Here is a 72,089-nt window from a genome sequence, read left to right on the forward strand (position 1 = left end):
CTCCTCAAAAGCTGAGCAAGCTTAGAGTGGATGTTCAAACCTTCAAACAAAAAGATGGTGAATCCCTCTATGAAGCTTGGGAAAGATACAAACAGTTGACCAAAAAGTGTCCCTCTGACATGCTTTCAGAATGGACCATCCTGGATATATTCTATGATGGTTTGTTTGAGTTATCAAAGATGTCATTTGATACTTCTGTAGGTGGATCCATTCACCTAAAGAAAACGCCTGTAGAAGCACAAGAACTCATTGACATGGTTGCTAATAACCAGTTTATGTACACTTCTGAGAGGAATCCTGTGAGTAATGGGACGCCTATGAAGAAGGGAGTTCTTGAAGTTGATACTCTGAATGCCATATTGGCTTAGAACAAAATATTGACTCAGCAAGTCAATATGATTTCTCAGAGTCTGAATGGAATGCAAGCTGCATCCAACAGTACTCAAGAGGCTTCTTATGCAGAAGAAGCTTATGATCCTGAAAACCCTGCAATAGCAGAGGTGAATTACTTAGGTGAACCTTATGGAAACACCTATAATCCATCATGGAGAAATCATCCAAATCTCTCATGGAAGGATCAAAGGCCTCAACAAGGCTTTAATAATGGTGGAAGAAACAAGTTTAACAATAATAAACCTTTTCCATCATCCACTCAGCAACAGACAGAGAACTCTGAACAAAATACTTCTAATTTAGCAAACTTAGTCTCTGATCTATCTAAGGCCACTGTGAGTTTCATGAATGAAACAAGGTCTTCCATTAGAAATTTGGAAGCACAAGTGGGCCAGCTGAGTAAAAGGATCACTGAAATCCCTCCTAGTACTCTCCCAAGCAATACAGAAGAGAATCCAAAAGGAGAGTGCAAGGCCATTGACATAAGCACCATGGCCGAACCTGTAAGGGAAAGAGAGGACGTGAATCCCAAGGAGGAAGACCTCCTGGGACGTCCAGTGATCAATAAGGAGCTTCTCTCTGAGGAACCAAAGGACTCTGAGGCTCATCTAGAGACCATAGAGATTCCATTGAACCTCCTTATGCCATTCATGAGCTCTGATGAGTATTCCTCTTCTGAAGAGAATGAGGATGTTACTGAAGAGCAAACTGCCAAGTTTCTTAGTGCAATCATGAAGCTGAATGCCAAATTATTTGGTATTGAAACTTGGGAAGATGAACCTCCCTTGTTCATCAATGAACTAAGTGATCTGGATCAACTGACATTGCCTCAGAAGAGACAGGATCCTGGAAAGTTCATAATACCTTGTACCATAGGCACCATGATCTTTAAGGCTCTGTGTGACCTTGGTTCAGGAATAAACCTCATGCCCTTCTCTGTAATAGAGAAACTGGGAATCTATGGGGTACAAGCTGCTAAAATCTCATTAGAGATGGCAGATAATTCAAGAAAACAGGCTTATGGACAAGTAGAGGACGTGTTAGTAAAGGTTGAAGGGCTTTACATCCCTGCTGATTTCATAGTCTTAGATACTGGAAAGGAAGAGGATGAATCCATCATCCTAGGAAGACCTTTCCTAGCCACAGCAAGAGCTGTGATTGATGTGGACAGAGGAGAATTGATCCTTCAATTAAATAAGGACAACCTTGTGTTTACAACTCAAGGATCTCTCTCTTCATCCATGGAGAGGAAGCAGAAAAAGCTTCTCTCAAAGCAGAGTCAGACAAAGCCCCCACAGTCAAACTCTAAGTTTGGTGTTGGGAGGCCACAACTAAACTCTAAGTTTGGTGTTGAACTCCCATATCCAAACTCTAAGTTTGGTGTTGGAGAGCCTCAACAATGCTCTAAACATCTGTAAGGCTCCATGAGAGCCCACTGTCAAGCTATTGACATTAAAGAAGCGCTTATTGGGAGGCAACCCAATTTTTATTTATCTAACTATATTTTTCTTAGTTATATGTCTTTATAGGTTCATGATCATGTGGAGTCACAAAATAAAAATAAAAATTGAAAATAGAATAAAAAACAGCAGAAGAAAAATCACACCCTCGAGGAAGCACTTGCCTGGCGTTCAACGCCAGAACAGAGCATAGTTCTGGCGCTGAACGCCCAAAATGGGCAGTATCTGGGCGCTGAACGCCCAAAATGGGCAGCATCTGGGCGCTGAACGCCAGAATTGCACCCTGGAGAAGAGCTGGCACTGAACGCCCAGAACAAGCATGGTTCTGGCGTTCAACGCCAGAAATGGGCAACAATTGGGCGTTGAACGCTCAAAATGGGCACCAACCTGGTGCTGAACGCCCAGAGTTGTGTGCAAGGGCATTTTACATGCCTAATTGGGTGCAAGGTTGTAATTCCTTGAACACCTCAGGATCTGTGGACCCCACAGGATCATCTCAGGATCTGTGGACCCCACAGGATCATCTGAGGATCTGTGGACCCCACAGGATCATCTCAGGATCTGTGAATCTCACAGGATCCCCACCCACCTCACCCTCTCTCTCTCCATTCATGGTCATCCCTTCTGTTTTCCATTCACCACTCACATCCATACACACATCCCTCTATCTCCTCCATCTCTTCTTCTTCTTCATCTATTCTTTCTTCTCTTGCTCGAGGGCGAGCAATATTCTAAGTTTGATGTGGTAAAAGCATAAGCTTTTTATTTTTCCATTACCATTAATGGCACTTAAGGCCAGAGAAACCTCAAGAAAGAGGAAAGGGAAGACAAATGCTTCCACCTCTGAGCCATGGGAGATGGAAAGATTCATCTCACAAGTCCATCACTAAGAAAAAGATGGAGCAAACAAGAAAGCACATTCATGAATCTCAACAGGCACATGAAGAAGCTCATCATCAAGAAATCCCTGAGATACATCAAGGGATGCACTTGCCTCCACAGAATTTTTGGGAGCAAATCAACACCTCCCTAGGAGAATTAAGTTCTAACATGGGACATTTAAGGGTGGAACATCAAGAACACTCCATCATCCTTCATGAAATTAGAGAAGATCAAAAAGCAATGAGGGAGGAGCAACAAAGACAAGGAAGAGACATAGAAGAGCTCAAGGACATCATTGGTTCCTCAAGAAAGAAACGCACCCATCATTAAGGTGGACTCATTCCTTGTTCTTACTTTCTCTGTTTTTCGTTTTCTATGTTAAGTGCTTATCCATGTTTGTGTCTTCATTACTTGATCATTAGTAGTTAGTAACTATGTCTTAAAGTTATGAATGTCCTATGAATCCATCACCTCTCTTAAATGAAAAATGTTTTAATTCAAAAGAACAAGAAGTACATGAGTTTTGAATTTATCCTTGAACTTAGTTTAATTATATTGATGTGGTGACAATGCTTCTTGTTTTCTGAATGAATGCTTGAACAGTGCATATGTCTTTTGAAGTTGTTGTTTAAGAATGTTAAATATGTTGGCTCTTGAAAGAATGATGACAAGGAGACATGTTATTTGATAATCTGAAAAATCATAAAAATGATTCTTGAAGCAAGAAAAAGCAGCAAAGAACAAAGCTTGCAGAAAAAAAAAATAGGCGAAAAAAAAAAGAAAGAAAGAGAAAAAGCAAGCAGAAAAAACCAAAAGCTCTTAAAACCAAGAGGCAAGAGCAAAAAGCCAATAACCCTTAAAACCAAAAGGCAAGGTCAAATAAAGAGGATCCCAAGGCTTTGAGCATCAGTGGATAGGAGGGCCTACAGGAATAAAATCCTGGTCTAAGCGGCTAAACCAAGCTGTCTCTAACCATGTGCTTGTGGCGTGTAGGTGTCAAGTAAAAACTTGAGACTGAGCGGTTAAAGTCAAGGTCCAAAGCAAAAAAAGAGTGTGCTTAAGAACCCTGGACACCTCTAATTGGGGACTTTAGCAAAGCTGAGTCACAATCTGAAAAGGTTCACCCAATTATGTGTCTGTGGCATTTATGTATCCGGTGGTAATACTGGAAAACAAAGTGCTTAGGGCCACGGCCAAGACTCCTAAAAGAGCTGTGTTCAAGAATCATCATACTGAACTAGGAGAATCAATAACACTATCTGAACTCTGAGTTCTTATAGATGCCAATCATTTTGAATTCCAATGGATAAAGTGAGATGCCAAAACTATTCAAGAGGCAAAAAGCTACAAGTCCCGCTCATCTGATTGGAGCTATGTTTCATTGATAGTTGGAATTTATAGTATATTCTCTTCTTTTTATCCTATTTGATTTTTAGTTGCTTGGGGACAAGCAACAATTTAAGTTTGGTGTTGTGATGAGCGGATAATTTATACGCTTTTTGGCATTGTTTTTAGTATGTTTTTAGTAGAATCTAGTTACTTTTAGGGATGTTTTCGTTAGTTTTTATGTTAAATTCACATTTCTGGACTTTACTATGAGTTTGTGTGTTTTTCTGTGATTTCAGGTATTTTCTGGCTGAAATTGAGGGACTTGAGCAAAAATCAGATTCAGAGGTTGAAGAAGGACTGCTGATGCTGTTGGATTCTGACCTCCCTGCACTCAAAGTGGATTTTCTGGAGCTACAGAACTCGAAATGGCGCGCTTCCAATTGAGTTGGAAAGTAGACATTCAGGGCTTTCCAGAAATGTATAATAGTCCATACTTTGCCCAAGTTTAGATAACGCAAACTGGCGTTCAACGCCAGCACTCTGTCCAATTCTGGCGTCCAGCGCCAGAAACAAGCTGCAAAGTGGAGTTCAACGCCCAAACTGGTACAAAAGCTGGTGTTCAACTCCAAGAAGGACATCTACACGTGCAACACTCAAGCTCATCCCAAGAACACACCAAGTGGGCCCCGGAAGTGGATTTATGCATCAATTACTTACTTCTGTAAGCCCTAGTAGCTAGTTTATTATAAATAGGACCTTTTACTATTGTATTAGAGATCTTAGAATCTTGGAATCTTTGGACGCCTGGTTCTTAGATCAGAGGGGCTGGCCATTCGGCCATGCCTGGACCTTTCACTTATGTATTTTCAAACGGTAGAGTTTCTACACTCATTAGCTTAAGGTGTGGAGCTCTGCTGTTCCTCAAAGATTAATGCAAAGTACTACTGTTTTCTATTCAATTCAACTTATTCCACTTCTAAGATATTCATTTGCACTTCAACCTGAATGTGATGAATGTGACAATCATCATCATTCCCTATGAACGCGTGCCTGACAACCACTCCCGTTCTACCTTCGATTGAATGAGTATCTCTTAGATTACTAATACAGGGGACCGAGTCCGAGATATTGGGATCTTCGTGGTATAAGCTAGATTGATGGCGGCATTCATGAGAATCCGAAAAGTCTAAACCTTGTCCGTGGTATTCCGAGTAGGATTCTGGGATTGAATGACTGTGACGAGCTTCAAACTCGCGAGTGCTGGGCGTAGTGACAGACGCAAAAGGATAGTAAATCCTATTCCAGTATGATCGAGAACCTCCAGATGATTAGCCATGCAGTGACAGCGCATCGGACCATTTTCACAGGGAGGAATAGGATGCAACCAATGACAAAGGTGATGCCTCCAGACGATTAGCCGTGCTGTGACAGAGCATTTGGATCATTTTCCCGAGAGAGATCGAAAGTAGCCATTGGCACCGGTGACATCCTTACATAAAGCTAGCCATAGAAAGGAGTAAGATTGATTGGATGAAGATAGCAGGAAAGCAGAGGTTCAGAGGAACGAAAGCATCTCTATGCGCTTATCTGAAATTCTCACCAATGATTTACATAAGTATTTCTATCCCTCTTTTATTAATTATTTTCGAAAACCCCATTACTATTTTATATCCGCCTGACTGAGATTTACAAGGTGACCATAGCTTGCTTCATACCAACAATCTCCGTGGGATTCGACCCTTACTCACGTAAGGTATTACTTGGACGACCCAGTGCACTTGCTGGTTAGTTGTGCGAAGTTGTGAACCATGGTATTGGCATCATGTTTTTTGGCGCCATTACCAGGGAAAGAAAGAGCAATGAATTTTACATAATCAAAGTGTAATCACAATTTCGTCACACCACTCTCCTTATTGTTTGTGATGAGAATTGTCCATTGCTCCCACATAGTTAACCTCTAACTATAGAGGAAAGTCAAGTGGATAAATCAATTTGATTTCTCAAGTCCTAGTCAACTCCTAAGGAAAGACTAGCTTTAGAGGGATCCAAATCAACCAGCAACTTTCAATTATCAATCAACAAAGGAGTTTGATAACTCAAGAGTCTCCAATTACTCAACCAAAGCCAAGAACATAAAAATCTAACTTAAAACCCTCCCAAGCATTTTATCAAACACTTGAAAGGCATAACATAAAAGCATAGGAAACTAGCAAGGAATATTAACTCTAAACAACCAATTTGCAAGCATCAATAACATAAATTGAAGAAAGCAATAATAAATATGAAATACCTCAAATTGCATTAAATAGAAAATCAAATCTAACATGAAGAATTCATAAATTAAATTGGAAAAATAAATAAACCAATAAGAGAAATAGATAAACTAAAGTGCTAGAATCAATAAGAGTAGAAGAGAAACTAAATTGGAATAATATAGAAATCTGAAATTGAAAAGAGCTAAAAGAAATCCTAAAACCTATCTCTAGAAAACTACATCTAAAAAGCTAAATTTGTGAACAATGAGAATTGAATCCCTAATTTCCCCACTCTGCAACCTCTAATAAGTATTTTCAGGCTTGAAACTGGGCAAAAAATAGCCCAGAAATCGCCCCCAGCGATTTTTGATACGCTAAAATTTTGCACAATCCATGTGTACGCGTGATGTATGTGTGCGCCTTCTTTAAACGCCAAGCAACTATGGCAAATTTTATATCATTTTGAAGCCTCGGATGTTAGCTTTCCAACGCAACTGAAACCGCCTCATTTGAACCTCTGTAGCTCAAGTTATGATCAATTGAGTGCAAAGAGGTCAAGGCTGACAGCTTAGCAATTCCTTCAACTTCTTGTATTCCTTCTACTTTTGCATGCTTCCTTTCCATCCTCTAAGCCATTCCTGCCCTAGAAAACCTGAAATCACTTAACACACATATCACAACATTGAATGGTAATAAGAGGGGATTAAACATAGCAAATTTAAGGCCAAAGAAGCATGTTTTCAATCATAGCACAAAATTAGGAAGGAAAATGTAAAACATGCAAATTACATGAATAAGTGTGAGTTTAGTGGATAAAATCTACTCAATTAAGTACAAAATATACCACGAAATAGTGGTGCATCAGTCTTAATCCTCATTAGAGGATGAGTGTTCATCAGAACTCATGCACTACAGAAGTGCATCAAAGAAACCTCCATGGCCTCTATATGAGCCTTGGCTTCTTTTAGTTCATGGATAGGGATTTTTTGAGTGGGTATTGAGCACTCAGATGGTGTGCCTTTACTGGCATTCAACGCCAGCTCTGATGGCTCTTTGGGCATTGAACGCCCATACTGTATACCCTTACTGGCATTAAACACCAGTTCCCTTACCATTTTGGGCGTTGAACGCCCAGTAAGGATGTCCTGGCTGGCATTCAATGCCAGCTTCCATGTCTGGTTGGGCGTCGATTGCCAAGTGAGGGCTTCCTCACTAGCGTTCAGCGGTAGAGTTCCTGTTTGTTTGGGCGTTGAACGCCCAGCCAGTGTTCCCTGGTTGGCATTCAACACCAACTCTGCTGCCAAGATGGGCGTTGAACGCCCAGTGAGGGCTTCCTCACTGGTGTTCATCACCAGGATCTTAGCCATTGTGGGCTTTGAATGCCCAGTGAGATCTTCCTCATTGGTGTTCAATGCCTTCCCAGTCTCTCCAAATTCGGCCTCAGTCTCGGTGGTGATGGCCTTGCACTCTTCTCTTGGATTTACTTCAATGTTACTTGGAAGAGTGTCAGGAGGAGTCTCAGGGATCCTCTTGCTCAATTGACCAATCTGTACCTCCAAATTTCTGATGGAGGATCTTATTTCAGTTATGAAACTATGAGTGGTCTTAGAGAGGCTAGAAACCAGAGTGACTAAGTCAGAAAGACTCTGCTTAGGGGTTTTCATATGTTCCTGAAAATATGGGAATGGTGGTCTGTTGTTGAACCTATTCTAGTACCTTCCACCTTGATTATTATTGAAGCTTTGCTGAAGCTTTTATTGATCCTTCCATGAAATGTTAGGATGATTCCTCCATGGAGGGTTGTAGGTATTTCCATAGGGTTCTCGCATATAATTCACCTCTTCCATAGTGGGTTGATTAGGATCATAAGCTTCTACTTCAGAAGAAGCTTCCTAAGTGCTGCCAGTTGCAACTTGCATTCCAATCAAATGCTGAGAGATCATATGGACCTGATGGGTCAAGATCTTGTTCTGAGCCAATATGGCATTCAGAGTGTCAACTTCAAGAACTCCTTTCTTTTGAGGGATCCCCTGGTTTACAGGATTTCTCTTAGAGGTTTACATGAATTGGTTGTTTGCAACCATCTCAATGAGTTCTTTTGCTTTTGCAGGCATTTTCTTCAAGTGGAGTAATCAACTTGCAGAGCTGTCCAATGATATTTTGGACATCTCAGATAGACCATCATAGAAAACTCCTATGATAGACCATTCTGAGAGCATGTCAGGAGGATATCTCCTTATCAATTGCTTATATCTTTCCCAAGCTTCATAGAGGGATTCTCCTTCTCTTTGTCTAAAGGTTTGAACTTTCACTCAAATTTTGCTCATCTATTGAGGAGGAAAGAATTTAGCTAGGAAAGCATTGACCAAATTTTCCTAAGAGTCTAAGCTCTCTTTTGGTTGAGAATCCAACCATATCTTAGCTCTGTTTCTTACAGCAAAGGAAAAGAGTATAAGTCTGTAGACCTCAAGATTCACTCCATTGGTCTTAACAGTATCACAGTTTTGCAATAATTCAGCTAGGAACTGATGTGGATCGTCGAGTGGAAGTCCATGGAACTTGTAATTCTGTTGCAGAAGAGAGACTAACTGAGGCTTAAGCTCAAAATTGTTAGCTCCAATGGCAAGTACAGATATGCTTCTGCTATAAAAGTCATAGGTAAGCATGCTAAAGTCACCAAGAACCTTTCTGGCATCACCTTCAGGTTCAACCATGTTTTCTAATTTTTGTCAAAGTTTTCTGAAAGGTTTCTTCTGGAGTGTTGTGCTCTAGCTTGTTGTAATCTCCTCCTTAAAGTCCTTTCAGGTTCAAGATCAGGATTTAAGAGAGGTTCTTTATCCATGTTCCTGGTCATAAACAAGAGAGAAGAAAGAAAGGAAGCTTCTATGCCTGATTTGGGTCTAGAAAACTCCCAGTGAGATGTGAAGAAAGAAGAGGAAGATAGAAAAGTAAAGATAGAAGAAGAGAGAGGAGAAGAATTCGAATAAATAGAAGTAGAGATGAGAAGAATTAGAAATAGAAAAGATGAACAAGAATTAAAATATTTTTGTTTTTGTTTTATTTATTAATGCAATTTGAAAATAAAGGTTAATTAATTAAAAGCAATTGAAAATTTAATTATTAAACTCGAAAAAAAAGAGAGAGAAATAGAAAAAGGATTTTCAAAAATTAGGAGAGAGAAGAATTAGTTAGAAAGTTTTTGAAAAATAAGAGAGAGAGAAGATAAGTAACTAATAAGATAAGAAACAAAAAAGATTTGAAAAAGATTTAAAAGAAAGATAAGATTTGAAATTTGATTTTAAAATTTGAAATTTGAATTTGAAATTGAATTTTTGAAAAGATTTGATTTTTGAAATGTAAAACTAAGATAAGATAAGATATGATTTAAAATTAAAATTTGAATTTTTTTAGAGAAATTTTCGAAAATTTTAATTAAAATACAGATAGAAAAGATATTTTTTATTTTTGAATTTAATGAGGAAAGATAAAAAACACACAAAAGACACCAAACTTAAAACTTTTAGATCTAAAACACCTACTATGCGAAAATTTGAAGGAAAAACACAAAGGGACGCCAAACTTAAAAAATTTTATGATCAAAACAAAAAGAAAAACAAGAACACTTTGAAAATCAAGAACACCAAGAACAAAACTCAAAGAATTCAAAGAACACAAGAACGTGCAAAAGACACCAAACTTAAAATTTTTGAAAACCAAACATAAAATTTTCGAAAAATTAAAGACAAGACACAAGAAAACACCAAACTTAAAGATTGACACAAGAATTAGACAAAGAAATTATTTTTCAAAATTTTTAGAAAGAAAGACTCAAAAATTTCGAAAATTCAACAAGAACAACAACAAAAGACACAAACCAAAAACAAATATTAAACAAGAAAAGAAAAGATTTTTGAAAAATTTTTTTGGTTTTTTTTTTTGAAAATAAAGAAGAAGAAAATAAAAATAAAAGACTCAAACAAAATTAAAGATAATACCTGATCTAGGGAACAAGATAATCCGTCAGTTTTCCAAACTCGAACAATTCCTGGCAACGGCGCCAAAAACTTAGTGCACGAATCCCCACACTTCGTACAACTGTACCAGCAAGTGCACTGGGTCGTCCAAGTAATACCTGAGCAAGTCAGGATTGATCCCACGAGGATTGTGGTTTGAAGCAAGCTATGCTTATCTTGCAGGTCTTAGTCAGGCGGATAGAAGAGTTATTGGTTTGAATTTGGTTAAAATCATAAAAGGAATGAAAAAGGGTAATCAGAACTCAGAAGTCGTGTAAACTATGATAAGAAGGTGGTTAAGGCTTGGAGATGCTTTGTCCTTCTAGATTAACTCTGGTATTACTGTCTTCTTCAATGGTGAATGATTTCTTCTATGGCAGGTTGTATGTGATCAACGCCGTACGGCCGTGGTCGTCAATCTCCTCCAGATCTGAACCCCAGGGTTAGTGCAGATCCATTCTGATTGAGGGTGAAGCTCTTGCAGTCCATTCTCCTTAATGATCCTACTCAAAATGCCACAGACAAGGTCAAATTTTCCGGATCAGAGAATGCTGCGCCTTTGGGTTCTAGCCTCTACCACAGAGACCCTAATCTCCCCATACCTCGGCTGAACGGGTGTCTCGAGAAGTCCCCAACGAAGTCATGGATTAGCTGTCTAAGAGATGTATAATCAAGCTGGCGGTTCGATGCTTTCCAGTCACGTATTCACACAAAACCAAGAAGAACACGGGTGGTTGTTAGGCACGCGGTCTTAGTATGAACAATGGAGCTGATTGTCACAGATCATCCAATTCATCAAGATGAAGAAACGAATATACATCTTAGAATTGAATCAAACACGGATTGCCAGGTGAGAGGCCTTCAGTGGGATTTTCTTATCCTGCCAGCCTTTAGGTACTTTCTTATTAGTACCTTTGTTCTCAATGCTTGACAATGGCTGTTCAACACCAAACTTAGAGTTGGTGCCTGGGGGCTCTGTATAACTTTGCACTGAGAGAGATGGTTGGAACACTAAATGCTGCACAACTGTTTCTCTTTTGTCAAGGGGATAGTTAGGGCTAGGCATCTTGAATAAGATGTGGTCCTCCCATAATTGTAGAATTATCTCTCCCTTTGCCACATCAATTATGGCATTGACAGTGGTTAGGAAAGGTCTTCCAAGAATGATGGATTCATTCTCTTCCTCTCCAGTATCCAGGATTATGAAATCAGCAGGGATGTAAAGGTTCTCAACCTTTACTAAGACATCCTCTACCAGACCATAAGCCTTTTTCATGGACTTGCCTGCCATCTCTAGTGAGATTCTTGTAGCTTGTACCTCAAAGATTCCCAACCTCTCCATTACATAGAGTGGCATAAGGTTTATGCTTGACCCTAGGTCACACAGAGCTTTTTCAAAGGTAATGGTGCCTATGGTGCAGGGAATCAGGAAGCGTCCGGGATTCGACAGCTTCTAAGGTAGTTTCTGCTGAACCAAGGCATTGAGTTCCTTGGTGAGCACTGGAGGTTCTTCCTCTAATGGCTCTGTGCCAAATAACTTCGCATTCAGCTTCAGAAGGACTCATAGGTAACGAGCAACTTGCTCTTCCCTAGTTTCCTCTTCCTCATCAGAGGAGGAGTGATCCTCCTAATCCATGATTTTCAACAAGGCATTCAAGGGAACTTCTATAGTATCCTCATAAGCCATAGTTACCTTCAGATCTTCAATAGGGAAGTGATGAGAGGACTTTTGACAGTTTAGAATTCACAATAAATTCTCGTTGCAATATAGTTTCTAAACCAACATTAATCCTTTCATACAAAAATTTGTTTGTCACAAGTAACAAACCCCTAAAATCTATAAATCGAAGTATTGAACCTCGGGTTGTTCTCCCTAGGAATTACAATAAAGTGTTCTTGTTATTGGTTATGAAGTATGTTTTGGGGTTTTTTATAAGAAACAAGAAAAGTAAATGGCAATAAAAATAAACTAACAACTAAAAAGGTCTTGGCAAAGGTTGGTGGTCAAGGATCTCTATCCTTATCACTAACCACAACATGAGAATTGGCAAGGATCAATCCCACTAAGTCAACCCCTAACTAATAGTAGAGGAAAGTCAAGTTATCTATATCAATCCAAGTTCATAAGTCCTAGTTCTACACCAAATCAATTAGTGAGATCTAGCGTTAATGGCTCCCAATCGTCAATCACTTGGACATTAGTAACTCAAGAGTTCCTAAGTTACTTTTCCAAGCCAAGAGCATAAAATTCTACTCTAAAATCCAACCAAGCATTTTATCAAACACTTGGAAGGCATAAAAGGAAAGCATAGTAAAATTACAAGGAAAGTAAATCTACACTACTCAATTGCAAGGAATTAAACAACAATAAAGCAAATCAACAATAAAGGAACATGAATCATAAATTGCATTAAAGAAAAATGAAAGAAACAAAAGTGCATGAACATAAAAGTAAAGAATTACATGAATTAAATACAAAACTAGAAGGAGGAAAGGTAGAATAAGAAGAATTACAAAGAGAAAAGTAAATCAAAGCATGAATTAAACCTAGATCTAAGGGATTCTAATCTAGATCTAAAACCGAATCCTAATCCTAGAGAGAAGTGAGAGCTTCTCTCTCTAAAACTAACTAAAACTAATTCTAAAGCTTAAACTATGACTAATGATCAAAAGTATATTAATTCCCTTTCAATCTTTCACTTAAATAGCATCAGAAATGAGTTGGATTGGGCCCACAAGGCTTCTAAAATCGCTGGCCATGAGTTGCATTAAGTGGATCAAGTGCACCCATCAGCGCATACGCGTACTGTGCGCGTGTGCGCCCCTATCCGTAATGTAACTATGGCAAATCTTATATCATTTCGAAGTCCCGGATGTTATCTTTCCAATGCAACTGGAACCGCATCATTTGGACCTTTGTAGCTCAAGTTATGATCGATTAAGTGCGAAAGGGTCGGCTTGACAGCTTTTGCGATTCCTTCATTTCTTCATGAGTTCTCCATTTTTACATGCTTTTCCTTCATTTCCGTGATCCAATCTTTGCCTCCTAAATCTGAAATCACTTAACAAACATATCACGGCCTCTAATGGAATCAAAGGTAAATCAAGATTAAACAATTAAGGGCCTAAAAAGCATGTTTTCACACTTAAGCACAAATTAGGAGACAATCATGAAACCATGCTATTTGATTGAATAAATGTGGGTAAAAGGTCATAAAATCTCCTAAATTAAGCACAAGATAAACCCTACAAATGGGGTTTATCAGGAAGCCTTAGGTGGGCGTTGAACGTCCAATAAGGCCTTCCTTACTGGCATTCAACACCAGTAATGGTGCTTCTTTGGGTGTTGAACGCCCAACTTATGTCCCTTGACTAGCGTTCAATGCCAGTGAGTGTGCCTTTTAGGCATTGAACGCCCAGTAAGGTCCTCCTTACTGGCGTTCAACGCCTGTGATGGTGCCTTTGTGAGCGTTGAACGCCCAGTAAGGTCTTCCTTACTGACGTCCAATGCCAAATCATCTCCTTCAGATTCGGCCTCAATGTCCACTGTGATGGCCTTGGACTCTTCTGTTGGGTTTACTTCAGTATTACTAGGAAGAGTGTTAGGAGGAATCTCAGGGATCCTCTTGCTCGGTTGACCAACTTGTACTTCTAGATTTCTAATGGAGGACCTTGTTTCAGTTATAAAACTATGAGTGGTCTTAGAGAGTTCAGAGACTATGGTTGCTAATGCATCGGATTAACCATGTGTGAAACTCTTTTTCTTTTTCAACATTGATAAAACTGAAAACTAGGAAACAGCAGAATAGTTAACTAGTTCATCCATCATGCTTGAAGCCAGCATTATGCAGAAAATGACAATGTGTTTTATGATAGGATTTTGGTGGAACACCAAACTTAGAATCCTTCATTCTCCCTTAGATTGTTTTGGTGTGCAACACCAAACTTAGCTTCTTGCAATAAAGATAACACTGATTAACCATTTTATTAAAATAGTTGTGAACAGAAAACTCCCTCAGGTTGGGTTGCCTCCCAACAAGCGCTCTTTTATTGTCACTAGCTTGACATCCTTCATCCTCTGATCATGGAGGTCGAAGTTTCTGTTGCATCAGGTTTCCTCCTCTCACCATAGGCTTCTCTTTGTTTTCCATAACTGCTTTCCCTTTCAACCCAGCAGCTTTTTCGTTGTTCTTCGAGTTATCTTCAGTGGCTCTTAGGGATACATTTCCCTCTCTCTCTCCCAGTTTAGCAGGGTTTTGAACCATTTGTTCCATGTACCCTTCAATTCTTTTGAGATATGCCTCTTGGTTTTTCCTTATGTCTTCCTGCTCTATTAATGTCATTTCTTGAATTTTCATAAACCTTTCCATCATCATTTCTAGAACATAGAGTTTTTGGAAGTTTAGGATTGGTTGTGACTGTGTTAATTGTGGTGATTGATGTAAGTCATTTTGGGCAGGTGGTGGGGTAGGATAGAGTTGGAGGTGTGTATATTGGGGTGGTGTGTAGTGATTTTTGTTGGTATGGTGGTGTTTTTGCAGGTTTGGGAAGTTGGGGTTATTATAGTTGAGGTCCCTTTGTTCCTGATGCTGAAATTCCCTCATTCTTAAATAAGAATGTGGTTTCCATGGTGGAAATTGTGTATTCACTGTGGCTGAATGTAGAGAATCAATTTGTCTGGCTATTGATTCCAATTGCTGCTGTGTTTGCTGGTGTAGCTGCTTGTTTTGATTCATGATTGCTCTCACTCCTTCAAGATTCATTACTCCCTTTTCTGAAATTGCATTCCGTGGCGTCTCAAATGAGTGTTGGTTATTGGCTCTTTCGTCACTGAACTCTGCAGTTCCTTGGATGGTTGCTGTTGCCTTGAGTAGGCCATCTGAGAAGTAATCTACTGCTTTTCTTGTTTCGGAGGTTAATCCTTCATAGAATGCTCGAAAATCCACCTTGTCATTTGATTTCTTGTATCTCTCCCATGCTTTGAACAGTGGTTCTTCCTCTCTTTGTATGAATGGATGTACTCCTTCTTTCATCTTGATGTGTTGTTGGGGTGAGGAAAATTTGGCTAGAAACTTGGCAACCAATTCATCCCAACTAGTTATACTTCCTTGAGGAAAGGTTTCAAGCCATTGTGCCGCTTCATCCTTCAGTGAGAAGGGAAATAACAAGAGCTTAATAGTATCATGGTCTACACCATTGATATTGACAGCCCCACAAGTTTTCAGAAAAATGGATAGGTGCTGTTTAGAGTCCTCCAAGGGATTTCCACCATAGGAACAATTGTTCTCTATTAGTGTAATGAGTTGTGGCTTCATGTTGTGATGTTCTTCTTTCTCAGAAACTCCTCCTTCCCTGGGACATATAAATCAATCAACAGAAAACACAGTGATTCTCTTGAAAATTAGATGTAGCCGGTTGGGACAAAACTTCAAACAGTTAGTGGGTTAGTCAAAAATTAAAGAAAAAGTGCTTGATCTAGATTACCACCTCACTTAATCATTGTCAATCTAATCAATCCCCGGCAACGGCGCCAAAAACTTGATGAGATATTTTGGTGAAAAATAAATTTCTCCCAAAACACACAAATCTAACCGGCAAGTGCACCGGGTCGTATCAAGTAATAAAAACTCACGGGAGTGAGGTCGATCCCACAGGGATTGAAGGATTGAGCAATTTTAGCTTAGTGGTTGATTTAGTCAAGCGAATCAAGTGTTGGTTGGGTGATTTGTGATTTGCAGAATGTAAATTGCATGAAATCAAAGAGAGAGGGAAAGTAAATTGCTGAAACTTAAAGAACAAGAAATTAAATAGCAGAAACTTAAAGTGCAAGAAATGTAAATTGCAGAATCTTAAAGCGCAAGAAATGTAAATGGCTTGAAAAGTAAAGGGATTGGGATGAGGATTTGCAGAATTTAAACAAGGAAAAACTAAATTGCATCAAATAGAAGAGAAAAAGGGGAATTGGGATTGAACCGGAAACAAAGCAGTAAAGTAAATGAACATAAGAGGCAGTAAACAGAGAATTGAAATGAGAATTTAGATCTCAGGACCCAGAGACTAGAAAACCAAGTCTAGATCTCAATGCCTTCCTAGATCCAACAAGAACAATAGCAAGGAAATTGTAAATTGCAAAGAAAAGAGATGAAGAACAATAAACCGGAAATGAAATTCAGTAAATAAAGCAGAGAGATCCAAGATTGAGATTGAAACAGAATTTCTTCAATTCTCAAATCCAAGCTCCAAGACAAAGGTAAAATGAAATTGAAAGCAATGAAAGCAAGAAATTAAAGTTCACTCAAGTTCAAAAGCTCTCCGAAAACTATATTGAAAATTCTAAAAGGAAAGCTCTAAAGGAAAACTCTCCAGAAAAGCTCCTCCAAACAAATTGAATTCTATCCTATTTATACACTTTCCAAAATGATCTTCAAGCCTTGAGTTGGGCCTTTGTTCTTGGTGGAATTGGGTTGAAAGAGGCCTTGGTTGATTGCTCTTGAAGATTGAAGAAGAACCGAAGTGAACCAATTGAACCGGAAATGGAGTTAGCCAACGTTGGTCTTCAACGTTAGGGTCAAAGTTAGGGGTCTAACTTTGACCCTAACTTTTCATATCAGCAAACCACATCCTTCTGGTATGGACGTTGGCGCCAACGTTAGGGGTCTAACTTTGACCCTAACGTTGGCAATGCTTGGTGTGAGTGGCGCCAACGTTAGCCTCCAAGTTAGGGGTCTAACGTTGGCGCAAACGTTGGCCTTCCCCCTTTGTGATTTAAGTGCCAACGTTAGCCTCCAAGTTAGGGGGCTAACGTTGGCGCAAACGTTGGTAGCCCAGGGAGAAACTCTCAAGTTCCAACGTTAGCCTCCAAGTTAGGGGGCTAACGTTGGAGCTAACGTTGGCTACTTCCAAAGAGTGATTCACATGCCCAACGTTAGCCTCCAAGTTAGGGGGCTAACGTTGGGGCTAACTTCATGCAACCCGGTTCAATTTTCAATTATTCCATTGTCCTCTCTTCACTCCTTGCCATTCCTCTTTGTTTCAACCTTTCTCCAAGCCTTCTTCACCTATCATTGATCAACCAAACTAATCAAAGTTTTGCTCAAAATCATGAGGTATTCAATCTTCCACAATATGCAACAATTATAGCTCAAAACATCATGAAATGGCATGAATTCACATATGGTTGGTTAAATCAAGGGGAACATGAAAATCTACTCAATAAGCTTGCTTGTAGCTCAAGAAAGTGCATAATTCTAATGAAAACTAAAGAAAAAGACTAGCTAAAATGGGCTAAGATGACTTGTCATCACAACACCAAACTTAAAGCTTGCTTGTCCCCAAGCAAGAAATGAATTTATGCTCCAAGGTTCTTTTAATTAAGATGGATTGAGGAACATTTGTAAAGTGCAGTGAGTGAAGTGATCAAGTATCAGTGGGGTGAACTCTAAATCATATGCCCATGCAAGGGCTTCAGTGCTCACTAGTCCTTACATATTGGGAGTCGTAAGTCTTAGGATTTTCATCCAAATGGTATCATGGAGATCTCTATATATGTAATCACCTTGAAGCAGCTTATAGTTTCTGTGCTTTGGCTTCGACTCTAAGTATCATGTCTCAAGGCGGCTCTTTAGATAAGCTTTCAATCAATACTCCTAAACCAGTTGGTTTTAAGGTATTAGGTGTTGAAGCACCCCTGAGGATTTACTTGCTCAAGCCTCTTTCCTTGACACACTTCAACCACAAGCATTTTACCAGGCTAACAACTCTTTGAGTCATTGTTTCTTCTTTCTTTTCTGCCTAGTAATTGATGCTCAGAGCCTTGGGCCATGTTCTTTTTGTTTTTGTATTTTCTTTTCTTTTTTTTTTCTTTTTTTTTTTTTTATTTTGTTTGCTGCTTCTTGGATCAATAGATTCTTGAGAATCTCCACAATACTTCTTTGAACTTCTTGTCCCGCCTATGAGCTCCCATGCAAGTTTTCACAAGCATGCAACCTCAGTACAAAATCATATAACCAGAACCACCACTTCTCCTAATCTTTTGCTTGCCTCAAAATTGTTTAATTCCTCAATCCTTCTTTTCAAAGAACTTTCATGTGATGCATTCTTGAAAATTGAGTGCAAACAAGTTTTGAAGATAATAATGTTGTGAATGATCAAGCATCTTGCTTATTGAATTATAAAGAAAGACTATGCTATGCAGGCAGGGGTAAATAGAAAAGAAACTATACTATGCAAACAGGCAGGGTAGATCAGGATACAATCCACTTTCAATCACAGCAATATTTGATGTAAAACAATCACTTAACAATACAACCTGTTGGAGTTCACTTGCTTTCTTTCTTCTCATCATCATCATTGCTGTCCTTTAGATTCATCTTTTGTTTCTTTGGTTGATGATGCTCAGTCCTTCCAACAGCTTGTATGGACCTCTGCAATGATATTGAAAGTTGCTTGTTTCCCAAGCACTTGAAAAATGGTTAGCTTGCATGATTTATTCGTGGCCTTTGTACTTACTCTGGTGTGGGAACACCAAACTTAGCACCTTGCCAATGCATCGGATTAACCATGTGTGAAACTCTTTTTCTTTTTCAACATTGATAAAACTGAAAACTAGGAAACAGCAGAATAGTTAACTAGTTCATCCATCATGCTTGAAGCCAGCATTATGCAGAAAATGAGAATGTGTTTTATGATAGGATTTTGGTGGAACACCAAACTTAGAATCCTTCATTCTCCCTTAGATTGTTTTGGTGTGCAACACCAAACTTAGCTTCTTGCAATAAAGATAACACTGATTAACCATTTTATTAAAATAGTTGTGAACAGAAAACTCCCTCAGGTTGGGTTGCCTCCCAACAAGCGCTCTTTTATTGTCACTAGCTTGACATCCTTCATCCTCTGATCATGGAGGTCGAAGTTTCTGTTGCATCAGGTTTCCTCCTCTCACCATAGGCTTCTCTTTGTTTTCCATAACTGCTTTCCCTTTCAACCCAGCAGCTTTTTCGTTGTTCTTCGAGTTATCTTCAGTGGCTCTTAGGGATACATTTCCCTCTCTCTCTCCCAGTTTAGCAGGGTTTTGAACCATTTGTTCCATGTACCCTTCAATTCTTTTGAGATATGCCTCTTGGTTTTTCCTTATGTCTTCCTGCTCTATTAATGTCATTTCTTGAATTTTCATAAACCTTTCCATCATCATTTCTAGAACATAGAGTTTTTGGAAGTTTAGGATTGGTTGTGACTGTGTTAATTGTGGTGATTGATGTAAGTCATTTTGGGCAGGTGGTGGGGTAGGATAGAGTTGGAGGTGTGTATATTGGGGTGGTGTGTAGTGATTTTTGTTGGTATGGTGGTGTTTTTGCAGGTTTGGGAAGTTGGGGTTATTATAGTTGAGGTCCCTTTGTTCCTGATGCTGAAATTCCCTCATTCTTAAATAAGAATGTGGTTTCCATGGTGGAAATTGTGTATTCACTGTGGCTGAATGTAGAGAATCAATTTGTCTGGCTATTGATTCCAATTGCTGCTGTGTTTGCTGGTGTAGCTGCTTGTTTTGATTCATGATTGCTCTCACTCCTTCAAGATTCATTACTCCCTTTTCTGAAATTGCATTCCGTGGCGTCTCAAATGAGTGTTGGTTATTGGCTCTTTCGTTACTGAACTCTGCAGTTCCTTGGATGGTTGCTGTTGCCTTGAGTAGGCCATCTGAGAAGTAATCTACTGCTTTTCTTGTTTCGGAGGTTAATCCTTCATAGAATGCTCGAAAATCCACCTTGTCATTTGATTTCTTGTATCTCTCCCATGCTTTGAACAGTGGTTCTTCCTCTCTTTGTATGAATGGATGTACTCCTTCTTTCATCTTGATGTGTTGTTGGGGTGAGGAAAATTTGGCTAGAAACTTGGCAACCAATTCATCCCAACTAGTTATACTTCCTTGAGGAAAGGTTTCAAGCCATTGTGCCGCTTCATCCTTCAGTGAGAAGGGAAATAACAAGAGCTTAATAGTATCATGGTCTACACCATTGATATTGACAGCCCCACAAGTTTTCAGAAAAATGGATAGGTGCTGTTTAGAGTCCTCCAAGGGATTTCCACCATAGGAACAATTGTTCTCTATTAGTGTAATGAGTTGTGGCTTCATGTTGTGATGTTCTTCTTTCTCAGAAACTCCTCCTTCCCTGGGACATATAAATCAATCAACAGAAAACACAGTGATTCTCTTGAAAATTAGATGTAGCCGGTTGGGACAAAACTTCAAACAGTTAGTGGGTTAGTCAAAAATTAAAGAAAAAGTGCTTGATCTAGATTACCACCTCACTTAATCATTGTCAATCTAATCAATCCCCGGCAACGGCGCCAAAAACTTGATGAGATATTTTGGTGAAAAATAAATTTCTCCCAAAACACACAAATCTAACCGGCAAGTGCACCGGGTCGTATCAAGTAATAAAAACTCACGGGAGTGAGGTCGATCCCACAGGGATTGAAGGATTGAGAAATTTTAGCTTAGTGGTTGATTTAGTCAAGCGAATCAAGTGTTGGTTGGGTGATTTGTGATTTGCAGAATGTAAATTGCATGAAATCAAAGAGAGCGGGAAAGTAAATTGCTGAAACTTAAAGAACAAGAAATTAAATAGCAGAAACTTAAAGTGCAAGAAATGTAAATTGCAGAATCTTAAAGCGCAAGAAATGTAAATGGCTTGAAAAGTAAAGGGGATTGGGATGAGGATTTGCAGAATTTAAACAAGGAAAAACTAAATTGCATCAAATAGAAGAGAAAAAGGGGAATTGGGATTGAACCGAAAACAAAGCAGTAAAGTAAATGAACATAAGAGGCAGTAAACAGAGAATTGAAATGAGAATTTAGATCTCAGGACCCAGAGACTAGAAAACCAAGTCTAGATCTCAATGCCTTCCTAGATCCAACAAGAACAATAGCAAGGAAATTGTAAATTGCAAAGAAAAGAGATGAAGAACAATAAACCGGAAATGAAATTCAGTAAATAAAGCAGAGAGATCCAAGATTGAGATTGAAACAGAATTTCTTCAATTCTCAAATCCAAGATCCAAGACAAAGGTAAAATGAAATTGAAAGCAATGAAAGCAAGAAATTAAAGTTCACTCAAGTTCAAAAGCTCTCCGAAAACTATATTGAAAATTCTAAAAGGAAAGCTCTAAAGGAAAACTCTCCAGAAAAGCTCCTCCAAACAAATTGAATTCTATCCTATTTATACACTTTCCAAAATGATCTTCAAGCCTTGAGTTGGGCCTTTGTTCTTGGTGGAATTGGGTTGAAAGAGGCCTTGGTTGATTGCTCTTGAAGATTGAAGAAGAACCGAAGTGAACCAATTGAACCGGAAATGGAGTTAGCCAACGTTGGTCTTCAACGTTAGGGTCAAAGTTAGGGGTCTAACTTTGACCCTAACTTTTCATATCAGCAAACCACATCCTTCTGGTATGGACGTTGGCGCCAACGTTAGGGGTCTAACTTTGACCCTAACGTTGGCAATGCTTGGTGTGAGTGGCGCCAACGTTAGCCTCCAAGTTAGGGGTCTAACGTTGGCGCAAACGTTGGCCTTCCCCCTTTGTGATTTAAGTGCCAACGTTAGCCTCCAAGTTAGGGGGCTAACGTTGGCGCAAACGTTGGTAGCCCAGGGAGAAACTCTCAAGTTCCAACGTTAGCCTCCAAGTTAGGGGGCTAACGTTGGAGCTAACGTTGGCTACTTCCAAAGAGTGATTCACATGCCCAACGTTAGCCTCCAAGTTAGGGGGCTAACGTTGGGGCTAACTTCATGCAACCCGGTTCAATTTTCAATTATTCCATTGTCCTCTCTTCACTCCTTGCCATTCCTCTTTGCTTCAACCTTTCTCCAAGCCTTCTTCACCTATCATTGATCAACCAAACTAATCAAAGTTTTGCTCAAAATCATGAGGTATTCAATCTTCCACAATATGCAACAATTATAGCTCAAAACCTCATGAAATGGCATGAATTCACATATGGTTGGTTAAATCAAGGGGAACATGAAAATCTACTCAATAAGCTTGCTTGTAGCTCAAGAAAGTGCATAATTCTAATGAAAACTAAAGAAAAAGACTAGCTAAAATGGGCTAAGATGACTTGTCATCACTAGGCTTTCCTTATGTTGAGAATCCAACCATATCCTAGCTCTATCTCTAACAACAAAAGGGAAAAGCATAAGTCTGTAGACCTCAGGATCCACTCCATTGGTCCTAACAGTGTCACATATATACAAGAATTCAGATAAGAACTGATGTGGATCTTCCAGTGGAAGTCTATGAAACTTGCAATTCTGTTGTATTAGAGAGACTAACTGAGGCTTTAGGTCAAAGTTATTAGCTCTAATGCCAGGTATAGAGATATTTCTGCCAAAGAAATCAGAAGTTGGTGCAATGAAGTCACCAAGAACCTTCCTTGCACCTCCTCCATTATTTGGCTCAGTTACCATATTTGTGTTTTCAGCTTCTTGTTCGAATAGCTCTGTGAGGTTTCCTCTGGAATATTGTGCTTTAACTTGTTGTAAACGCTTCCTTAGGTTCCTCTCAGGTTCAGGATCAAGATCTAAGAGAGGTTCTGTATCCTTGTTCCTGCTCATAAACAAGAAAAAGAAAACAAGATAGAAGAAGAATGGTAGCTCTCTGTTCAAGAATAGAGGACACCCTGTGAGATGTGAAGAAGAAAGAAGAATGAAGATAGAGGTAGGAGATGAAGAATTCAAATAAAAGGGAAGAAGGATTCAAAAATTAAGAAGTAAAAAGAGAAACTAGAATTAAAATATTATGTTTTTATTTTATTTATTAATTGAATTCGAAAATAAAAGCTAATTAACTAAGAAGATTTGAAAATTAAATAATGATTTTCGAAAAAAAAAGAGAGAGAAATAGAAGGGAAGTTTTCAAAACTAGAAGAGAGAGGAATTAGTTAGGAAGTTTTGAAAAAGAAGAGAGAGAAAACAAGTAACTAATTAAGAAAGCTTTGAAAATAAGATAAGATAGAAGATTTGAAAAAGATTTGATTTTGAAATTTGAAATTTGAAAAATGAATTTTAATTAAGATAAGATAAGATTTTGAAAATTGAATTTTAAATTTTGAATTTTGAATTTGAAACAAGATAAGATAAAGATTTGAAAAGGACCAATTTGTAACAAGAACAATTTTCTAAAACTCAAGACAGACCAAAAGTACCAAAGGGACCAAAGATAAAAAGAGACACCAAACTTAAGGATTGACACAAGACTCAAACAAAACACACTTTTTTTTTTTGAAAAACTTTTTTTTATTTTTTCGAAAAAGGGAAACAAAAGACTCAAAACAAAATTAAAAAGTACCTAATCTAAGCAACAAGATAATTCGTTAGTTTGTCAAATCCGAACAATTTCCGGCAACGGCGCCAAAAAGCTTGGTGCGCGAAATAAGAACTCGCACAACTGAACCAGTAAGTACACTGGGTCGTCTAGGTAATACTTGAGATGAGTCAGGGTCAATCCCACGGAGATTGTTGTTTTGAATCAAGCTATGGACACCTTGTAGATCTTAGTCAAGTGATTAGAAAAGATGGTTTGTTGAGATAAACGCATAAAACATGAATATGGATGAAATTACTTAATTTGAGTAAAAATAGTGATAAGAGAATGGTTGAGGCTTCGGAGATGCTTCATCCATATGGATCAACCTTTCCTACTGTCTTTCTCCAATTGTGAGTGATTACTTCCATGGCAGGATGTAAGTGATCAACGCCGGTTTAATGGCCGCCAATATGAATGAGGATGAATCTCCTGCAATTCATCCCCTTGATGATCCTACTCAAGACGCCACAGACAATGTCGAATCTTCTGGATTAGAGAATTCTACGCCTTTGGTTCTAGCCTCTACCATAAAGACCCTAATCTCCCCATACCTCAGCTGAACTGATGTTTCAAGAAGTCCCCAACGAAGTCGTGGATTAACCGTCTAAGAGATGTATAATCAAGCTGGTGGTTCAGTGATCTCCTGTTAAGGACTCACACTGAACCCATGTAGAATGAAGATGAGTGTCACGGATCATCCCATTCATAAGGTTGAAGAACAAATATACATCTTAGAATAGAGTCACACACGAATTGAATAGAACAGTAGTACTTTTATTAATCCATGAAAATCAGCAGAGCTCCTAACCTTAACCTAGGAGGTTTAGTGACTCATATTGATAGAAAAATACAATGGTAAACGTGAAAGTGGGCAAGAGTCCTTAACAAGGGTGAACTCTTGTCTATAGATACTAATCTAATGACTAAGGATTACAAAAATAAGATAAACTAAGTTGACAGTGCAAAAATTCACTTCTAGGGCCCACTTGGTGAGTGTTTGGGCTGAGTTTGAGTGTCTCCCACATGCTAATATCCCTTAGGGGTGTTGAACGCTGGCTAGGTACCCTCTTTTGGGCGTTGAACTCCAGTTGCTCCCCTGTGGGCGCTGGACACCAGGAATGGGGCTGGTGGCTGGCGTTGAACGCCAGTTTTGGGCCTTCAATTCCGAAACAAAGTATGTACTATTATCTATTTCTGGAAATCCCTGGATGTTAGCTTTCCATAGCCGTTGCGAGCGTGCCATTTTAACTTCTATAGCTCCAAAAAAGCTCTTTCAAGTGCATGGAGGTCAGATTCTGGCAGCATCTGTAGTGCTTTTTCTGTCTCCGAATCAGACTTTTGTTCAGCTCCTCAATTTTAGCCAGAAAATACCTAAAATCACCATATAAAATCTAAAAATATGAATTTTGCACTAAAACCTATGAAAATATAATAAAACTTAAATAAAACATAGTAAAAACTATATGAAAGTAATGCCAAAAAGCGTATAAAATATTCGCTCATCAGCCGTCAGCGGCTACGTGTTCGTCTTAGAATCCTCTTTAAAACCCACAAGACAATTCGGTAAGAAACTTGAGTTTTCTAGCCCAGATCTTCTCACCTCAGTTTCAAAATTTGTTGATTCTTGGTGTTGATTTAGTGATGTATATGTGATATTAAATTAAATTATATGTTATGGAGGCAAACCGATGAAATCGGTGGTCAATTGATGGTGTTAGAAGTTTGAGGTCGGACAATTGTTGCTGAAATTCTGTTTGAAAGAGGTTTGGAGCTTTGGGTATTTGCGGAATGGCAATAATTTATGTTATTCCGTGCATTAGCAAGAAATCGGCCAAAGTATGGTTTTAGTTTCTTGTATTTAACATGTAATGTCTCGTGAAAACATAGATTAGATGGCCATAGGATAGGTTGGAATGTATGTTTATGCTAATGATAGTGGCCTTGATGAGACTTGATAAATTTTGATGATTTATTATGGATAATTGTAAATAACGAATGTTGATAAGTTGAGAATTGATATATGATGACGAATTATTTGAATTTGAAGGAAAAAATTGGAATTCGAGTGATTAGTTATGATATGAAGATAGATATGTGTATTGTTGAATATTTGATGTTGGATTATCAAGAGAAGAAAGTGAATTGAATTGTGAAGCTAAGGTTGATTGTTGAAGTTGAAATGTATATTGATTTGGATGTGGAAGGTTGACCTGATTGAGAAGGTTGAGGTAAGGGTTTGATAGATTTTTTGGGATGTGTTTCTGTGATTTTGTATATGTTGATGTTGATTTTGAGTATAGGAAATTGATATTAAATGGTGAATTGATGAAAATAGAGGTTAGAGTATTTTGTGAAAATCTTATTTTTGGCCAAACTTCGGTGAGCCATAACTTAGCTTCCGGACTCCCAAATTATTTCAAACCTATTTCAAATGAAAATTTGATTCATGAAGTTTACGCTATTTGAAAAACCTATGCGCGTTGGAAGTTTGGAGTACAAAGTTAGAAATTTTGCAGCATTAAGCATTTTTGCTGTTATGTATAACTTGCGTACGTGACCACTGTACACGATGCGACCAACCTATTCGGGTTGGGTATCTTGCGTATGTGAGTAGAGTGCTTGCGTACGCGAGCATTGAAAATTGTACGCCCACGCGTACGCGTGACCCCTGTTTTTAGCAAGCGGGATTTTTGTGTTTTAAACATGATTTTAAACCTCTAAACTTCTATTTTCATTCTTTTAGCCCCTAAAGATTAGTTTTAATTATAGTAATGAGATTAGGCTATGGAAAGGAAGGTTACTTGGAAGTAAAGAAGGTCTAGAGTAATTGAATTGAGATGTTAATGATGAGATTGGGGATGACTGTGTGTGGCCAGAATGGTCGAGATTTGTGTGTGGCGGAAATGGTCGAGATGGCAAGGTCTGGGTGCGATCCCACTTGCGTATTAACTTGAAAATATGTTCGGATGGCAAGTTGAGGACAGAAGTTCCCTCTCTTGTCGTGATGAGGGTGTGGGAAATGTGGAAAGGCACTCTCCTTCCTATTATTTCTCCCATATTCTTCCCAGATTGCAAGGTGGAAGGGCACGCTCCTTCGATGTAGAAAGGCACTCTCCTTCGTATATCCTCCAGAAGAAGGTGGAAAGGCACACTCTTTCGATGTGGAAAGGCACTCTCCTACGTTTATGCTCCTCCTAGAGATGCGCAACTGATGCCAAGGCATCTTAGGCTAGTTTCACTAGTATTTTTCTGTTAAGTTTTAGTGGTTTTATGCATTTTCTTGAGCTTAAAGTAACCAAGAATGGTTAAAAGAATAACAAAGCAATGAACCATCCAAACAATATGATTTTGATGCAAATTCCATGAGTTTTAGTTATATTACTTGAATGCTATGAATGGAAGATTTCTCATGAAATTTTGCAAGACTTTGATGCATTTGTTTGGATGATTTCAGGGAAGAAGAACAACACCAAACTTAATACTTGCTTGTCCCTAAGCAAGTCCTGAGTTATTTAAGAAGAAAGTATGAAACAGAAAGCAATTACATTGGCTATATTAGCAAGCATTAGAAGTTCCTCAGAAGGGTTTTATGCAGAAAGTTGCAGCATCACTTTTTCATTCTTATCAGGTAAGATTATCACTTTTTCATTGCATCCATCAAACACTGCTATGGCCTCTTGTTATTCTTATGTCCTTGGCACTTTTCTCTTCTTTGTTTTTCTTTTCTTTTTCTTAGAGCTCCTTTGCTCCTTGTTTGCTTAGTGTCATGTGTTGCACAAGCCTTTGGCATTTTCTTTTTCTTATCAGTGCACTACACATATCCACTTTAGGCATTTTAGTTCACATTTCTTCTTGAGACATTGGTGCCCAGCACCTCTTTGTGTGACTAAATGTTTTGTATTTAGGTTGCTCTTGATAATGGACTTTTGGTTGATAATCCCGGATTAGTTAACCCAAGTTACCAAGTGTTGAAACACTCCTCAGAACCTATTCATCCAAGCATATCCTTAATACATAAACACCACAGGCATTTGTCTCAGAAGTTCAAACCATTGGTGCCTAGCTTATTTTCTCAATTTTTTTTGCTTTTTGGTTGCCTTTTTTCAGTGGCTTTTTCTTCTTCTTTTTTCTTTCTTTTTCATGGCCAAAGACATTTATTCATCAAGATCCATAGACAGTTTTCAATTTCTACATAAAAAATGATAATTCTACACTCTATGTCCAGTGATCTGACTTAAACAATCAAGCATGCATACCACCACTTAATTCTACTTGATTTGTCACTAATTGAGCTAAGTTACTTTTGTTCAAACTTTTCTTTTATTTTTGGAAACAGAACAAGCATGACAAGCACTTGTTTAAGAAGTGAAGTTATATCCAAACATCTAGGCATTCACTTTATTCAAAGCAATAAACAGACACTCATGCTAAAAAAAAAAACTCCACATAACACTTAAATGACTTAAGATGAAAACAAGTTCATAAAGACAATTCACCAATTATCATTTGATTATTAAGGAACGAGACCACCTCTTATTTATTGCTTGGTTCTTCTTAATTCTTGGGATCCTGCTTCTTCTTGCTTCCTGCCTCTTTTTGACCACTTGTGCTTCCTTTGTCTTTTCTTATGAGCTTTTTCCAGAATCCAGCCTTTTTCATCGTTTCTTCCACTCCTTTTTCAAGGATCATTGCCTTGTTTATTTCTCCTTCTTTCCTCCCTTTGAAATACTCATCAAAAGCTGGGAATGCTGGGTCCATCTTGTGTAGATGTTCCCCTATGTAGTTAAGCTTGATTTGCGAACTGATGTTGTAATCAGCTTGGACTGAGTATCTTGCATTCTGTAAAGTGGTGGCTTCCTTGATTGCCAAGACATTGGCATCTTGGTGCTGGCATATGTGGCTGAAGGATTCTTGTAAGTGTAAATTCTGTTCCCTTTGCAGATCTAAGAATCTTGATTCAAAGTTCCTTTGCATATCCATCATTTTTAGGTGAAAGTCCTCTTGTCTCTCCTGAGACCTCATGTATTGTTGAGACATTCCTTCCATGATTTCCTGCATTCTGCTCATATCCATGGGGTCTCTGGGAATTCGTTGTCTTCTTTCTGGAATTGCTTGCTCTTCTTGCTCTTCTTCTCTGTCTTCTCCTTCCTGTCCTTCTTGTTCTGCTTCTTGCTCGGCTTCCACTTGTTGCCCTTCTTCATTTCTTCTTCTTGTATGTCTTGGAGGAGTTGGGCCAAGAGTCATTCTGTACGCAGTTATGGCCAATCCAGGATATAGCCAATTAGGTCTTTCATCCTCAAGTGGTACTTGGGCATCGATGCATAGTCTAATGATGGTGCTAGGGAAGTGGAGCCAGGATTCAGGGTCACTTTTCTCACTAAACTCTTGTATCTGTTCAGCAATGAGTTTATGAACTTTGATCTCCCCTCCCACCATAATGCAATGTAGCAAGATGGCTCTTTTAGGGACTATTTCTGAAGAGTTTGCAGTGGGTAGGATGGATCTCCTAACTATTGCATACCACCCTTTAGCTTCAGGTGTTAGGTCTCCCCTTCTCAAGACTCTTGGAGCCCCTCTTGTTTTTCTCACCTATTCAGCTCTGATGGCACAAAGATCTTCAGCAATAGTCGTGTAGTCAGGTTCTCCTATCATCCTTTCCTCATAACTCGCTTGGCTGAAATGTATGTTTTTCAGGCCAAGAGTTTTCATGATTGCCTTGGGGCTGAAGTCAACTTCCACCCCTCTCACATAGCTTTTGTATGTGGGTTTCTTGGTTGAGTCTTCCCTCACTGCATTTGCATAGAACTCCTTCACCAAGTTGATGTTGATTTTTGTGATTGGCTTAGTCAGGAGCTCCCACTTCCTCTTTTTGATCTTCTCCCAAACACCTGGGAACTCATCCTTTTCAAGGTCAAAGGGAACCTCAGCTAGTACCGTTTTAGGTCTCATCCATTCGGCTTGAATCTCATGGAAAACTGATCTGTATCTCCATGCATCGAATTCCCTGTTTTCCTCCATTGGCTGCTTGTCTTTTCTTCTTTTGTGGCTAAATGAAGCTGCCATTGGTTCTTTAGTTTTGGTAAGTGACAAGCTAAAGTTGACAAGGTGAAGCAAGAAGTGTTGTTGGAAGTGTGGGGAGGTTGTTTTCGGCAAGAGATAGTTTATGCTATGATGAAGGAAATGTGCATGAAGGAGATTTGGTGGTGTTGAACTTGTTCCCCAAGTGGTTCTTTATAGTGCCCGTAAGTGCAAAATGGACGGCTAGGGTGATTTGTGAAGGGTGGCTTGATGGTAAATATATGAATTAGGGAGAAGGACGAATTGCTTTTCATTTTCTTGGAAGTATTCTGGGTGCATTAGGTTGTACATGTAGCTATCGTTTCTTGCAGAACTTCCTTTTCCCATGTGTTAGTTTCAAAGACTTGTGAATTTTCTTTTTGACCAAGCACCGTACCTCCCTTTGTCTTTTTCCTCCATTTTTGTCTTTTCTTTTGTACCTGCACAAACAAACAATTTTGCTATCATTTTTCGGTCCATGTGAATTATGAATAGTACTTGCACATGTAAATCAATGATTGTCTTTATGAGCTTATAGCCGTGACTTCTACATGTATGCACACTTATTATTTGGACACCAAACTTAGTGTTTGGTCAAGTCTCCTGATGACATGAAATCCATATTGGTTGTCCTTAATGAATGTGCTTAATTCTAATAAATCATAGTCACCTTGGCTCTTTGATTCTAAACAAATTTACTACCCTAAGTAATTGAAACCAAAGCATTAAAACATGCGAATGGTATACTTGTCATGAATTTCGAAATCCAGAGGAACTTCTTGCCTTTCATGAACCGTGTTCAAAGAGGAACACCAAACTTAATCTTTGGTTGTGCACTTTGAATGAAAAATTGAATGCATTTTGAATAAAATTTGGGGTGCCTTCAGGCACACCAAACTTAGAGACAAATTGCATTTTACATGCAATGTTTAGTGCACTCTTTCAGCAGTTGTCCTGAGGATTCAAGTTCATGCATAAGAAACCATGTTTTATTAGATGCACAACAAAACAAAAAAGGTAAGGATATTAAAAACATGGGTTGCCTCCCATGAAGCGCTTCTTTAACGTCACTAGCTTGACGGTTGTCCCTTGTTAGGGTGGATTGTAGTGCTTGACGTCTTCTCCTCTCACTATGAAAACGTCCCCACTTGATTCATTCATGGCCTCTAAATGTTCCATAGAAAGAACTTTCCTGATTGTGAACACTTGAGGGAGCTGGGAAGGAATGGTTTTGAGGCCAGGTGGGATTGGCAGATAATGACTTGATATCACGTTATCTCCCGGAGAAAAACCTTCAGTGGGAATTTTCTTGTTTCTCCACCCTCTTGGCAATTTCCCTATCATTCTTCCCTTTCTCTTGAGGATTTCTTCATTGACCCTTATGTCAGGAGGATCCTTCTGATCTGTTTCCATTGATTCTTGTGGCTTTAACTCTTGCAACTCTTGTTTGCCTTCCAAGGACTGTTTTAGAGTTTCAGCTGCTGGATTACTTTCCTCAAAACACAGATGGCTACTATTATCCTTAGGCTTTTCAGGTTCTGGTTCAGGCTCAGATGCAGGTTTGAAAACTTTGAAAATGAGCTGTTCATCATGTATTCTCAGAATTAGCTCTCCTTGTTCTACATCTATGAGTGCTCTAGTAGTGGCTAGAAATGGTCTGCCCAGAATGATAGGGTGTAAGTAGCTTTCCTCCATGTCCACAATGACAAAGTCTGTGGGGAAATAATAATCCCCCACTTTCACCAGCACATTTTCAACTACCCCTTCAGCTCGCTTCTGAGTTTTGTCAGCCAGTTGTATGATTACATCAGTGGATCTCACCTCATTCAGTTGTAGCCTCTTCATAAGAGTTAGAGGCATCACATTTATGCTAGCTCCTAAATCACAGAATCCTCTGTCAATTTTTGTTTCCCCTATGATGCAAGGGATATGAAAACTTCCTGGGTCCGTTTTCTTAGAGAGTGTGTCCTTCTTGATGAGAGCACTGCATTCTTTGTTCATTGTTACCGTTTGTCCTCCCTTCAAAACTCTTTTCTTGCTTAACAATTCCTTTAAGTACTTGATGTGTGTAGGCATTTGATGGAGAATCTCAAGAAAGGGAATATTGACATGGAGAGAGTTAAATGTCTCTAAAAACCTTGAATAGGTTTTCCCTTTTTCACCTCCTCCTAACCTCTGAGGAAATGGTGCTTTTGGTTGGTATATTTCCAGCATGCCTTTTTGCAGTTCCTTGGCTTGCTCAGTTCCACTTTCCTGCTTAACTTCTTCCACACCTTCCTTCAAGATTTCTGGCTCCTGCTCTGAGGGCCTGATTCCTTCTTCTTCTGAAACTTCCTTCAATATGGTGATGGCCTTGCATTCTTCCCATCTCACTCTCTTTTGTTCCCCTTTAGGATTCTTTTCTGTGTCACTAGGGAACACTGCAGTTGATTTGACGGCCTGTTGAGATAGCTCTCCTACTTGAGACTCCATCCTCTTGAGTTTTTCACCATGGTTTCTTAAGGTAGCTCTCACATCATCCCTGAAGCTTTTCAATTCGGTTATGTCTTGACTCATGGTTGCCATCATTCCTTCTATCCGGTTTAATTGATCTTGAAATTGTTGGTTCGGATTAAGTTGAGTAGGTTGATTATTTTGGCTATGATATGATGGTTGGGGGTAAGTGTTTTGTGTGGTTTGGTATGATCTTTGGTTGGAGTTTTGGTATGTGGAATTGTTATGTTGGTTGTGGTTGTAAGGTTTGTGGTTTTGTGGTTGGGTTTGTTGGTTCCCCCACCCAAAGTTTGGGTGATTTTTCCATCCTGGGTTGTAAGTGTTGGAGTGTGGATCATATGATTGCCTTTGTTGGTTTCCCACATAGTTGGCCTCTTCCCAATCACCTCCTTCAATGCTTACTTCCTCTTGATCTTGTGTGTGAATTGCAGCCACTTGCTTTGTTTCTAATTGCCTGGTAAGCTCTACTAGTTGCTTGGCAAACACCTTGTTTTGGGCTAGAATTGTATCAACATGGTTCAGCTCCATGACTCCCTTAGTGTTGTGCCTTTCTGATGCATAGTAGTACTCATTCTCAGCCACTGTCTCAATCACTTCAATGGCCTCTTCCACAGTCTTTTTCCTGTTCAATGAACCTCCTGATGAATGGTCTACAGCCTTCCTTGATTCATAAGAGAGTCCATCATAGAAAATATGCAATTGCACCCAATCATGGAACATGTCTGGTGGGCATTTCCTTGTCAAATCCTTGAATCTCTCCCATGCCTCGTAGAGAGTTTCACCATCTTGTTGTCTAAAAGTTTGAACCTCAGATCGAAGCCTATTGACCTTTTGTGGGGGGTAGAAACGTGCCAGAAACTTGCTTTCCACCTCATCCCATGTTGTTAGACTCCCCCTTGGGAATGATTCCAGCCACTTAGCTGCTTTGTCCCTAAGTGAAAATGGGAACAAAAGCAGTTTATAGGCATCTTCCTAGACTCCATTGGACTTCACAGTGTCATAAATTCTCAGGAATTTTGTGAGATGTTGGTTGGGATCTTCATTAGCACTTCCACCAAATGAACAATGATTCTCCACCAGTGATATTAGCTGTGGTTTGAGCTCGAAATTGTTGGCCTGAATGGGTGGTTTCTGGATGCTGCTACCACAATTCCCAGAGGTTGGGTTTATGTATGAACTAAGAACCCTCCTCTCAGGAATGGCATTGTTTCCATCAGCTCTCTCATGGTTGTGAACTTCTCTATCCATGTTGAGATCTAGAGCTTCCTCAAAATTGTCCTCAGATTCTCCTTCAGATTCTTCTTCTCCCAGTATTCTCTTCCCTCTTGCTTCCTTTCTAAGTCTATGAAGGGTCCTCTCTGGTTCGGTATATGGAGGAGTTGATGTCTCTCCTCTCCTACCTGTCATACAAGAACACAGCACAGGCAACAAACAAGTGAAATACTCTTGGTTAATGGAAGAGTATGGTTAGAGCAATTGAGGAATTAATTCAAACAGTTAGTGAGTCAGTGAGTTAGTTGCTTGAATTTAAAGGCATAAAGAAAGAAAGCATGTAACCGAGTGCAGAAATTAAAATTCAACAAATAACTTGTACTGAATTATTCAAAACAGAAAAAAAATGCTCAATCTAGTTAACTTCCAATTTGAGAATTGTCAATCGAAAACCAATCCCCGGCAACGGCGCCATAAACTTGGTGCGCATAAACTAGTTATGCTACGATTTAGGAAATTACACGATCGGCAAAATTCCTTCCGGCAAGTGCACCGGTTATCGTCAAGTAAAAACTCACAATAGAGTGAGGTCGAATCCCACAAGGATTGGTTGAGTGAGCAATTCGGATTAGAAGTGTGTTCTAGTTGAGCGGAATCAAGATTGAGATGAGAATTGCGGAATGTAAAATTGGCGGGAAAAGTAAATGACAAGAAATTGAAATGGCGGAATCTTAAATTGCATGAATTAAAGAGCAGAAACTAAATTGCTGAAATTAAAAGGGAATGGGGGTGATTGCATGAATTGAGTTGCAGAATGTAAAGAGAAGATGGAAATCAGAATTGGGGGATTCATTGGGTTATAGGAGATATTGAGATCTCCGAATCAAAACATGTTTATCTCTTCCTCAAGCAATGCGTTCATTGAATTTTGCTTGGCAATCTTATATGATTGGATCCCAATCCCTTGGCTCACCAATTCTCTCTAAAAATGAACAAATTCCCAATCCCTTGGTTTAAATGTTCATAAGAAGAGATGATGCTCGATCACTGATTATACCACACAGTTTCATGAACCACAATTTGGTAGGATTACATGTCACAATATCCATCCAAACCCCAATCCAATTCACTGTGAGAAAGCTTCTCTAGCATGAATCCTCCATTCCTTTCCCAAGGTTCCGAAGGATTCCAATTATGGGTAGTTTCTTTCCCAAGACAACTACCCAATGGAATTAGATCGAGAAGCTTTCTAACAAAATTCAAGAGAAAAGATTGAAGAAGAAGATAAACTATTATTGATTCATTGAATTACAATAGAGCTCCCTAACCCAATGAAAGGGGGTTTAGTGAGTCATAGCTCTGAATTCAATTACAAAGATATGAAAACTAGCTAAAAGTGAAAGTAAAGTCCCTCCTAACTTAAATTCTATCCTATTTATACACTTTCTATATTGAGCTTCTGTTGTGTTTCTTGGGCTTTGAGGCCTCTCCATGCTTTCCTTTTGCCTTGGGTTTATGATCCATAATCTTGATGAGGCTGTTGATCCAAGTTCTGTAACATTTATTGAGCCAACTTAGTGATAATCAAATAATAATACATGACTCAACAAATTGAAATTTCAGACTCATCAATCCTTCAGGCCCAATCCCATAAACCATGATATTCAATTGGGTTTCATGCCAGAGTAAGTTTAAGATAATGTTTGTGCTCAAAGACTAACTTAAACCGCAATATTTTTGGCCCAGAAACCTTTTCCAAGAGTGGCGTTTAAGTTGTAGTTTAAGCTTAAACTGCAGCTTAAACGCCAGACACTTCCAGTGAAGCCTTTTGTAGAAGCACGTTTAAGCTTTAGTTTAAGGTTAAACTGAAGCTTAAACGTGGAAATGGAAGAAGGCAGCCCTGGAGAGTCATGTAGTCGAACACGTTTAAGCTTCAGTTTAAGGTTAAACTGAAGCTTAAACGTGGAGATAGGAAGGGCAGCCCTGGAGGTCGAACACGTTTAAGCTCCAGTTTAAGGTTAAACTGGAGCTTAAACGTGGAAGCTGAGAAATGTAGCCCTGGAGGTGTCGAACACGTTTAAGCTCCAGTTTAAGGTTAAACTGGAGCTTAAACGTGGAAATGGAGAAAGCAACCCTGGAGGAAGAACTTGGTCGAACACGTTTAAGCTCCAGTTTAAGGTCAAACTGGAGCTTAAACGTGGAAATGGCTCCCTGGTGCACTTCCCATTTCTGGCGTTTAACCTCCAGGGCTGCCCTTCCTATCTCCACGTTTAAGCTTCAGTTTAACCTTAAACTGAAGCTTAAACGTGTTCGACTACATGACTCTCCAGGGATGCCTTCTTCCATTTCCACGTTTAAGCTTCAGTTTAACCTTAAACTAAAGCTTAAACGTGCTTCTACAAAAGGCTTCACTGGAAGTGTCTGGCGTTTAAGCTGCAGTTTAAGCTTAAACTACAACTTAAACGCCACTCTTGGAAAAGGTTTCTGGGCCAAAAATATTGCGGTTTAAGTTAGTTTTTGAGCACAAACATTAACTTAAACTTACTCTGGCATGAAACCCAATTGAATATCATGGTTTATGGGATTGGGCCTGAAGGATTGATGAGTCTGAAATTTCAATTTGTTGAGTCATGTATTATTATTTGATTATCACTAAGTTGGCTCAATAAATGTTACAGAACTTGGATCAACAGCCTCATCAAGATTATGGATCATAAACCCAAGGCAAAAGGAAAGCATGGAGAGGCCTCAAAGCCCAAGAAACACAACAGAAGCTCAATATAGAAAGTGTATAAATAGGATAGAATTTAAGTTAGGAGGGACTTTACTTTCACTTTTAGCTAGTTTTCATATCTTTGTAATTGAATTCAGAGCTATGACTCACTAAACCCCCTTTCATTGGGTTAGGGAGCTCTATTGTAATTCAATGAATCAATAATAGTTTATCTTCTTCTTCAATCTTTTCTCTTGAATTTTGTTAGAAAGCTTCTCGATCTAATTCCATTGGGTAGTTGTCTTGGGAAAGAAACTACCCATAATTGGAATCCTTCGGAACCTTGGGAAAGGAATGGAGGATTCATGCTAGAGAAGCTTTCTCACAGTGAATTGGATTGGGGTTTGGATGGATATTGTGACATGTAATCCTACCAAATTGTGGTTCATGAAACTGTGTGGTATAATCAGTGATCGAGCATCATCTCTTCTTATGAACATTTAAACCAAGGGATTGGGAATTTGTTCATTTTTAGAGAGAATTGGTGAGCCAAGGGATTGGGATCCAATCATATAAGATTGCCAAGCAAAATTCAATGAACGCATTGCTTGAGGAAGAGATAAACATGTTTTGATTCGGAGATCTCAATATCTCCTATAACCCAATGAATCCCCCAATTCTGATTTCCATCTTCTCTTTACATTCTGCAACTCAATTCATGCAATCACCCCCATTCCCTTTTAATTTCAGCAATTTAGTTTCTGCTCTTTAATTCATGCAATTTAAGATTCCGCCATTTCAATTTCTTGTCATTTACTTTTCCCGCCAATTTTACATTCCGTAATTCTCATCTCAATCTTGATTCCGCTCAACTAGAACACACTTCTAATCCGAATTGCTCACTCAACCAATCCTTGTGGGATTCGACCTCACTCTATTGTGAGTTTTTACTTGACGATAACCGGTGCACTTGCCGGAAGGAATTTTGCCGATCGTGCAATTTCCTAAATCGTAGCATAACTAGTTTATGCGCACCAGCAACCTAAAGACCAATGTCCAGGTTAGTGATGAGCGGATAATTTATACGCTTTTTAGCATTGTTTTTAGTATGTTTTTAGTATATTTTAGTTAGTTTTTATTATATTTTTATTAGTTTTTATTTAAAATTCACTTTTCTGGATTTTACTATGAGTTTGTGTGTTTTTCTGTAATTTCAGGTATTTTCTGGCTGAAATTGAGGGACCTGAGCAAAAATCTGATTCAGAGGCTGAAAAAGGACTGCAGATGCTGTTGGATTCTGACCTCCCTACACTCGAAGTGGAGTTTCTGGAGCTATAGAAGCTTAATTGGCACGCTCTCAATTGCGTTGAAAAGTAGACATCTTGGGATTTTCAGCAATATATAATAATCCATACTTTGCTCAAGCTTTGATGGCCCAAACTGGCGTTCCAATTCAGCATAGAAATTCTAGCGTCAAAACGATAGAACTGGCATAAAAGCTGGAGTTAAACGCCCAAACTGGCACAAAAGCTGGCGTTTAACTCCAAGAAAAGTCTCTATACATGGAAGCTTCAATGCTCAGCCCAAACACACACCAAGTGGGCTCGGAAGAAGATTTCTTTATTAATTACCTATTTCTGTAACCCTAGGCTACTAGTTTTCTATAAATAGGACCTTTTGCTATTACACACACACACACACACACACAGACTTTCATATATCTTTTGATCTTTATGGCTCTGTTTGGTTAATGTCTATGTCCATCAGAGACATGGACACGGTGGTACATGTACACCGTTTAGTTGCTGAGACATAAAATTTTAAAAGACACGGTTACACACAGATGCACATAAAAGACATGTATTTAGTGTATCTCTCTCAAGCTGTGACACTAAGACATAACCCATGAGACACAGATTTTTCCAATTCTATCCCTAATTATTTTTTAAAATTCCAACCATTATCCTTTATCTTTAACACTTGAGTTGTTTTAGTCTGGGAATAAAATGGACTTTTGAATTAAATACATGTGTCTTGTGTATTATCACCAAACATGTTATAAAATTTGTGTATCTTTGTGTTCATGTGTATTTATGTCTTTGTGTCTATGTCTCTATTTTTTTGAGACAACAACCAAACACTGCCTATGTTCACGTTTCGGGAGGCTGGCCATGCGGCCATGCCTAGACCCTGTACTTATGTATTTTCAACGGTGGAGTTTCTACACACCATAGATTAAGGTGTGGAGCTCTGCTGGTCTTCATGAATTAATACAATTACTATTGTTTTTCTATTCAATTCACGCGTACTTCTTCTCTAAGATATTCATTCGTTCTTCAACTTGATGAATGTGATGATCCGTGACACTCATCATCATTCTCACCTATGAACATGTGCCTGACAACCACCTCTGTTCTACTAGCAAGGGCTTGAATGCGTATCTCTTGGGTTTCTAATCTAAGATTGGAACCTTCATGGTATAGGCTAGAATCAATTGGCAGCCATTCCTGAGATCCAGAAAGTCTAAACCTTGTCTGTGGTATTCCGAGTAGGATCTGGGAAGGGATGACTGTGACGAGCTTCAAACTCGCAAGTGTTGGGCGTGTGACAGACGCAAAAGGATCAATGGATCCTATTCCAACATGATCGAGAACCGATAGATGATTAGCCGTGCGGTGACAGCGCATTTGGAACATTTTCACTGAGAGGACGGGAAGTAGCCATTGACAACGGTGATGCCCAACATAAAGCTTGCCATGGAAGGGAGTATGAATGATTGGAAGAAGGCAATAGGAAAGCAGAGGTTCAAGAGGAACAAAGCATCTTCATACGCTTATCTGAAATTCCTACCAATGAATTACATAAGTATCTCTATCTCTATCTCTATCTTTATTTTATGTTTATCTTTTAATTGTCACTTCTCCATAACCATTTGAATCCGCCTGACTGAGATTTACAAGATGACCATAGCTTGCTTCAAGCTGATAGTCTCCGTGGGATCGACCCTTACTCACGTAAGGTATTACTTGGACGACCCAGTGCACTTGCTGGTTAGTTGTGCGGAATTGTGACAAAGTGTGATTCACGTTTGAAAGCTCCAAGTCTTTGGCGCCATTGTTGATGATCACAATTTCGTGCACCAGTTAGCTACCGGATGTGTCAGGTTCTGGCAGTTTAACTGACACGTGAGCTCACAGTCAGTAGAACAGGCATGCATTATGTGCATTTATTTGTTGTTTGGGTGTGCATAATTGTTTTGGTTTGCCTATATGATAAATTATGTTTAATTGGTAACTGTGATACTTGCTGTAACTGCTCCTTAAATGTGTTTGTTTGGTATTTGCTTGTGTTTGTGATTGTCTTTCTGTTTTGAGTACTCTGATGGTGGACAAATAGTAATGATGATTTGTTTTGATATGGGCCAGAGATTGGGTTGAGTTTATTTAGGCCGGAAACTGAGCTAGTTTGATTTGGGCCATAGGCCAAGACTGGTTGGATCAGTGATAAGGGTTGGTTAGCAATGACTTGTTAGTGGGTGGTAAGATGTATAGAATGTTAGGTGTAAGTGAAAGTAAACTACATGGTTAGAGTTATACTGTGACATGGGCACCTTAGAGAGTTTTACCAAATTTATGGTTCAGTTTATCCCTTTAGGTGTTATAATTTGGGTATCGGTGTTCTAGGATTGTCTCTGGCTTTTCCGTGACCTTATTTATTATATATGTGGGCACCTTAACCATACTGAGAACCCCCGGTTCTCATCCCATGTAATATTGTTGTTTTTCAGATGCAGGTTGAGAAGCACCACTCTGTATTCTGGAGCCACTGATGAAGCGAATAACTCTCGGGACTCAAGGTTGTATCTTTGTTTATATTTATGTATGTATATAGATTCTCCACCTTGTATTTTATGTTCGTCCTTCTTAGAGGTTGACTTTGAGAAACAGGTTGTCGTTTTCTGCTTTGGGTCATTTTGGGATCCTCTTATATATATATATATATATATATATATATATATATATAGACACACACACACACACACACACACACACACACACACACATATATATCTTACGTTTCTTCGTACGCAAGTTTTTTGTTTATGTGAGCATTACGACTTTTGTTTTAAACTTTCCTTCAAAGGCTCCTAGATATAAAACTTTTTCAACTATATTTTATATATATATCTTTTATTTTTAGAGGTCATAGTACCTCACCACCTCAGTTTTATGACTTAAGCATAAGACTCCGTGTGGTAGGGTGTTACATTATGGTATTAGAGCAGTTCGTTCCCATAGAGCCTGGGGAACGGACTGGCTATGGTTTTGAGCATACTCTGGCTGTTTGTACATGCTACTTAGGATGTCTGCTTGACATATATAGCATAAATATTCATGAGAATTACTTTCGGAGATTAAAAGCACTAGACTTTCGATATTAAGACTGATCACCTTAATATCAATTGTTCGGTGTAGACAAGACCAAAAGGACATCTTGTGGACGCGAGCGAGATTATACAGCTAATTTTATTGCTGATGTTGTGCGAACTATTACTGAAGGAGATGGAGCAGATAACCTAGGAATGGTGATGGAGGTGGAAATGGATTAGGTGGTGGAAACAACTAAGGATTAGAACTCGTGTGGCTGAGCAAAGGCTTGATAGCGTTTCATTAGAAAAGTTCAAGAAATTCCAGGAGGTTCTGATGGACGCAAGAGAAGGGTTAAGTTCTTAGTAGTTGATAATCAGAGTGATGCTGCGGAAGCACGGTGATTTTGGTGGCTCTAAAATTATAGCAACGTGAGGAAAGCGTTTTAGGATATGGAGGTATCTTGAGGAATCGGTGTAGGATCAACGAGTAAAAGTATGTGTGATTTAGGCTATAACAAATTGAATTAGACTAAGAGATTGGAAAATTGATTAGTGTTCGAGATAGTTGAGAAGGATTAGAGATCGATATTGGTTTAGATAGGATCCTTGGAGGATAAGGGAGTTTGTAGTCAACAAGAAATAGTTAGACGAAACTAAGAATGAAATAGACGGGTATAGGTAGGCTTGAATTAAGTTTATGATGTTGTACCTGAGACTAGAGAATGTGAATTTGTGTTTGAATTCATATTGGGAGAATGGCAAAATGAATGATAAGAGGTCGGTTAAATCTAAGGGAGCGTATGTGAAGATTTAAGAGCAAATTTTCGAGGGCAAAAATTTCTATTAGGGGGGTAGGATATAAAACCCAAAAAATTAATAAATAATTAGCTAATAAACTAATTATTAATCTAAGAAATTAGAAAATAAAATTTTATAGTTTAGTAGGGTAGAGCTTATCAAAACAAAAATTTTGACACTAATTTTAAAGAATTTGGCCCAAGATTGGGCCGAATCGGGCGAACCGGGCCTGTATTGGGCCCAAGGCCCAATCCAACCCCTTATATATGAAGAGCATCAGCTCTCCTTCTTCCCAAAGCAAGGAAGAAACACTGAATCTTGCATGGAAGAAGCCAAACCCTCACTCAATAATTCAACCTCATATAATTCAACCCTCACTCAAAGATGATGATCTTGCCCGCAAAAGATAAGATAAGATAACAAACTTTTCTCAAAGGAAGATCATCAAACACTACTATAAATACACTGGAGCACCCAGGTATAACTCATACTCCAATTTTACTAAAAACCTGCCTAAAGCCCGTACTGACTTAAGCATCGGAGTCTCTTGCAGGTATCATGCCCCGATGACGAGGACTAGCAGTGCCTCCTATTCCAACAAGTCGGGCGAGGCAACCTCGATCAGTCCAGAAGATCTCATCCAAGATCGATCTCCCTATTTCAGGTAACCCTCGGAACATTGGTGCCATTGCCGGGGAACCTGGAAGTCATCCCATCACCATGGCAAGCAATCCTGACAACAACCTTAACTCGAGATTAGAAGAAGGAATGCCGCTTAAGAACACGCATGCCACACCAAACTCCTCAAAGGATACACACCAATCCAAGGGAGATAAGAAGAATAAAAACACAGAAATTTTAGATGCCATTCGTGAACAGCAGGATCACCTCAAGTAGCTCGAACAAGAAGCTGAACGTCAGTGCGAAGCCGAACGAGATCGCCGGAGAAAAACAAGACGGCGACGAGAGCTGGAAGACAAACTTTTGAAGCTCGAAGCCGACCTCAAAACTAAAATCGCTTGGTCTAACTGCGAAGATAGCCCCCACAAGGACCAAGACCCGTTCACAAAAGAAATCATGAAGGCTAAAGTCCCGAAGGACTTCAAAGCCTCTGACATGACCCCATACGATGGTACGTCCGACCCAAGTCATCACCTCAGCAACTTCAGAAGCCGGATGTACCTTACAGAGCCTCAGACACAACCTCTTGCAAAGCCTTCCCGACCACCTTAATCAAAATGACGATAAAGTGGTTCGACAGCCTGCTACCAAGGTCGACCACAAACTTTGATGACCTCACCAAGAAGTTTTTAGCCAGGTTCTCCATCTTGAAAGACAAAACCAAGCACGCTCCAAGCCTGCTAGGGATTAAACAAGGAGATCGGAAAAGCCTCTGCAGTTACATGGAAAGATTTAATAAAGCATGCCTCGACATACAGAATCTCCCTACAGAAGCAGCAATTTGATGAACCCCAATTTTAGGGTTTATTTTGTGTAGAATTTGGAGGGTTCTATCAACATTCTATCACACTTATCCATATAAAATGAATGGTTGTTGTGTCTTCTTCCAAATTTTGCTTAATGATTGAAAACATGCTTTTTAGGCCCTAAATAAACAATATTTTAATCTCTCTCTATTACCATTCGATGCTGTGAATCGTTTGTTGAGTAATTTCAGAGTTTATAGGGGCAAGAATGGTCTAGAAGAGAGAAAGGAAGCATGCATAAGTGGAAGGAGCATAAAAAATGGAGCTTTGGAGCATTGGCATCGACGCGCACGCGAAGCCGACATGCACGCATGGGAGCCTGAATTTGGGATTGGCGTGAAATGTAGACGCATATGCGTGGCTGGGCAGAATTCTCATCCATGCGTACGCAGGCCTGACGCGTACGCGTGGATTGCAAAAACCCAGACGACGCGTACGTGTGATGCTCGGCACGTGACTTCTTTAGTGAAATCGTGACTGGCGACTTCTGAGGAGCTTGAGGCCCAGTTTTGAGCTGAATTTTAGAGGGAAAAAACCTTAAAGGACCAAGGATTGAAGGGAATTCACATTATTACACACATTTAGATATTTTGGTAGTTAGTTTGGAGTTCATGTTTCTAGAGAGAGAAACTCTAACTTCTCTCTAGGTTTTGGCTTTCTCAATTCCAATTTCACTTGGATCCTTTGGTTAGATCTGAATTTAATTTCAATTCTACATTGTTCTAGTTTGTAGATCTCACTCTTCTACTCTCAATTTAGTGTTCTTATTACTCTAGCATTGTAGATCTTAGATTTGGATCTCGTTACTTTGATTTCTATTAATGCATTGAGGAATTTCATGTTCATTGTTATGAATTACTTTATTGTTGTTGATTGCTTGTATTAGATAGCTTGAATTCAAATTCTCTTCTCAATTTCACAATGTTTTTCATTCTTGTTCACCAAATATTTGAGAAAATGTCAACTATAGCTATGGAGTAGATTTTCACTCTTGGCTTAGGGGTTGGATAATTGGAGACACTTGAATTGTCAAAGCCTTTTGTTAATTGATATTTGGAAATTGCTAATTGATTTGAATGACATTAACTCTAGTCTTTCCTTAGGATTTGACTAGGACTTGTGGACTCAAATTGATTATCTCCACTTTACTTTCCTTCATAGTTAGAGGTTAACAATGTGGAGCAATGACCAATTCTTATCACAATTGTTGGAGTAATGAGGATATGAATTCCAATTCCTAACCCTAGCCAAGGCCTTTACATTGATTGATTGTCATTCACTCTTGTTTGGTTCAATTTCTAGTGTCCCTTAGCCTACTTGTTATTTATTCATTGCTTTTATGCAAGTTTGTTTACATTTCTCGTATTCAACTTCAAACAACCAGAGAACTCCTAACCAATGATGTGCATCCTAGGGCAACTCCTAGGGAGAACGACTCGGGACTACTACTCTCGGTTATTGATTTTGAATTGTGGACACACATTTTCTATGTTTGATGTGTTATAGCTTGTTGTTTTAGACTATACTCACGACATAATCCTATTGGACAATTCTATACCGACAAAATATAGCTCATCAAAATGGCACCGTTGCCGGGAAAGGACCCTTATTAAACAATTATGGGACTCATCAACGGTCTGCGGGAAAGACCCTTTAGCCATTCCATATCCAAGAAACACCCAACATCCCTTAACAAGGTACAAGAATGGGCGGAAAAGTACATCAATATGGAGGAGAACTCCCGATTAGGAGAAGCCTCAAAGACCAGATTCTCCTACCCACTTCGGGACAAAGATAAAGAGTCCAGGAAAAAGAAGACCAACCTACTGAGAAACCCAGAAAGTACCACAACTACACCCCTCTCCGGGTGTCCCTGATATGCAATATTGAGAAAATCCCACCCCCTCGCCCAATTAAACACAAGAAAGGAGGAAGTCGGACAGAGTATTACGAGTACCACCAAATCTATAGGCATCCTACCAATGAATGCTACGACCTGAAGAACGTCATAGAAAAATTGGCACGAGAAGGGAGACTAGATCGATTCTTAGCCAATAGAACGGACGAACCAAAAAAGAGAAGAAGGGATGAAGAGAGCGAACGAGCTGAATGTCCCCCTCACACCCCTGAGAGACATATTCACATGATAAACGGAGGATTCGCAGGAGGAGAGATCTTTAAGTTATCCCACAAAAGACACCTTAAAAAGGTGTACCATGTCGGACGACAGGACAGGTCGGTCGACCTCCCCGCTATTACCTTCACTCAAGAAGACACCACAGGCATTATCCCGGGGCATGATGACCCGTGGTCATTACCATCATACTCGCCAATGCCAATCTCCACCGAACACTGGCAAACCAAGGAAGCTCTACGGATATCCTGTTCAAATCCGCTTTCGACAAGCTCAGCCTACAAGAAAAAGAGCTCAGAGCATATCCTAATAGCCTATTCGGGCTCGGAGATACCCCAATCCAACCACTTGGGTACATCCCACTACACACAACCTTCGAAAAAGGAACACGGTCTAGAACGTTAAGTATAGACTACATCGTAGTCGACATGAGCTCCGCATACAATGCCGTCATAGGCTGGACAACGGTAAAGCAGCTCGCCGCGATGGTCTCCACTCCACACCTATGCTTGATGTTCCCAACACCAGAAGGGATCGCCACTGTAAAGGGAGACCAAAAACTCACGCGATGCTGTTATAACGAAAGTCTGAACCTTAAGGGTGACCCCAGAGGAAAAGAAGCCAACACTATTGAACTCGGGGGAACTCGAGCTCGCGAAGAACTTCGGCCCCAATCGGAAGGTGAGAACGATGAAGTTTAGATTGGAGATACCCAAGACAAAACAACAAACATAGAGGCGAACCTAAAAGGAGACTTAAAGGAGCTGCTGACAAAGTTCTTAAGGGCGAATTCTGACCTATTCGCCTGGAAGGCCGCCGACATGCCTGGTATTGATCCCGGACTAATGTGCCATAAATTGGCAGTATACCCTAGATCTCGACCAGTACGACAGAAACGTAGAAAGCTCTACCCAAAAAGATCGCAAGCTGTGGAGGAATAGGTACAAGCCTTATTAGAAGCAGGGTTTATAAGGGAGGTCAAGTACCCATTATGGCTGGCCAATGTCGTACTGGTCAAAAAGTCAAATGGAAAGTGGCGGATGTGCACTGATTACACCGACCTCAACAAAGCCTGCCCAAAAGATCCCTATCTACTCCCGAATATAGATACCCCCAGTCGATGCCTCATCAGGATACAAGTACCTTTCCTTCATGAACGCCTACTCAGGGTACAACCAAATACCGATGTATCAACTCGACCAAGAGAAAACCTCGTTCCTAACTCCAAGGGCAAACTACTGCTACGTAGTTATGCCATTTGGACTCAAGAACACAGGGGCTACATACCAGAGATTGATGAATAAAATTTTTGCCAACCACATCAGAAAACTGATGGAGGTCTACGTCAACGACATGTTGATAAAGACACAAAAAGAAGAAGCGTTACTACTCGACCTCGCTGAAGTGTTTGACACTATAGAAAAGCATGGGATGAGGCTAAATCCCGCAAAGTGCACTTTCGCGGTAGAGGCTAGCAAATTCTTGGGCTTCATGCTCACCCAGAGAGAGATTGAAGCAAACCTAGATAAATGTCAGGCCATACTCAGCATGAAAAGCCCAACTTGTATCAAGGAGGTACAACAGCTCAACAGAAGACTGTCGGCTCTGTCTAGACTCCTAGCTGGATTGGCCTTAAGATCTCTTCCTTTCTACGCAACATTAAGGAAAGGAAAGAGGTTTGAATGTACCCCAGAATGTGAACAAGCCTTCCAAGACTTCAAGACATTTTTGGGACAGCCACTCATCTTAACTCCACCCCGGTAAAGAGAAGAATTAACCCTTTACCTCGCCGTGGGAAATCAGGCAATAGCCTCAGCCCTAGTCAGGGAGGATGAGAACGGACAACAGCCCATCTACTTTATCAGTAAGGCTTTACAAGGGGCTGAACTAAACTATCAAAAGATAGAGAAGTTTGCCTACGCCCTCATACTCACCTCTTGACGACTCTGACCATACTTTCATGCGCACACCATCAGAATACGGACTAACCAACCCAAAAAAGGCATCCTACAAAAAATCGACTTAGCTGGAAGAATCCTACAATGGGCAGTGGAGTTGTCCGAATTTGACCTTAAGTACGAAACTCGGACAGCTATCAAGTCGCAATACCTGGCTGACTTCATCGCAGAGTACACTGACACCCCAGGCACTCCCGCTAACTGGAACCTCTATGTTGACAGCTCATCAAATAAAGCCGGAAGTGGAGTGATGCACCACTATTTCGTGGTACATTTTGTACTTAATTGAGTGAATTTTATCCACTAAACTCACACTTATTCATATAATTCGCATGTTTTACATTTTCCTTCCAAATTCTGTGCTATGATTGAAAACATGCTTCTTTGGCCTTAAAATTGTTAATTATTAATCCTCTCTCATTACCATTCGATGCCGTGATCTGTGCGTTAAGTGTTTTCAGGCTTTATGGGGCAGGAATGGCTTAGAAGATAGAAAGAAAGCTTGCAAAAATGGAAGAAACACAAGAAATAAAGGAGACAATAAGCAAGGATCGACGCGTGCGCGTACCTGACGCGTACGCGTGAATTGGAGTTTGCACAACGACGCGTGCACGTACTTGATGCGTGCGCGTGACTAGCGCAGAAGACAAGCGACGCGTACGCGTGACTGACGCATACGCGTGACACGCGCTACCTGCAGAAATCGCAGAAAATGCTGGGGGCGATTTTGGGCAGAGTTTGGACGCAGTTTTCAGCCCAAAAACGCAGACTAAAGCCAGCGGACAAGCAGAGACTCGACACTTCTGATTATTCACAATTTAGGGTTTAGATGTATTTTTCTAGAGAGAGAGGAGAGCCTCTCTCCTCTCTCTAGGTTTTAGGATATCTCTTAGTTTTAAGTTTATTTCTTCTCAATTCCAGGTTCAATGTTCCTTTAATTTAATTTCTCTTCTACTTTTATTTATTCTAGGATTCTAGTTTATTTATTTTCCCAATTTAGTTTATGAACTCCATGTTAGATTTGATTTCTTTGTTTAATGCAATTTGAGGTATTTCATATTTATGATTTTAATTTATCTTTTTACATTCTTAGCTTGAATTGATTAATTGGAGATGCTTGAGTTATCAAACTCCTTTGTTGACTGATAATTGGAATTTGTTGGTTGGTTTGGATCCCTCTAAAGCTAGTCTTTCCTTAGGAGTTGCCTAGGACTTGAGGAATCAATTTGATTAGTCCACTTGACTTTTCTTTATTTAGTAAGGATTAACTAAGTGGGAGCAACGAACAATTCTCATCACAATTGATAAGGATAACTAGGATAGGACGTTTAATTCTCATACCTTGCCAAGAGTTTTCTTAATTATTAATTTATTTTCTTGCAATTTACTTTTCTTGTTCCTTATTCAAAAACCCCAAAAAGACAAAACCTCATAACCAATTATAAGTACACTTCCCTGCAATTCCTTGAGAGACGACCCGAGGTTTAAATACTTCGGTTATTAATTTTATTGGATTTGCTTTAGTGACAAACAAGTTTTTGTACGAAAGGATTATTGTTGGTTTAGAAACTATACTTGCAACGAAAATTTATTTATGAATTCTTTACTAGCAAAAATCCGTTCGTCAAAATGGCGCCGTTGCCGGGGAATTGCAAACGTGTGCCTTATTATTGGTTATTGTAAATAATCTTGCTTTTTCATTTCTTTGTTAGTGTTTCTAGTTTTAGGAGTTTATTTTTATTTATTTTTATTAGTTTTTATTTCTCAGACTACTATGAATTCTCACCCCTTTTGCTATGAGTGACGAGGGAAAAATTGATTCCACACAAACTCACCGGCAAGTGTACCGGGTCGCATCAAGTAGTAATAACTCACAAGAGTGAGGTTGATCCCATAGGGATTGATGGATCAAGCAACTTTAGTGAGGTGATTAGTTTAGTCAAGCTAACAGTGATGAATCGAATGAAATTGAAGCAATAGAATGTAAATTGTAGGAATTATAAATTGCAGGAAGTAAATTTGATAGAATCTTAAAGAGCAAGAAAAGTAAATTAGAGCAAATGTAAAGGGAAATAGGTGCAGGGAATTAAATGAAGCAATAAATCATGACTTAGAGCAATTGCAGAAAATTAAACTTGTAGGAAGAGTAAATCAGATTGAATCAAGAACAGAAATGTAAAGTTGCAGAATGTAGATTTGCAAAAAAGTAAATCAAGCTCAAGGGAAACGAAAATGTGAAAGTGCAGAAGAACAGAATTGCAGGAAGATGTAAATTTCATAAACTAAATTGAATTCAATACTTGAAATGTAAAGTGCAGAAAAAGAAATGTGTATCAAAGAGAGTCTTCTATTCTATCCTACTCCTACTCCTATTGCTCTCTAGCAGAGCCAGCCTTTTCTAATGAAATAAAATTGATGCCTTTATATAGGCTTTACAAAGTGAAAATGAAATTGAAATTGAAAATAAATTATAATTCAAATGAAATTCCTATTCTAATTATTTCTTGTGCCTTTGAGTCATGTCCAATGGGCTTTTGTTGGTTTGGCCTTGAATGAGAGTGAATCCGGATGGTGTTCGCTTGGTTTAAGTGGATTATGATGCATTTGGTGCTCCCAGTGGAGCGTTAAGTTCACTTTGTGAACTCCACGTTCACTTTGCCTGCATGCTTCCTCACGTGCGCCTTTCTCACTAGCCAGCGTTCTCTTTGTGAATGCTGAGTTCACTTTTTTAGCGCTACACCTTGGGTGAGCACTCTTCCTTGTTAAAAGTCACGAAAACGTTGAAAAAGTGAGCGCTACGTTTGCTTCTTTGAGTGCTACCCTTGGTGCTCAATGTAGCCTTCTCTAGGAGCGTTGCCTTAGTGAACTCTAAGTTCACTTATTGAGCACTGGCTCTGTTGGTTGAGTGCTCTCCCTTGCCCAGGCTTGCAAGTCACGAAAAAGGTAGAAAAGTGAGTACCACGCTCACTTCCAAAGTGAACGCTAGTCTTGTTTGGCTATTGAGCGTGGTTTTTGGACCTTAAAGATGCCTATCACTTGTGCTTAAATTTCATGCCAAATATAAATTGTTATATATCATTGGAAAGCTCTAAATGTCATCTTTCTAACGCAACTGGAAGCGCATCAATTGGACATCTATAGCTCAAGTTATGGTCCTTTGAAGAAGGCATGCTCATGCTGTTCCGGAGGCCGAAAACGCTCAATTAGTGAGCGTGGCATTCACTTAGTGAGCACTGTTTGGAGGCCAAAGTTAATGCCAGCTTCTGAAACCAAAACTTAATGTTCACCCCCATACTATTATATATCATGGAAAAGCTTTGGATGTCTACTTTTCAATGCATTTGAGAGTGCAACATTTAATGCTCTACAGCTCACGTTATCCTCCTTGGAATGTGAAGAGGTCAGCTGGCCTTACTGCAGGTTGATACTATGTTCATCTATGCACTTTCGGGATAAGTTTTCTCCCTCAAATTTAGTGTCCACCATGCAGTGCCATATATGCTTGGAAAGCTCTAGATTCCTACTTTCCAATGCCACTAAAATCACCTCTTTTGGAGTTTTTTAGCTCAAGTTATTCTTGTTGGAGTGTGAAGAGGTCAGGGTTACAAATCCTCTTTGCTTAACTCAGAAGCCTCTTTGAGTTTGTTTCTAACTCTTTTGCCACCTTGGGAGTGTGATTCTTCCTTTAGTGCTTTTATTGCTTCTTTTTTTGTTATTTCCTACAAAATTTATAAAATCAAAAGATCAAAGAAATATACCATTTAAGCACAAAAGCATTCAATATTTAAGCACTAATCATCAATTTCTTGTATGAAGAAGCATAGAAAAACATGACATGATGGCATGTCATCACAACACCAAACTTAAACCTTGCTTTTCCCCAAGCAAGAAAAGAATCATGCAATAAAGATTGACAATCCAAGGTAAGAAGAATAGCAACTCAATGTTCATGGTTGGCTAGTTTTATATGTATGCCACAATCACAAAAGAAAGGTAAATGATTGATGCTTCTATCTAGCTCAATTTATAAAATCTTTTCCTTATATTTCTTCCTTGAAACAAGCTTTTGATTTTCTTATTGGCTTCTCCTTTTGGGTGCTTTTCCCCATGAGTTGATAACAAAGCTAGGACTCTAAATGCTTTGTTTTCAAGTATTACCACTTGATACACAAGCACCACAAGCATTTAATTATAGGTCCTTTTTAGCTAATTTGTTTTTTTCTTTACTCTCTAATCATTGATGCTCAGAGCCTTGAGCTTTGAGGGAGTGCATTTGTACTTGAGCCTAGCCTTGACCCTAAGTGTTTTGTTTTCAAGTTTTTTTCCTGATACATAAACACCACAAGTACTTAGCAAACGAATTGCCATTAGTACTCAGAGCCTTCAGCTTTCTCATTTTTTCCCTTTTTCTTTCTTGCCTTATTTGTATTTGCTTCCTTTAAGGTTTTCATGATTCCAAAAATTTCATAAAATGTCCTAGATGAAAACTTCAATTAAATAAAATCTAATGCAATTGAGCAACAATTAACCATACTAGCCTTCCAGTACTTGTATGCACATGCTAAGTTCTTCTTTAATTCCTTGTTTGTTTATAATCATGATACTTTACTGCTTTGAACTTTACAAAACTCAAGTTGGTAGTTATAGTGGCATAGCAATCTGTTACAAATCAAAATTCAGGCTATGCTTATTCATACACACATGTAAATAGAGAAGATAAAGACAATCATGCAATTTAAAGTGCTGGAAACAAATGAGAGGAAAAGGAACTTTACAACCTTGTAATTCATCTTCTCTATTGTTGTCATTTTTCTCCCATTCTTTCCCTTCTCCTACCAACTTCAGAATGCTTGCTCATCCTCAAGCAACAATTAGAATAGTGGCGATGGGGCTAAGATGGATCATGAGTGTTTTACACAATGAAATATTAGTAGTACATGTGTTTTAAGCAAGCAAAATTAAAGATAACCATCAAGGCACAGAGAATCAGAGACATTGTGATTGCAAAAATAAGAGGTTGTGCATGATACATTGCATAAAGAATGAGTGGCACACCAAACTTAGTGTGACACTTTCACTTGGAATTGATGCAAGTGTCCAGTAAAGATTGGAAGCAAATTTTGTTGCATAGCAACACCAAACTTAGAATGCAACCCTATGTCAATTTATTTGAACTAAAACTAAACAAAGGGAACTGTTATATGTTAAATACAATCACCAAGCAAAGAATCTGTCATGAATAAGGATTTCTTGGTGAGGTATTTAACAAAAACAGTTAAGGAGCAAAATAAATGAAAGCATAAAAAATAAAGAATTGACTAAATCAAAGATAACAATAAAAATGTTAAACCAAAAGAAAGATAACTTTGCAGAGGTATTATGATTCTGCAGACAAGTGGTGTTGCTGAATGACTTGCATAGAGAATTAAGTGGCACACCAAACTTAGAAACTTAGTGTGACACTTTTAATTTAGAATTGATGCAATCATCCATAGAGATTGAAAACAGATTGTTGCAGGCAACACCAAACTTAGAATGTAATCATATGCCAATTTATTGAAATTTAAACAAAGCAAAGAAAGAAAATAAACCAAGCAGAGAAATAAAATGTTACTAAGGTTGGGTTGCCTCCCAACAAGCGCTCTTTTAGTGTCATTAGCTTGACATGTTGTTCTTCACTTTCTTCCTCTTCTTCTAGTTTGTTAAGAGGAATGACCTCATGGGGAGAGATGAACCAGCTAGTGTCCCCCGTTTTGGTCTCTCCTCAGCAAGCTTTCTTTTGTAAGTTGCTTGTTTGAGATTTCTTGCTGGATCAGGGGTAGGATTGTTTGCAGTTGACCTTTTCTTGAATGTTGTCATTGGTATCTTGGTCACAATCCTCTCTTCGGTGTTCTTGTTGGTTGTCTTCACTTCTTGGATATCAATACTTGGTGGTTGTGTGATGGTTGGAGCATTATCTTCATCAAGAGCCTCTTGAATTGGTGGTTCCATCAGCCCTTCCTCTATGCACTTCTCTGCTTCAATTGAATGTGAATCTCCTTGATTGTCTTCCTCCATTTTTTCTTCATGATTTTCCATTAAGTCCTTTGGGAGGGAATCTTCATGTTCCATTGTCACTTCAATTAGCCTCTGCGGATATGGAATCCTTGGCTCATATACCTCCACCACCTCATTCTCCCTTGAAGTTTCACTTGATACAGGGACCTCTTCTTCCTCTTCTTCACTCACAGTTTGTTCTTCACCCTTAGCATTTGGCAATCCTGAATGTGTCCTCCTTTGCTCTAAATGCCATTCTATCTTCTTGAAGAGGAATTCTCGCTCTACCCAGAATTGCTTTTATTCTTCCAGGAGTTGTTCTTGTCTTTCTAATAATTCTCTGGACTTTTGAAGGGGATCTTCAATTGCTGGCTCAATAGATGAAGGCTGAGAGTGATTTTATGGATATGAGTGTATTGTGGTGAGTTTGTTTTGAGTGGTATGGAATGAATCTTGTGAATTATGGAATGGATTTTGTGAATGTTGAAATGAGTCTTCTGTGTAGTGAAATGAATCTTGTGGTTGGTGAGATGAGTTGTATGGATCTTGAGGGAGGCTTTGTGTTGAGGCAAAATCAAGTGATGAAAAATTTTCAATTAGAAAACTGGGAGGAGAGGTTGGACAATTTAGTATAAATGAATTGAAGGTTTGCTCAAATGATGATAGCTCTTGATATATGGAGTATGGCACATTGACTGCTCCCTAATTTTGATCCTCCCAAGCACAACTTGATGAAGAATTGTTGAATTCATCATCTTGTGGCATTGGGGGACAATTTTGCATGAATTCATTGAAAGCATAATCAAGAGATGATGTCTCTTACTGAATATCATATGGAGCATTAGAATTCCCTTCCCAGCCATAGTTTGTGTTAGTGTCATAACAGTATGATTCACTTTGTGGTTCTGGGAGGAAATTCCTTTCACTTGATTGTTCACACTCTTGTTGACATGCATAGACACCATGAGGATAATGACATAAATCATTTTGTGGTTCTGGACAATATCTCATGTGAATTACTTCATCATCTATCATTTTTCGGTGATATTCCCAGCCATCATTAGAATAATGACTTGAATCATTTTTGTGGTGGTGGAAAATATCCCATATGATTCTCTTGCTCATCTTGTAGTTCTGAAGCATATCTCCATTGATTGGAGTGCTCAGAATCTGTGATCTCTTGGTGATACTCCCAGCCACTACTAGAATAGTCAATTGGTGATGGTGAGTAATATCCCATAAAATTTGTTTGATCACAAGCTGAGTTGAACTCCATTTGAATTTTGTAAAACACATAACCAATGAAAATTGAAATTCATGTCACAGAAAAGAATTTCTTAGTGAGACAATAACTCAAACACCTTGATATCAACTTGAAACAGAAAATTAAAAGAACAAAAACAAAGAAATTGCTTAATCTAGACTTCTCACCCACTTAATCATTGTCGATCTATATCAATCCCCAGCAACGGTGCCAAAAACTTGATTAGGGAAAAATCGATTCCACACAAACTCACCGGCAAGTGTACCGGGTCGCATCAAGTACTAATAACTCACAAGAGTGAGGTCAATCCCACAGGGATTGATGGATCAAGCAACTTTAGTGAGGTGATTAGTTTAGTCAAGCTAATAGTGATGAATCGAATGAAATTGAAGCAATAGAATGTAAATTGCAGGAATTATAAATTACAGGAAGTAAATTTGATAGAATCTTAATGAGCAAGAAAAGTAAATTGCAGCAAATGTAAAGGGAATTGGGTACAAGGAATTAAATGAAGCAGTAAATTATGACTTAGAGCAATTGCAGAAAATTAAACTTGCAGGAAGAGTAAATCAGATTGAATCAAGAACAGAAATGTAAAGTTGAAGAATTTAGATTTGCAAAAAAGTAAATCAAGCTCAAGGGAAACGAAAATGTGAAAGTGCAGAAGAACAGAATTGCAGGAAGATGTAAATTGCATAAACTAAATTGAATTCAATACTTGAAATGTAAAGTGCAGAAAAAGAAATGTGTATCAAAGAGAGTCTTCTATTCTATCCTACTCCTACTCCTATTGCTCTCTAGCAGAGCCAGCCTTTTCTAATGAAATGAAATTGATGCCTTTATATAGGCTTTACAAAATGAAAATGAAATTGAAATTGAAAACAAATTACAATTCAAATGAAATTTTTATTCTAATTGTTTCTTGTGCCTTTGAGTCATGTCCAATGGGCTTTTGTTGCTTTGGCCTTGAAAGAGAGTGAATCTGTATGGTGTTGGCTTGGTTTAAGTGGATCAGGATGCATTTGGTGCTCTCAGTGGAGCGTAAAGTTCACTTTGTGAACTCCACTTTCACTTTGCCTGCATGCTTCCTCACGTGCGCCTTTCTCACTAGCCAGCGTTCTCTTTGTGAATGCTGAGTTCACTTTTTGAGCGATGCACCTTGGGTGAGCACTCTTCCTTGTTGAAAGTCACGAAAATGTTGAAAAAGTGAACGCTACGTTTTCTTCTTTGAGCGCTACCCTTGGTGCTCAATGTAGCCTTCTCTAGGAGCGTTGCCTTAGTGAACTCTAAGTTCACTTACTGAGTGCTAGCTCCTTTGGTTGAGCGCTCTCCCTTGCCTCGGCTTGCAAGTCATGAAAAAGGTAGAAAAGTGAGCGCCACGCTCACTTCCAAAGTGAACGCTAGTCTTGTTTGGCTATTGAGCATGGTTTTTGGGTCTTAAAGATGCCTATCACTTATACTTCAATTTCATGCCAAATATAGATTGTTATATATCGTTGGAAAGCTCTGAATGTCAGCTTTCTAACGCAACTAAAAGCACATCAATTTGACATTTTTAACTCAAGTTATGCTCCTTTGAAGAAGGCATGGTCATGTTGTTCTGGAGGCCGAAAATGCTCAATTAGTGAGCGTGGCATTCACTTAGTGAGCGTTGTTTGGAGGCCAAAGTTAACGCCAGCTTCTGAAGCCCAAACGTAATGTTCACTCCATACTGTTATATATCATTGGAAAGCTCTGGATATCTACTTTCCAATGCATTTGAGAGCGCATCATTTAAAGCTCTACAACTCAATTTATCCTCCTTGGAAGGTGAAGAGGTCAGATGGCCTTACTGTAGGTTGATACTATGTTCTTCTTTGCACTTTCGGAGTAAGTTTTCTCCCTCAGATTTAGTGTCCACCATGTAGTGCCATATATTCTTGGAAAGCTCTAGATTCCTACTTTCCAATTCCACTAAAATAACCTCATTTGAAGGTTTGTAGCTCAAGTTATTCTTGTTGGAGTGTGAAGAGAGGTCAGGGTTACAAATCCTCTTTGCTTAACTCAGAAGCCTCTTTAAGTTTGTTTCTAACTCTTTTGCCACCTTGGGAGTGTGATTCTTCTTTTAGTGCTTTTATTGCTTCTTTTTCTGTTATTTCCTACAAAATTTATAAAATCAAAAGATCAAAGAAATATACCATTTAAGCACAAAAGCATTCAATATTTAAGCACTAATCATCAATTTCTTGTATGAAAAAGCATAGAAAAACATGACATGATGGCATGTCATCAATGAGTTTGGTTACAATCAAGTTGCAGGAAGAGGAGATTACAATGGGAGCTTGGATCAAGGATGAGACAATCAAAGATGGGAGGAGTCACAAGGATTTGATCAACCCTCTTGGCAACAACCACCTCTAATGGACTATCAACAACCATTCTATGATGCATACTAAGACAACGGTTATGGTGGACCTCTCCATGACAATTGGTGCACGAAATTGTGATCATCAAAAATGGCGCCAAAGACTTGGTGCTCTCAAACGTGAATTGTCACAACTTCGCACAACTAACCAGCAAGTGCACTGGGTAGTCCAAGTAATAAACCTTACGTGAGCAAGGGTCGATCCCACGGAGATTGTCGGCTTGAAGCAAGCTATGGTCACCTTGTAAATCTTAGTCAGGCGGATTCAAATGGTTATAGAGAATTGATAATTAAAACATAATTAAAATATAAACTAGGATAGAGATACTTATGTAATTCATTGTTGAGAATTTCAGATAAGCGTATAGAAATGCTTTCGTTCCTCCTGAACCTCTGCTTTCCTGCTGTCTTCATCCAATCATTCCTACTCTTTTCCATGGCAAGCTGTATGTTGGGCATCATCGTTGTCAATGGCTACATCCCGTCCTCTCTGTGAAAATGGTCCAATGCGCTGTCACTGCATGGCTAATCATCTGTCAGTTCTCGATCATACTGGAATAGGATTTACTATCCTTTTGCGTCTGTCACTACGCCAGCACTCGCGAGTTTGAAGCTCGTCACAACCATCCCTTCCCGGATCCTACTCGGAATACCACAGACAAGGTTTAGACTTTTCAGATCTCAGGAATGGCCGTCCATGGGTTCTAACTTATACCACGAAGACTCTAATATCTCGGACTCGGGCCCCTGTATTAGATATCTAAGAGATACTCATTCTATCTCATCTTCATGTAGAACGGAAGTGGTTGTCAGGCACGTGTTCATAAGTGAGAATGGTGATGAGCGTCACATAATCATCACATTCATCATGTTCTTGGGTGCGAATGAATATCTTAGAATAGGAATAAGCTTGAATTGAATAGAAAAACAATAGTACTTTGCATTAATACTCGAGGAACAGCAGAGCTCCTCACCTTAATCTATGGTGTGTAGAAACTCTACCGTTGAAAATAGATAAGAACAAGGTCTAGGCATAGCCGAGAGGCCAGCCCCTTAAACATGATCAAAGGATCAAAAGATAATCCAAAGATGATCAAATACAATAGTAAAAAGTCCTATTTATACTAAACTAGTTACTAGGGTTTACAGAAATGAGTAAATGATGCAGAAATCCACTTCCGGGGCCCACTTGGTGTGTGCTTGGGCTGAGCATTGAGCTTTACACGTGTAGAGGCTTCTCTTGGAGTTGAACGCCAGTTTGTAACCTGTTTCTGGCATTTAACTCTACTTTACAACCTGTTTCTGGCATTTAACTCCAGAATGCAACATGAAACTGGCGTTGAACGCCAGTTTGCGTTATCTAAACTCGGGTAAAGTATCAACTATTATATAATGTTGGAAAGCCCTGGATGTCTACTTTCTAACACAATTGAGAACGTGCCATTTGGAGTTCTGTAGCTCCAGAAAATTCACTTTGAGTGCAGGGAGGTCAGAATCCAACAGCATCTGCAGTCCTTCTTCAATCTCTGAATCTGATTTTTGCTCAAGTCCCTCAACTTCAGCCAGAAATTACCTAAAATCGCAGAAAAACACACAAACTCATAGTAAAGTCCAAAAATGTGATTTTTATTTAAAAACTAATAAAAATATACTGAAAACTAACTAAATCATACTGAAAACTATGTAAAAATAATGCCAAAAAGCGTATAAATTATCCGCTCATCACAACACCAAACTTAAATTGTTGCTTGTCCCCAAGCAACTAAAAATCAAATAGGATAAAAAGAAGAGAATATACTATAAATTCCAAAATATCAATGAAACTTAGCTCCAATCAGATGAGCGGGACTTGTAGCTTTTTGCCTCTTGAATAGTTTTGGCATATCACTTTATCCATTGAAGTTCATAATGATTGGCATCTATAGGAACTCAGAGTTCAGATAGTGTTATTGATTCTCCTAGTTCAGTATGTTGATTCTTGAACATAGCTACTTTATGAGTCTTGGCCGTGGCCCTAAGCATTTTGTTTTCCCGTATTACCACCGGATACATAAATGCCACAGACACATAACTGGGTGAACCTTTTCAGATTGTGACTCAGCTTTGCTAAAGTCCCCAATTAGAGGTGTGCAGGGTTCTTAAGCACACTCTTCTTTTGCTTTGGACCTCAACTTTAACCGCTCAGTCTCAAGTTTTCACTTGACACCTTCACGCCACAAGCACATGGTTAGGGACAGCTTGGTTTAGCCGCTTAGGCCAGGATTTTATTCCTTTAGGCCCTCCTATCCATTGATGCTCAAAGCCTTGGATCCTTTTTATTACCCTTGCCTTTTGGTTTTAAGGGCTATTGGCTTTTTGCTCTTGCCTTTTGGTTTAAAGAGCTTTTGGCTTTTTCTGCTTGCTTTTTCTTTTTCTCCCCTTTTTTTCGTATTTTTTTGGAAGCTTTGTTTTTTACTGCTTTTTCTTGCTTCAAGAATCATTTTTATGATTTTTCAGATTATCAAATAACATGTCTCCTTTTTCCTTATTCTTCAAGAGCCAACATATTTAACATTCATAAACCACAATATCAAAAGACATATTCACTGTTCAAGCATTCATTCAGAAAACAAAAAGTATTGTCACCACATCAAAATAATTAAAGTAGTTTCAAGGATGAATTCGAAACCCTGTACTTCTTGTTCTTTTGTTTTTAGAACATTTTTCATTTAAGAGAGGTGATGGATTCATAGGACATTCATAACTTTAAGGCATAGACACTTAGACACTAGTGATCATGTAATAAGACACAAATATAAATAAACATGAGGCATAAAACTGAAAAATAGAAAAAATAAGAACAAGGAGATTAAGGAACGGGTCCACCTTAGTGAGGGTGACATCTTCCTCTTCTTGAAGAACCAATGGTGCTCTTGAGCTCTTCTATGTATCTTCCTTGTCTTTATTGCTCCTCCCTCATAGCTCTTTGATCTTATCTAATCTTATGGAGAATGATGGAGTGCTCTTGATGTTCCACCCTTAGTTGTCCCATATTGTGTGGAGGAAAATGTATCCCTTGAGGTATCTTAGGGAATTCATGGTGAGGAATTTCCTCATGCTTTTGTTGAGGTCCATGATCTCTTGTTTTGCAGTCAAATGCTCTACTACTGAGACCCTTGAGATGAATCTCTCCATCTTCCATAACTTGTAGGTGGAAGCTTTTGCCTTCCCTTTCCTCTTTCTTGAGGATTCTCTGGTCTTAGGTGCCATTAATAGTTATGGAAAAAAGAAAAGCAATGCTTTTACCACACCAAACTTAAAATGTTTGCTCGTCCCCGAGCAAAAGAAGAAAGAAAGTAGTAGAAGAAGAAGAAAATAGAGGAGATGGAGGGAGAATGTGTATTCGGCCAAGGGGGTTTTAGGTGGTTATGATGTGTGAGAAGGAAGGAGTGATGGGTTGAATTTGAGTGGGTGGGTGTATGTGTGTTGTATGATGGTTTTGGAGGAGTAATGGAGGTGATTGGTGGAAGTTATTTGGGGAAGAGAGTTATGGAAAGGTGTGAAGAGGAGAGAAGAAAAGGCGGGGATCCTGTGGGGACCACAGATCCAGTGGGGTTAAGGACTTAACATCCCTGTTCCAATTAGGCGTGTAAAATGCCCTTGCTGTGCAATCCTGGTGTTTAACGCCAGACTGCTACTTGTTTCTAGCGTTAAACGCCCAAATGTAGCCTGTTTTTGGCGTTTAACGCCAGGTAGATGCTTGTTTCTGGCATTAAACGCCAGCTTGGTGCTTGTTTCTGGCGTTAAACGCCAGACAGATGCTTGTTTCTGGCGTTTAAATGCCAGAATGCTTCTCCTCCAGGGTGTGCTATTTTTAATGCTGTTTTTCATTCTGTTTTTGATTTTTTAGTAGTTTTTGTGACTCCTCATGATCATCAACCTAATAATACATGAAATAAAAATACAAATAAAATAGATATAATTAAATAACATTGGGTTGCCTCCCAACAAGTGCTTCTTTAATGTCAGTAGCTTGACAGTGAGCTCTCATGGAGCCTCACAGATAATCAGAGCAAGGTTGGAACCTGCCAACACCAACCTTAGAGTTTGAATGTGGGGGTTCAACACCAAACTTAGAGTTTGGTTGTGGCCTCCCAACATCAAACTTAGAGTTTGACTGTGGGGGCTTTGGTTGACTCTGCAGTGAGAGAAGCTTTTCATGCTTTCTCTCCATAGTTATAGAAGGAGATCCTTGAGTTTGAAACACAAGGTTGTCCTTATTCAGTTGAAGGACCAATTCTCCTCTGTCCACATCAATCACAGCTCTTGCTGTGGCTAGGAAGGGTCTTCCAAGGATGATGGATTCATCCTCATCCTTTCCAGTATCTAGGATTATGAAATCAGCAGGGATGTAAAGGCCTTCAACCTTTACTAACACGTCCTCTACTAGTCCATAAGCCTGTTTTCTTGAGTTGTCTACCATCTCTAATGAGATTCTGGCAGCTTGCACCTTAAAGATCCCAAGTTTCTCCATTACAAAGAGTGGCATTAAGTTTATTCCTGACCCCAGGTCACACAGAGCCTTCTCAAAGGTCATAGTGCCTATGGTACAGGGTATTAAGAATTTGCCAGGATCCTGTTTCTTTTGAGGTAATTTCTGCCTATCCAATGCATTTAGTTCATTGGTGAGCAAGGGAGGTTCATCTTCCCAAGTCTCATTACCAAATAGTCTGGCATTCGGCTTCATGATTGCACCAAGGTACTTAGCAACTTGATCTTCAGTAACGTCTTCATTCTCTTTAGAAAAAGAATACTCATCAGAGCTCATGAAGGGCAGAAGGAGGTTCAATGGAATCTCTATGGTCTCTAGATGAGTCTCAGATTCCTTTGGTTCCTCAAAGGGAAACTCCTTATTGGTCACTGAATGTCCCAAGAGGTTTTCCTCACTAGGATTCACGTCCTCCTCCTCCCTTGTAGGTTCGGCCATGATGGTCAAGTCAATGGCCTTGCACTCTCTCTTTGGATTTTCTTCTGTATTGCTTGGGAGAGTACTAGGAGGAGTTTCAACGACCCTTTTACTCAGCTGGCCCACTTGTGCCTCCAAATTTCTAATGGAGGACCTTGTTTCATTCATGAAACTAAAAGTGGCCTTAGGTAGATCAGAGAGTATATTTGCTAAGCTAGATGGATTCTGCTCAGAATTCTCTGTCTGTTGCTGAGTGGATGATGGAAAAGGCTTGCTATTGCTAAACCTGTTTCTTCCACCATTATTAAAGTCTTGTTGAGGCTTTTGTTGATCCTTCCATGAGAAATTTGGATGATTTCTCCATGAGGGATTATCGGTGTTTCCATAGGGTTCACCCATGTAATTCACCTCTGCTATTGCAGGGTTCTCAGGATCATAAGCTTCTTCTTCAGAAGATGCCTCTTTAGTACTGCTGGATGATTCCTTCAATCCATTCAGATTCTGAGAGATCATATTGACTTGCTGAGTCAATATTTTATTCTGAGCCAATATGGCATTCAGAGTATCAATTTCAAGAACTCCCTTCCTCATAGGCGTCCCATTACTCACAGGATTCCTTTCAGAAGTGTACATGAACTGGTTATTTGCAACCATGTCAATGAGTTCCTGAGCTTCTGCAGGCGATTTCTTTAGGTGAATGGATCCACCTGCAGAATGGTCTAGTGACATCTTTGATAATTCAGACAGACCATCATAGAATATATCCAGGATGGTCCATTCTGAAAGCATGTCAGAAGGACACTTTTTGGTCAGTTCCTTGTATCTCTTCCAAGCTTCATAGAGGGACTCACCTTCTTTCTGTTTGAAGGTTTGAACATCTACTCTAAGCTTACTAAGCTTTTGAGGAGGAAAGAACTTGGCTAAGAAAGCTGTGACCAGCTTATCCCAAGAGTTCAGGTTGTCTTTAGGTTGAGAGTCCAACCATATTCTAGCTCTGTCTCTTACAGCAAATGGGAAAAGCATAAGCCTGTAGACCTCGGGATCAATCCCATTGGTCTTAACAGTGTCACAGATCTGCAAGAATTCAGTTAAGAACTGAAAAGGATCTTCTGATGGAAGTCCATGAAACTTGCAGTTCTGTTGCATCAGAGAAACTAATTGAGGCTTTAGCTCAAAATTGTTTGCTCCAATGGCATGGATTGAGATGCTTCTTCCATGTAAATTAGAATTTGGTGCAGTAAAGTCAGCAAGTATCTTCCTTGCATTGTTATTATTTTCGGCCATGTTTCCTTCTTTTTCGAAAATTTTTGTCAGATTTTCTCCAAAGAGTTGTGCTTTGGCTTCCCTTAGCTTCCTCTTCAGAGTCCTTTCAAGTTCAGGGTCAGCCTCAACAAGAATGTTCTTATCCTTGTTCCTGTTCATATGAAAAAGAAGATAACAGAAAATAATAGGGATCCTCTTTGCCACAGTAGAGAGGTTCCTTTATGTGAGTAGAAGAGAAGAATAAGAGAAGGGGAAGAGAAAAACTCGAACACAGAGAGGAAGATGGTGTTTGAATTTTGGGTGAAAGAGAAGTGTTAGTAGATGAATAAATAAATAGAAGGAGATGAGAGATGAGGGAATAATTCGAAAATTAAACAAAATAAAAAATTTATTTGTTTTTAATTTGAAAATTGAAGTTAAAATTCAAAAATTTTAAAATGTAATTAAATTAAATTAAAATTTAAAACAATTAGTTAATTAAAAAGGAATTTTGAAAAAGAGGAAAGGAATTTTCGAAAATTAGAAAGAGAGAGTTAGTTAGGTAGTTTTGAAAAAGATAAGAATCAAACAAAAAGATAGGATTAATTGAAAAAGATTTGAAAATCAATTTTTGAAAAGATGAGAGGTTAAAAGAGATTTTGAAATTGATTTTGAAAAAGATGTGATTGAAACTTATTTTGAAAAAGATTTGAAAAATAAATTTAAAAAGATTTGATTTTGAAAATTAAAGTTGGTTACTTGACTAACTGATGTGGCCGAAATTGGCGAATTAAGAATTGTTATAAGATATGTGTTGCAAGTATAGTTCTTAACCAACCAGAAATCCACTTATCAATTTAGAAGGGTTGTTGATGAGCGGATAATTTATACGCTTTTTGGCATTGTTTTTAGTATGTTTTTAGTAGGATCTAGTTACTTTTAGGGATGTTTTCATTAGTTTTTATGATAAATTCACATTTCTGGACTTTAATATGAGTTTGTGTGTTTTTTTGTGATTTCAGGTATTTTCTGACTGAAATTGAGGGACTTGAGCAGAAATCAGATTCAGAGGTTGAAAAAGGACTGCTGATGCTGTTGGATTCTGACCTCCCTGCACTCAAAGTGGATGTTCTGGAGCTACAGAACTCGAAATGGCGCGCTTCCAATTGCGTTGGAAAGTAGACATCCAGGGCTTTCCAGCAATATATAATAGTCCATACTTTGGCCAAGAATTGACGACGTAAACTGGCGTTCAACGCCAGCCTTCTGCCCAAATCTGGCGTCTAGCGCCAGAAAAGGATCCAAAACCAGAGTTGAACGCCCAAACTGGCACAGAAACTGGCGTTCAACTCCACAAATGGCCTCTACACGTGCTACACTTAAGCTCAGCCCAAACACACACCAAGTGGGCCTTGGAAGTGGATTTATGCATCAATTACTTACTCATGTAAACCCTAGTGACTAGTTTATTATAAATAGGACCTCTTACTATTGTATTAGGCATCTTTGGTCTCAGTTTTATTCCATTGTTCATCTTAGGAGACGATTGATCATGTTTTAGGGGGCTGGCCATCTCGGCCATGCCTGGACCTTCACTTATGTATTTTCATACGGTAGAGTTTCTACACTCCATAGATTAAGGTGTGGAGCTCTGCTGTTCCTCAAAGATTAATGCAAAGTACTACTGTTTTCTATTCAATTCTTCTTATTTCTCTTCTAAGATATCCATTCGCACCAAAGAACGTGATGAAGGTGATGATTATGTGTGACGCTCATCATCCTTCTCCCTTATGAACGCGTGCCTGACAAACACTTCTGTTCTACATGAATTAAGCTAGAATGAGTATCTCTTAGATCTCCTAACCAGAATCTTCATGGTGTAAGCTAGAATGATGGCGGCATTCAAGAGAATCCGGAAGGTCTAAACCTTGTCTGTGGTATTCCGAGTAGGATTCAATGATTGAATGACTGTGACGAGCTCCTAACTCGCGATTGCAGGGCGTTAGTGACAGACGCAAAAGGATAGTAAATCCTATTCCAGCATGATCGAGAACCAACAGATGAATAGCCGTGCCGTGACAGGGTGCGTGAGCATATTATTCACTGAGAGGATAAGATGAAGCCATTGACAAGGGTGATGCCTCCAGACGATTAGCCGTGCCGTGACAGGGCATTGGATCATTTTCCCGAGAGATGACCGAAAGTAGCCATTGACAGTGGTGATGTATTACATACAGCCAGCCATGGAAAGGAGTAAGACTGATTGGATGAAGATAGCAGGAAAGCAGAGGTTCAGAGGAACGAAAAGCATCTCCATTCCCTTATCTGAAATTCTCACCAATGAATTACATAAGTATCTCTATCCCTATTCTATTATTAAATTTCGAAAACTCCATTATCACTTTATATCTTCCTGACTGAGATTTACAAGGTGACCATAGCTTGCTTCATACCAACAATCTCCGTGGGATTCGACCCTTACTCGCGTAAGGTATTACTTGGACGACCCAGTGCACTTGCTGGTTAGTTGTATCGAAGTTGTGACAATTATGAATTAAGATCAGAGCACCAAGCTCTGGAGCCATTACCAGGATTTGTTCGAGCCTGGAGATCACAATTTCGTGCACCAAGTTTTTGGCGCCGTTGCCGGGGATTGTTTGAGTTTGGACAACTGACGGTTCATCTTGTTGCTCAGATTAGGTAATTTTCTTTTTGTTTTCTTTTCAAAAAAATTTTTCAAAAATATTTTCAAAAATCTCTCATCTGTTTTCGAAAAAAAAATAATAATAATAAAAATGTTTTCAAAAATTGGATTCAAAATTTTTAAGAATGAATTCTAGTGTTTCATGAAGCATGTGAAGCCTGGCTGGCTGTAAAGCCATGTCTATTCCTTTGGGAATGAGTATGTCAGGCATGTCATATCTAAATTACATGCTGAAGCTTGGCTGGCCATTGGCCATGTCTAGTGTTTTGGACCGGAGCTTTCATTGAAAGCTTGGCTGGCTAGTGAGCCATGTCTAATTCCTGGACTGAAGCTTTAGACTAAGAATGCAAGATTCCTGGAATTCATATTAAAAATTTTGGAATCCTTATTTTCCTTTTTTCAATTAATTTTCGAAAATTCAAAAAAAAAAAATTAGAAAATCATAAAAATCAAAAATATTTTTGTGTTTCTTGTTTGAGTCTTGAGTCACATTATAAGTTTGGTGTCAATTGCATGTGCATCTTGCATTTTTCGAAAATTCATGCATTGATAGTGTTCTTCATGATCTTCAAGTTGTTCTTGGTAAGTCTTCTTGTTTGATCTTGATGATTTTTTGTTTTGTGTCTTTTCATGTTTATCATATGCATTCTTGAATTCTTAGTGTCTAAGCATTAAAGAATTCTAAGTTTGGTGTCTTGCATGTTTTCTTTGCATAAAAAAAAATTTTCAAAATTGTTTCTTGATGTTCATCATGACATTCAAAGTGTTCTTGGTGTTCATCTTGACATTCATAGCATTCTTGCATGCATTCATTGTTTTGATCTAAAAATTTCATGCATTGCATATTTTTCATGTTTTTCATAAAAATTTCAAAAATCAAAAAAAAAAAAATATCTTTCTCTTTTTCTCTCATCAAATTCGAAAATTTGGATTGACTTTTTCAAAAATTTTTAAAATCAAGTTGTTGCCAATGAGTCAAATCAAATTTTCAATTTGAAAATCTTATCTTTTTCAAAATCTTTTTCAAAAATCAAATCTTTTTCAAAATTCTTAGTTATTTTCGAAAATTCCAAAAATATTTTTCAAAAATCTTTTTCTTATTTTTATAACAAATTTTCGAAAATAACATAATCAATTAATGTTTTGATTCAAAAATTTGAAGTTTGTTACTTGCTTGTTAAGAAAGATTCAAACTTTGAGTTCTAGAATCATATCTTGTGATTTCTTATGAATCAAGTCATTAATTGTGATTTTAAAAATCAAATCTTTTTCAAAAACTAATTTCTATCATATCTTTTCAAAAATATCTTCTCATCTTATCTTTTTCAAAAATATCTTTTCAAAATATCTTTTCTAACTTCCTAACTTCTTATCTTTTCAAAAATTGTTTCAACTAACTAACTAACTTTTTGTTTGTTTCTTAACTTTTTCAAAATCACCTAACTAACTCTCTCTCTCATTTTTCGAAAATATCTCCCCCTTTTTCAAAAATTTCTTTTTAATTAACTAATTATTTTTATTTTTATTTTTATTTCAAAAAAAAAATTTTCGAAAAATACTAACAAATTTTCAAAAACCAATTTTCAAAAATCACTAACTCCTTTTCAAAACAATTTTCGAAAATTATACCTCCCCCATCCTATTCTATTTATTCATTCACATCCTAACATCTCATCTCACATCTCTTCCATTCGTACAGTTGTGTTTCTTCCTTTACATCACATTCTTTATCTCCCCCTCTTTTCTTCCACTCACAAAGGGATCCCTATACGGTGGTATAAAGGATCTCTATTATTATTATCATTTTCCTGTCCATTCTTCCTTGTCATATGAGTAGGAGCAAGGATAAGAACATTCTTGTGGAAGCAGATCCAGAACCTGAAAGGACTCTGAAGAGAAAATTAAGAGAAGCTAAAATACAACAATCCAGAGAAAACCTTTCAGAAATTTTTGAACAGGAAGAGGAGATGGCAACCGAAAATAATAATAATATAAGGAAGATGCTTGGTGACTTTACTGCACCTAATTCCAATTTACATGGAAGAAGCATCTCTATTCCTGCCATTGGAGCAAACAACTTTGAGCTGAAACCTCAATTAGTTTCTCTGATGCAGCAGAACTGCAAGTTTCATGGACTTCCATCTGAAGATCCTTTTCAGTTCTTAACTGAATTCTTGCAGATATGTGATACTGTTAAGACTAATGGAATAGATCCTGAAGTCTACAGGCTCATGCTTTTCCCTTTTGCTGTAAGAGACAGAGCTAGATTATGGTTGGATTCTCAACCCAAAGACAGCCTGAACTCTTGGGATAAGCTGGTCACGGCTTTCTTAGCCAAGTACTTTCCTCCTCAAAAGTTGAGCAAGCTTAGAGCTGATGTTCAAACCTTCAGACAGAAAGAAGGTGAATCCCTCTATGAAGCTTGGGAAAGATACAAACAGTTGACCAAAAAGTATCCTTCTGACATGCTTTCAGAATGGACCATCCTGGATATATTCTATGATGGTTTATCTGAGTTATCAAAGATGTCATTGGATACTTCTGCAGGTGGATCCATTCACCTAAAGAAAACGCCTGCAGAAGCTCAAGAACTTATTGACATGGTTGCTAATAACCAGTTCATGTACACTTCTGAAAGGAATCCTGTGAATAATGGGACGCCTATGAAGAAGGGAGTTCTTGAAGTTGATACTCTGAATGCCATATTGGCTCAGAATAAAATATTGACTCAGCAAGTCAATATGATCTCTTAGAGTCTGCATGGAATGCAAGCTGCATCCAACAGTACTCAAGAGGCATCTTCTGAAGAAGAAGCCTATGATCCTGAGAACCCTGCAATAGCAGAGGTAAATTACTTAGGTGAACCTTATGGAAACACCTATAACTCAACATGGAGAAATCATCCAAATTTCTCAGGGAAGGATCAAAAGCCTCAACAAGGCTTTAATAATGGTGGAAGAAACAGGTTTAGCAATAGCAAACCTTTTCCATCATCAACTCAGCAACAGACAGAGAACTCTGAACAAAATGCTTCTAATTTAGCAAATCTAGTCTCTGATCTATCTAAGGCCACTGTAAGTTTCATGAATGAAACAAGGTCTTCCATTAGAAATTTGGAAGCACAAGTGGGCCAGCTGAGTAAAAGGATCACTGAAATCCCTCCTAGTACTCTCCCAAGCAATACAGAAAAGAATCCAAGAGGAGAGTGCAAGGCCATTGACATAAGTGCCATGGCCGAACCTGTGAGGAGAGGAGAGGACGTGAATCCCAAGGAGGAAGACCTCCTGGGACGTCCAGTGATCAATAAGGAGCTTCCCTCTAGGGAATCAAAGGACTCTGAGACTCATCTAGAGACTATAGAGATCCCATTGAACCTCCTTATGCCCTTCATGAGTTCGGATGAGTATTCCTCTTCTGAAGAGAATGAGGATGTCACTGAAGAGCAAACTGCCAAGTTTCTTGGTGCAATCATGAAGCTGAATGCCAAATTGTTTGGCATTGATGCTTGGGAAGTTGAACCTCCCTTGTTCATCAATGAACTAAGTGATCTGGATCAACTGACATTACCTCAGAAGAGACAGGATCCTGGAAAGTTCATAATACCCTGTACCATAGGCACTATGATCTTTAAAGCTCTGTGTGACCTTGGTTCAGGAATAAACCTCATGCCCCTCTCTGTAATTGAGAAACTGGGAATCTATGGGGTGCAAGCTGCTAAAATCTCACTAGAGATGGCAGACAGCTCAAGAAAACAGGCTTATGGACAAGTAGAGGACGTGTTAGTAAAGGTTGAAGGCCTTTACATCCCTGCTGATTTCATAGTCCTGGATACTGGAAAGGAAGAGGATGAATCCATCATCCTAGGAAGACCTTTCCTGGCCACAGCAAGAGCTGTGATTGATGTTGACAGAGGTGAAATATTCCTTCAATGGAATGAGAACTCCCTTGTGTTAAAAACTCAAGGATCTCCCTCTGCAACCATGGAGAGGAAGCAGAAAAAGCTTCTCTCCAAGCAGAGTCAACCAGAGCCCCCACAGTCAAACTCTAAGTTTGGTGTTGGGAGGCCACAACCAAACTCTAAGTTTGGTGTTGAACTCCCATATCCAAACTCTAAGTTTGGTGTTGGAGAGTTTCAACAAAGCTCTGCACATCTGTGAGGCTCCATGAGAGCCCACTGTCAAGCTATTGACATTAAAGAAGCGCTTGTTGGGAGGCAACCCAATGTTTATCTAATTCTTATTTTTATTGTTTTTCATGTTTTCTTAGGTTCATGATCATGTGGAGTCACAAAATAAACAAAAAAAAAAATTCAAAAACGGAATCAAAAGCAGCAGAAGAAAAATCACACCCTGGAGGAGCATCTGTCTGGCGTTCAAACGCCAGAACAGAGCATAGTTCTGGCGCTGAACGCCCAGAATGGGAGCATCCTGGCGCTGAACGCCCAGAGTTGTGTGCAAGGGCATTTTGCATGCCTAAATTGGTGCAGGGATGTAAATGACTTGACACCTCAAGATCTGTGGACCTCACAGGATCACCTCAGGATCTGTGGACCCCACAGGATCCCCACCTACCTCCACTCACTCTCTTCTCTCTTCTCAATCATCCTCTATTCCCAATAAACACTCTTCCCTATTAACTCTTTACCACTCACATCCAAACACACACTTTCCTTCAAAATTCAACATCTCTTTCCCACCCAATCCCACCCATATGGCCGAATACACAACTCCCATCCATCTCCTCCATATCTTCTTCATTCTTTCTTCTTTTGCTCGAGGGCGAGCAACATTCTAAGTTTGGTGTGGTAAAAAGCATAGCTTTTTTATTTTTTTCCATAACCATTGATGGCACCTAAGGCCAGAGAAGCCTCTAGAAAGAGGAAAGGGAAGACAAAAGCTTCCATCAAGAGTCTATAGCTCAGTGGTAGAACATTTGACTGCAAATCAAGAGATCCCTGAGATACCTCAGGGGATACATTTTCTTCCACACAATTATTGGAAGCAACTAAGGGTGGAACATCAAGAGCACTCCATCATCCTTCATGAAATCAGAGAAGATCTAAAAGCAATGAAGGAGGAGCAGCAAAGACAAGGAAGAGACATAGAAGAGCTCAAGGACATCACTAAGGTGGACTCATTCCTTGTTCTTACTTTCTCTGTTTTTCATTTTCTATGTTATGTGCTTATCTATGTTTGTGTCTTCAATACATGATCATTAGTAGTAGTAACTATGTCTTAAAGTTATAAATGTCCTATGAATCCATCACCTCTCTTAAATGAAAAATGTTTTAATTCAAAAGAACAAGAAGTACATGAGTTTTGAATTTATCCTTGAACTTAGTTTAATTATATTGATGTGGTGACAATGCTTCTTGTTTTCTGAATGTATGCTTGAACAGTGCATATGTCTTTTGAAGTTGTTGTTTAAGAATGTTAAATATGTTGGCTCTTGAAAGAATGATGACTAGGAGACATGTTTTTTGATAATCTGAAAAATCATAAAAATGATTCTTGAAGCAAGAAAAAGCAGCAAAGAACAAAGCTTGCAGAAAAAAAAATAGAAAGAAAAAGAAAAAGCAAGCAGAAAAAGCCAATAACCCTTAAAACCAAAAGGCAAGGGCAATAAAAAGGATCCCAAGGCTTTGAGCATCAGTGGATAGGAGGGCCTAAAGGAATAAAATCCTGGTCTAAGCGGCTAAACCAAGCTGTCCCTAACCATGTACTTGTGGCGTGTAGGTGTCAAGTGAAAACTTGAGACTGAGCAGTTAAAGTCAAGGTCCAAAGTAAAAGAAGAGTGTGCTTAAGAACCCTGGACACTTCTAATTGGGGACTTTAGCAAAGCTGAGTCACAATCTGAAAAGGTTCACCCAATTATGTGTCTGTGGCATTTATGTATCCGGTGGTAATACTGGAAAACAAAGTGCTTAGGGCCACGGCCAAGACTCATAAAATAGCTGTGTTCAAGAATCATCATACTGAACTAGGAGAATCAATAACACTATCTGAACTCTGAGTTCCTATAGATGCCAATCATTCTGAACCTCAATGGATAAAGTGAGATGCCAAAACTATTCAAGAGGCAAAAAGCTATAAGTCCCGCTCATATGATTGAAGCTCTGTTTCATTGATAGTTTGGAATTTATAGTATATTCTCTTCTTTTTATCCTATTTGATTCTCAGTTGCTTGGGGACAAGCAACAATTTAAGTTTGGTGTTGTGATGAGCGGATAATTTATACGCTTTTTGGCATTGTTTTTAGTATGTTTTTAGTAGGATCTAGTTACTTTTAGGGATGTTTTCATTAGTTTTTATGATAAATTCACATTTCTGGACTTTACTATGAGTTTGTGTATTTTTCTTTGATTTCAGGTATTTTCTGACTGAAATTGAGGGACTTGAGCAGAAATCAGATTCAGAGGTTGAAAAAGGACTGCTGATGCTGTTGGATTCTGACCTCCCTGCACTCAAAGTGGATCTTCTGGAGCTACAGAACTCGAAATGGCGCGCTTCCAATTGCGTTGGAAATTAGACATTCAGGGATTTCCAGCAATATATAATAGTCCATACTTTGGCCAAGAATTGACGA

General features: G+C 38.9%; 4 non-coding genes across 4 annotated transcripts; 2 read left to right on the forward strand and 2 right to left on the reverse strand.

The window, feature by feature from the left end:
- Positions 1–17: 17 nt before the first annotated feature.
- Positions 18–125, reverse strand: LOC112752859 (small nucleolar RNA R71). Its single transcript, XR_003177269.1, has one exon. It is a non-coding gene; the product is annotated as a small nucleolar RNA R71 (small nucleolar RNA).
- Positions 126–32,956: 32,831 nt separating this feature from the next.
- On the forward strand, positions 32,957–33,060 carry LOC112752113 (small nucleolar RNA R71). Its single transcript, XR_003176554.1, has one exon. It is a non-coding gene; the product is annotated as a small nucleolar RNA R71 (small nucleolar RNA).
- Positions 33,061–62,341: 29,281 nt separating this feature from the next.
- On the forward strand, positions 62,342–62,449 carry LOC112753912 (small nucleolar RNA R71). Its single transcript, XR_003178273.1, has one exon. It is a non-coding gene; the product is annotated as a small nucleolar RNA R71 (small nucleolar RNA).
- A 5,418-nt stretch (positions 62,450–67,867) lies between these two features.
- LOC112753360 (small nucleolar RNA R71) lies at positions 67,868–67,975 on the reverse strand. Its single transcript, XR_003177750.1, has one exon. It is a non-coding gene; the product is annotated as a small nucleolar RNA R71 (small nucleolar RNA).
- Positions 67,976–72,089: the final 4,114 nt, after the last annotated feature.

The sequence above is a fragment of the Arachis hypogaea genome, chromosome 15 (assembly GCF_003086295.3).
Source record: "Arachis hypogaea cultivar Tifrunner chromosome 15, arahy.Tifrunner.gnm2.J5K5, whole genome shotgun sequence".
Taxonomy (NCBI): domain Eukaryota; kingdom Viridiplantae; phylum Streptophyta; class Magnoliopsida; order Fabales; family Fabaceae; genus Arachis; species Arachis hypogaea.